The sequence below is a fragment of the Coffea eugenioides genome, chromosome 11 (genome assembly GCF_003713205.1).
Source record: "Coffea eugenioides isolate CCC68of chromosome 11, Ceug_1.0, whole genome shotgun sequence".
Taxonomy (NCBI): domain Eukaryota; kingdom Viridiplantae; phylum Streptophyta; class Magnoliopsida; order Gentianales; family Rubiaceae; genus Coffea; species Coffea eugenioides.
The window spans coordinates 26,981,952-27,054,040 of NC_040045.1; the positions used below are offsets into that span (position 1 = coordinate 26,981,952).

At 36.2% G+C, this 72,089-nt stretch overlaps 3 protein-coding genes across 3 annotated transcripts; 1 reads left to right on the forward strand and 2 right to left on the reverse strand.

The window, feature by feature from the left end:
- The first annotated feature begins 18,799 nt into the window (after nucleotides 1-18,799).
- Nucleotides 18,800-30,823, forward strand: LOC113753502 (DEAD-box ATP-dependent RNA helicase 1). Its single transcript, XM_027297672.1, has 10 exons — nucleotides 18,800-19,065; nucleotides 19,500-19,734; nucleotides 20,182-20,436; nucleotides 20,953-21,104; nucleotides 22,425-22,602; nucleotides 24,854-25,041; nucleotides 26,407-26,611; nucleotides 28,114-28,219; nucleotides 28,618-28,697; nucleotides 30,298-30,823. Exons 1-9 carry the CDS (start codon nucleotides 18,908-18,910, stop codon nucleotides 28,680-28,682), a joined length of 1,542 nt encoding a protein of 513 aa, XP_027153473.1. The 5' UTR covers nucleotides 18,800-18,907; the 3' UTR covers nucleotides 28,683-28,697; nucleotides 30,298-30,823.
- Nucleotides 30,824-34,047: 3,224 nt separating this feature from the next.
- On the reverse strand, nucleotides 34,048-46,596 carry LOC113753028 (angio-associated migratory cell protein). The gene is made up of 12 exons (XM_027297104.1): nucleotides 46,393-46,596; nucleotides 46,100-46,213; nucleotides 45,263-45,310; nucleotides 44,899-44,940; nucleotides 44,309-44,428; nucleotides 44,020-44,165; nucleotides 43,789-43,936; nucleotides 43,632-43,715; nucleotides 41,086-41,201; nucleotides 40,899-40,960; nucleotides 34,665-34,755; nucleotides 34,048-34,468 (listed from the first exon to the last, which is right to left on the reverse strand). The coding sequence occupies exons 2-12, from the start codon at nucleotides 46,203-46,205 to the stop codon at nucleotides 34,241-34,243; spliced, it is 1,191 nt and encodes a 396-aa protein (XP_027152905.1). The 5' UTR covers nucleotides 46,206-46,213; nucleotides 46,393-46,596; the 3' UTR covers nucleotides 34,048-34,240.
- A 23,763-nt stretch (nucleotides 46,597-70,359) lies between these two features.
- On the reverse strand, nucleotides 70,360-71,597 carry LOC113752157 (putative F-box protein At1g67623). The gene is made up of 3 exons (XM_027296290.1): nucleotides 71,473-71,597; nucleotides 71,210-71,372; nucleotides 70,360-70,758 (listed from the first exon to the last, which is right to left on the reverse strand). The coding sequence occupies exons 1-3, from the start codon at nucleotides 71,595-71,597 to the stop codon at nucleotides 70,360-70,362; spliced, it is 687 nt and encodes a 228-aa protein (XP_027152091.1).
- Nucleotides 71,598-72,089: the final 492 nt, after the last annotated feature.

Sequence of the window (72,089 nt, forward strand, 5' to 3'; positions counted from 1 at the left end):
TTGCGTTCTCCTGTCCCTCATCGAGTATCTTGTCATCCACTACTTGTTTAACCAAGGTCACACACTCAACCATCATTCCCTCAGTTCGGTCCCTTACTTCTCGTGCCACCTTAGCAAGTCGACGATTAGTCTCTTGAAGCTGCTCACGAAAGGCTTCTACTGTATTTCGCTCTTCGAGTACATTCATCTCCTGCTCATGAACCCTAGCGGTCTGGGCGTCCACAGTCGCCCTCAACCCTTGATTATCCTCTTGAGCTATCCTATTCGCATTAGATAACTGCCTCCAATCATCAATTACCTCTAGTACCACATCGTTAGGGTATGAGTAAGTCCTCCAACAATCGCATAAAGTCTTAACTCGACGAACTAGGGTCCACTGCCAAAGAGGACCCCCAGGCCTCTCTCGATAACGAATCACTGGAAGGTGCCTTGGAGGCGACTCATTTTCACCATTTCCTTCCATGACCTATAATTAACCCACAAACTAAAGGTTAGGATCTTATAATCACTGGTGCCATTCAAAAATTTAATTTAAGATTTATCACGAATTTCTATGACCAAAAGTTCACGACTAAGAACTCCTAACTCTATTCCAGATATTTCAAATCTTGCGCTCTGATACCAACTGTGACGCCCCCATCTCTTCCTAGGGCGAAGCCTAGGGTATCAGTGGAACACCTGTCCAAATCTCATCAGGACTTACGTACTCGTTCAAGTTTAATAAAGGATCACAATTAACCATCGAGTTAATTAAGAAATATTTCGAATTTACAAGCTCAATACTCCCAAGTAAATCATTTATAATTACAAACCACAAATCCTAAGTATAACAAAATTTGCACTTTAATGGTCTTCAATAACATACAAAAGCATACTAGTTTCAACCAAAAGTCGCTAGTCTAGAACTTCCAACTTCCACCTCCAAAGCCTGTTAAGGAAAACAAATTTAAAGGGATGAACTAACACTCAGTGAGGCCAAGAAAATCAAGCAAGCAAGCAAGTAGCACCAATTAATCAAATAGCATTCTTGACAGCAACTTTAACATAAACTTTTATTTAAGTGCACAAGTAGGAAATAAACACATAGGGAAGGATACAGGAGCTCTCAGGAGCTATTTTCATGTCTCGACCGCTTCAAGCCATCCGAGATTGACTCTCCGTCAACTCAAGTAGTAACATGACCGTAGTGCTCCACTTACTTTTTCCATCTAACATAACACCCTCTCGGATCCGGAACCAAACACGTATGAGGTGGCAATACTAATCGAGTATGCCAAGCAAGATCTCAAAAGATCAAACTATAAAATTTTCCATGGTTCACCAAATTTCTCGACTAATCCCTTGTCGACTCGAGTTACGAGGTTAGCCAATTGGTTGGAGTGTTCCTACAAGTATAATTGGTCGATGAGACAACGCTCCAATCGTCTTAAAATTGTTCATGGCTCTGAGTCGGTATGAGAGGCACCTCCTATCCGAATAGGGTGTGGTACATGTTGCCGCTAAGAGAATCGATCATAGCACTGAGTTGATATAAGAGGCACCACCCACCTGAGTAGAGTGTGGTACATGCTGCCGCTCAGTGCTCACGAATAAAAATATGTTTGAGTACAAGTGCAAGTCATATACATTCATTTAACAAATATCATTTAATCAAGAAAGAGAGAGAGGATGAGGGCGGTAAAGTACACTCTCGCCTCGACAAGTTCACGTATCATATAGTACTTGTACAAATATCATTTCAATCATATTAACATTGAACATGCACTTGACACTCATCAAGAGCCAAGAGCAAAACAAGAGCAAAGCGAGAGATCAGACAAACTCCTCGGCGTTCTCGTGACCACCTGAGACATGCACAATCACGATTACCTAGGTACTCGATCAAGACTAATAAGAAAAAAATATTTTCTTGCTACCCACTCTCAAGATTACAAGTTCGAGTCAAGTTAAAAAAGTTTTTTCGCTAAATCATTGAAATAATATACAAAGGAAACTCAAAAGTCATTTTCGAGTCAAGTCTTGGCAAGAACCCTCAGTTCCAAAAGAAAATACTATATTTATTTTCGACACGAAAATCGAAAAAAGGGTAGATAGTTTTCATCTCTCAAAACATCTAGTCCTACGCCCAAGTTTTAGAATATAAGGAGCGTTCACATTTTCTAAACTAATGGAGTTAAAATTTATCAAAACTCCACTCATTTCCATAGTAAATGTCAAAGCTAAAGGTTCCAAATTTCGAGTATAAAACTAGTGAAATTCTCCAAGAATTACTCTAGTTAAAACGCTCCATTTTTAGAGTTCAATGTCATGAAAATCAAGAGCATAAGACTAGGGGTTGAAATCCATTTCTCAAGCATGAAGTGAGGTGCAATTAACCAAGAAAACGCATCAAGAGAGGTTTAATCCTTTGGAAACCAAGATTTAAAGTGAAGGTCTAAAGTTAAAAAAGACCTTGTATCCAACCATGAAATCAAACTTAAATCGAACTAACAATCTCAAAGAAAAGTTAAAAGTTCTTAAAAGAGCATTTTGCTTGAAACCAGAAAATTCCAGCTTTGTGCGATGCCACTTAGAAAAATCATAACTCGAGTTCTGTAAGTTCAAAAATTAGAAACTTTATACCATTGGAAACTAGATTCAATTTACTAAAACTCTCTAGAAGACACTTTTCTGAGATTCAAATCCGAAATCATTCAAATTTTAGCTCCAACTCACTGTTCCAGTAAGAACAGAGCAAAACAGTCTTACATTTTTAGTAAATTTTGAGAATTCGACAAAATTCATAGAAATAGAATCAGCCCCTGAAATTTGTATCATTGAAAGAAATCCAAGTCTAGTTTCAAACGCAAAAACAGAACTAAATTTGGACCTTCCTACTCCAAGATACAACAGATTTAGGAAAGCTGATTTTTAGAACCTGTTTCATGGAAATTAGTTTTGGAGCACTTACCACAGTGTATAAATCAGGTCATAACTAAAACTTCACAAATCAAAATTTAATGTGGTCTATGGCATTGGAAACTAGATTCAATGTTAAAATTCACTGGAAGGAACCATCTTAAAATTTGTTTTGCAAGATAAGTGAAAACAAGCTACAAACTGTAGCTACACTTGTTTCTCGGATGAAGACAGTGAGAAAATTCAGTCAACTTTGCCGGTTCACTATGACTCATAGGAAACGAACTAGAAGGTGAATTTTATATCGTTGGAAAGCTCTCGGAGTCTAGTTTCATATGCCACAAACAGCACTTGATTTAGACTCCTGGAAAACAAGTTATTGGCTGAAACGTACACACTAGTTTGATAACCCGGTCAGTAATTTTCCAGATTTTCTTCTTTACTTTAACCCAACTTTCACTCAACCAAATGAAATGCTTTTAAGAAGATAATTTACACACATAAACACCACATATAACAAGTATTTTAGCATCCAATAACCAAAAAATTTGAAATTAACATGAAGGAAATAACCAGCAGAAATTTTGGATAGCATGCTTCTTCCTCTCTTCAAGTTTTCTTTTCAACTCTTAATCAAAACCAAGTTACCATAAGTCATCAAAATAGCAACTAAACAAGCAATTTCTCAAGGCCACTACTTAAGAAACCACCTCAAGACATCTACCTAGTGTCAAGGTTCTTTGAACCCATCAACAACCCAAGTTTAACCTAGTTATAACTAACTAAACTAACCATAAGTTGAAGAAAAGATGAGAGCTTTGGAGTGTTACCTTACTTCCAAGAGATGAAGACCAAATCACTAGTGTTTAAGCTCTAAACCACCAAGGTTCCTTCCTTCTTCAAGTCTCCCTTCAAGCTTGAGTGATACTCCAAGAAAGTGAGCAAAATTGGTGTGTGTTTTTGGAGCAAAAGTGGAACAAAAGCTAGCTGAAATTTGGGTAAGAAATTGAGCAAGAGTGGCCGGCCAAGAGGGGGGGAGAAGAAAGGGTTTGTGTGAATTGTTGGTGAAGTGATGGAGTGAAAGAAAGACATGACATAAAGGTGCTTTTGGTGCAAAAAGTCAACATATGAATAGTGGGCCATTAATGCTCCTAATTGAGTTTAATTCAACTCACTCACCTCTAATCCCTCAATTAACTTTTTTTAGTCTAGTATTGATCATCCTTAATTCTCCAAAACTACTGCACTCTCGAATCTAATTTTGCCTCGAAAAACGTGTATTCACTATTTCTCACTAATCGAGCCGCAGAAAAATTAAATTTTCTAACAAGTGTTTTAAAAATATAAAATGAGACATTATTCCATGTAAACGCAATTAAAATGGATGAAATAAGTTAATTGGAGTAAACGAATAAATAAATAATTAAATAAGCTAATAAAATAAGGTAAAAGTAAGTAAAATAAAATTCGGGTCCTCACAAATCCACACATGAATCCTACCGCCAACCCTGCACGGATTTAGTTCAGATAAATTTTAGATTTTTTTATTTTCACACAATTTGTTAGGATTTTTGCTTAATTACGTAATTGTTGGTTCTTAGGAATAAATTGTGGCGACCCCACTTCCCCCTAAGGCGAACCAGAGGGTTGGGGGGCCGTCTGCCTAGCTCTCTCCAGGACTCACGCAAGCACACTAAACCAAAACCTTCCGAAGATTAACCTAAGCTATTACAATAGCAAATCTTCCAAAATAAATCAATTGTTAACATCACATTAACTTCAAAGATAACAGCATCCGAAGTTAGCCAATCGGCGGCTCCTAAACACCTCACGCGTTACATTCAAGAAGTAAAGTCTTACAGTTTCCAAAACATAAAATTTCATACAGCCCGAATATATATACACATACAAGCCAAATATTATAATCAGGGTTTACACTTTTCCAGCTTCAAGTGGCAATCCCAAAACAAAACTATATCGTTTAATTCAAATACATTACAAGCCACAAAACGAAGTAGATACATTCTTAAGAAGATATAAGTAGCTCAGATTTCTCAAACCTCAAGACTTGTCAAGGAAAACGAATAAACGTGGGGTGAGCTAAAGCTCAGTGGTGCCCCAAAACATGCAATTAAATAAAACAACTAACACGTATTGATTTCAACTGAAGTAAACAACTAGGAAAGCGTATAACAGCACAAGGTAGGATACAGGGCTCTCAGGAGCCATTTGCCTCGCTTGATCAAAAGTTATCGTAGTTGACCCTCCGTCAACTCTCACTACTTACAGTCCATGTAGATTCTCTTATTTTTCTTACTCCGGCCACCAGACATACCCCAGCTCCGGGCCCGCACGACAAAATAAAGGAAGCAGTATACTCGAGATATACCCTTAGGAAATTGGTCGAGGGATTCACCCAGCGACGTTATGTCCAACACGTGGTTACCAGGTCAGGATAAGAGGCCCTCCCACCCTTAAGGTGTGGTACATTCCCCTGCCTGGTGATTTAGTACTTGAGATTGGATAAGAGGCCCTCCCACCCTCAGGTGTGGTACATTCCCCTACTCAGTACGTAGCAAGTATTCCAAGGTTTTAGCACTTGAGATAGGATAAGAGGCCCTCCCACCCTCAGGTGTGGTACATTCCCCTACTCAATGCTTAGCAAGTGCAAGCAAGATATTTCACGAAAGTATTTCAAGCAAGTCACCACTCGAAAGAACTAGTGCGATAAAGTACACACTGCCCACTTCGATGGATCAGAAAAACCATTTTCCGATTATCACATATCAAGTCAAGAAAGCACTTTAATCAAGTAGGCGTAGAACAAGCAGGGACACTCACCACGAGTGAAGTTCAGATGTCAAATTGGGAATCGAATTCCGCGTCCTCGCAATATCCTAGAATACCAAATTTTGAAACTATAAGTTTCTATTCAGTTTTTAAGCTTATACACATCGAGGTTTATCCAATATATTACTAGTTTACTTTCCCATAGTAAATTCAAGAATCTACTTAGGTTGAAACTTGACAAAAGTAGAAGAAATGTTTCTTATAGTTTTCCTTGAGATACTTTTCCTTATAAAAGGGTAACTAGTATTATTTCCTTGAAATAAGTCGACAAACCTCTTAACATCAAAGTTAGAAAGATACCTTGAAAATTTCTTTAAAGCTACGGTTCTTACAAAGATTATCACTAAAAACTATTTTACCTAAAATAAAGTTTCTTGCCGAGCAAGTTTCTACATTTTTAATTAAAGTTATTAAAATTCTTATTTTGGAACTTTTCCTACCGACAACTATCCAATGGCAAATCTTAAAGAAAGAAAAGGAATTAAAATAAGAGTTAGGGTTTTCAAAAGCTAGAGAAATTATTTTCTATAACTATCAAGGCTAGTTTGAGCTAAAGGAAAATTTCGAGTTGGCAAGGTTTAGAAAATCCATACACGAAATTTCTAACTTTAACCTTCAGTGCTAAGTTTTATCGTACCATACTAGAGTGAAGATATATTTAAATAGCTTGTTTAAAAACTTCTCAAGTTCAAAGGACCAAAATGAATTCCTTACGATTCCGTTTAACAAGCACATAATATTTCAGATTTGTCAATATGACCAACTCACATTTCAAATAGAAATCTCACTAGGGCTTCGTCAATCATTAGCCCTAGGTTTCAACAGATTCAATTCTGATCAAGAATAAAACGAATGACCAAGGCTTCGTCAATCATTAGCACTTGGTTTTGGCAAGCTCATGTCACATCTTGACTAAATCAAAATGAAGGTAAGGCCTCCAAGAAATTCCAGCAATTAAAGTTCATCATCCTTTAATATTTATAAAACCATTCAAATGGCCAAGGGCTTCATCAATCATTAGCCCTTGACAACCATCAATCACTTCCAACCACAACTCAATCAGGAATTCAAATCACAATTAAGCTAAATGTTCGATCCAAGTCAAAATTCAGTTTCATGAAGAAACAGGACATTCAAGCAGGACAGCCTACTTTGAGGAGTCACGGATAGCAGTACACATGGAGGAAAAACATAAAATTTCTACAGAACAAAGGCCCATGATTCTAGTTTCCAACGCCACTGACGGCACCTTAAACGGATTTTCCTACACCAAGATATAAGCATTTTACTGAGACTGGTCAGTGAAATCCGAAAATCTGAAGACTCATTTTTCACTTGTGAAAAACTCCTTTTTCTCTTTTAACACCATAAGGTTTTTATTCAAACCATCCATACATTTCTTATAGAACCCTAAAACAACATATTCCAGGCATTTCCAACCATTATGTTTCAAAGAAAAATTTCAAAACCAAGCTGAGGTTCCAACTCAACCTTCGGCTATCACAAAAGAAATTCCAGCATTTATATGCCAACATTTTTGGTTCAATCTTTCAATATATCCAATATTTTATTGCTAAACAACTTACACAACTTAAAATTTACATCTCCTATGTATTTCTAAACCATTATATTCCAAGGAAAAAAAAAAAATTTCCAGAAACCAATTAAAATTTCCAAAGACAAACTGAAAATTCTGGTTCATAACCCTCGGCCATCAATACCTTTCCAGCACTTAGGGTTTTATAAATCCAACTTTTTTTGACTAAAACATGGTTTTAGATTCTCAAATTCGTCATGTGAACCTTTGGCTAGCTAATTAACATGTCTGGTTCAAAATCGAATTCGAATAACAGCTTCAAACATCCCAAAAATCCAGAAATTGTATGTTCTTAATCTAGCTTTTTCCTTGGCTAAATCAGCATTTTAGGAACTCAAATTCAACATGCAAAGCCTTAATCGTATTAATCATCCTAGTTTAAGTTAACTAATCATAATCTCAGGTTTTGATCATCACAACAAAGCAGATTACATCATGAAATTCTTAATCAATTCTCGGTCAACCATTTTCTTTTCAAAACAGAATTTTCTTATGCCTTAACATCATCATCCGAGTCTAGATTTCACATGCAACACCCTAATCAACTTAATCTTTCACTTTTTAGTTAACTAATCATAATCTCAACCTCAGGTTATCAAAATTGGACAGATTAGAAACTGCATTACCTTGTTAATCTCTCGGCCGAACCATTTAGCCATCCAGTCAGATTTTTCTTTTTCTAATGTCTCATCCGATGGTTTAAAATCAACATGCAAAGCTGGAACTAACTTATTCATCTTGTCTTAAGTTAGGGAGACACATCTTTAAGTTCAGATTGTCACAGGGAAGCAAAAATAAAGCTACATTTCCAAACCAGTTCCTCGGCAAAAACATTTTCATCAAAACAGAATTTTCTAGTGTCTTGAATTCATCAACAGATTGCACAAGCAACACATGCAGGCTCTGATATGTCTTTATCTATTAGTAATTAACCTAATTTAGCCCAGCAATTACCTCAGATACAAGCTAAGCCTACGCATAAGAAGTCTGGAATTTCTTTCTTCCTCTCGGCTCTCACGCACGGCTTGGAGGGTTGGTTGCGGTTGCAGTGGTTGCGGCTGAGAACTGGTTGCAGCTGGTGGAGATGGAGGTGCAGAATGATGAAGCTCACTCACGATTTTCTCCCTGGTTTCACTCCAGCTCACGGCAGAACCAGAAAATTTTGCAGCTCACGGCTTCTTCCCTCGGTTCCTCTTTGTCAATGATATCAAGACAAAGAGAAAATGTGGTTGTGGAGAGGAAGTGTTGTGGTCTGAGGAAATTTTGTGCAGAGGAAATGGAATGGTGGTTTGTGATATAGGAACGAAGAGGTAGAGATATGGTGCCGCGGTTTTGGAGAAGGGTTTGAGTGTAGGAAATGGTTGCGTATAGAATTGGTGAAAATGTGATTGGCCGATTGGGGCGGTGATTAAAATGCTGTCAGAGGGATTGTTTGGTTTTGCATGGAAATGTTGTGGTTGTAAGGCATTTAAGTCTTTTCACTTTGCTTCCTAACCTCTACTTAAATTCTCCATTCTAATCTTAACTCCAAAAATTATCCCCAAGTGTGATTTGAAAGCCTAATTATACACTAGTCATGCAAGACTTTAATTATCGAAATTTCACGCCTTGAGTATGTTTCGCATACTTGTATAATATTTATCTAAAATTCATTGATGTCGTCTTACCGTGAAAAATTTCCTTTTTAACCTATCGTCGTTAATACTTAAAATTAGTTATTGGAACCAAAGAATAAAAACAATGGCACACTCAACATCAAGAAAAATTACCTTTACTTGGCAAAAATTCAAATAATCTAATATCTTGCACAACTGAATTATTTGTAATCTAAAACAAATTATTTTTGCACACTTATTTAAGACCAGATAATAACAACGTTTATTAAAGATCTAAAATGTACATGCAACACGTACATATATGTATATTTATAATTTCAAGGTTTTTACGTTCTAGGCGAACTTAGTATACTTGTATCGATTTTATCTAGAATTTACCAAATTCATCTTATTGCTAAGGTTCCTATTAACACTTAACATTATTAACGATTAAAACTAGCTATCGGAATTCAAAGAAATTAATTGTTAAATCAATGAAATAATTTACCTTCGAAATATGAATTTAATGTAACTAAACTAGGAAATTTAATAGTTTAGCACAATTCTTTTATTTTGCACATAAAATTTATTTCTACGCACTTATTTAAAAACAATTAGATTTTATGCTAAAATCTATTAAAGAATTATAAATGCAAATGAAATATGCACTAATATTTATATATATATTTTCAGGGTTCTCACATAAATGGCCAGTTATACTAGCTATTATGCCATTAGATTAGTCATTTAATTGTAATAAGTGATGTAATCCATGTTCGATTCAGATTTGGACTAATTTAGGACTTTTGACTATAAATAACCTTGCTCTTACTTTGTATGGTTAGACAATTTTCCAGTAAATAAGATTAAGAGAGAATTCTCTTTGGTTTCTTCGAAAGTTTTCTTTGAACAACTTAGAGCTACTCCTAAGGTGTTCATTATTAATCAAGAATTACACTTGATTGTGGTATCGTTCTACCCAACCTTAATTCGTTCTTGTGTTGTCCAAGATTAAGCTAAGTTTTCGTTACCAAACCTTGATACCCTCTAATTTTAGGTCTGGGACTTATCATGTTATGGGTTGTTTAACAAGTCGAACACAATTCATATCAGTTGGCATTAGAGTTGGCTGATGTATCAAGTTATATCCCTTTAGTTATCATGTTTGAGTCTTGTTCGTATTCGTTTTTTCTTGATTCTTGAGTTGTTCTTGTCTTTAGTTCAAATCTGTCTGCACTTTATTTCTTGAGTTGCTAGGGTTTTTAGCCGTATTTTGATTTCTTGTTTCGTGTTTCTTTGAGTCGTGTGTTGTCTTTCGTCCTAAAAAAAAATGTTACTGTTCATAAATATTATTCATCGCACTATTTACCATCACTATTCATCTGAGGTATTGTTCATATGATATTACTGTTCATCCATTAAAAAAATCTGTCTGAAGTATTTTTGGGAAAAACCCTAAAATTTATTTGAACTAAATCTGTGCAGGGATTGGTGGTCGGATTCACGTGTGAATTAGAGGCAAAGAATGAACCAACGAAAAACGAAACCGAAAAGCTTCAAGGTACTAGATTCGTATGGATCATTAATTCAATCAATGTGCAAAACTCATCTCTAGCTATTTCTACTCTTAGTCTGAACCTGCACTGGTGCGAGTCTAGGACTCGATGATTTATGTTCAACTCATACAAGTGGTTAACTAAATAAAGTCCAACATTCCAACCGTCCATTCCTTAAGTTTAGTGTGTTTATTTAGCTTATCATTGTTATTAGTCTTGTTGTCATTTGTTTTGTTAATTCCAGTCATTAGTTTAAGTTAGTTTCAACCATGTTAGTCGATTATTGTTATTAGCTTGGAATTAATATTGAGTCGTTAATATGGTTTACTAAATAGCTAAGGTCATGTTGACCATAGTTAAGCCGAGTTAGGATTTAGGAATTAGTTAATTGTTTCCTAGTTTGATTAAGATTTTTGAGTCTTGTAAAGGCTATATAAAAGCTTTAGTTATACATTTGTACGTAAGATAAGACATGGAATAAGAATTTTGTTGAGAAATTTTTAGAATTTCTTTATTGTGAGAAAGAGTTATTTTCGCTTGTGATAGCCGTCTTTGAACATCTTAAGTTGGTTTAAGGTGTTTTGTCAACTTATCGATTAAGTATTTACCTTAATTGTGGCATCATTCTACCTATTTTGATCTCTCTTAAGTGGTCCAAGATAGATTAAAAACATCCATCCCTAAATATTGATCATAATCTAGGTCCAGGGCTTGTGGTTCATGTTCTTAATTCGTCTTGATGTATCGAGAATCGTATTAATTGGTATCAAGAGCTAGTTGAAGGTATCATCGTTATATCCTTTGTTTGTTTAGTTTCTAAGGTTTCCTTTTTTTCAACCTTGTTGTTCGAATTTGTGCAGTCTAATTCATGACTTGTTTTGTGTTTTCCAACAATAATTGTGTTGTGTTGATTTGCCTAAAATCTGTCCTACGTTACCTTGTTAAAACGCTAGGCGTTTTGCATTGTTTATTATTGTCCGTGTCTTTTTTGTTTGCTATATGTTGTTGTGTTTTTGTTTAACTCGTGTGTTGTCTTAAAGTTGTGACTTGATTGTCTTGTTTCGTGGAGTCTTAAAGAGTCAAAAATAACAAAAAATGATTCTGGTTGTACTTCTTTTGTTGGGTGATCGGTGGTTGTTCTTGTGATTCAAAGTCAATCTGTGACTGGTTTTTTTGATTCCTTGAAGGGCGATTGTAGTTCTTGAATTTTCGGACCAAAAATCTTGAATTTCTTGAACTTTTTCTTGAAAATCTTGAAGTTCTTAGGTTGTAAAGTAGAGTTTCTTGAAATTCTTGAAAAAAAGTTTCCAAATCTTGAACTTTTGAAAATCCTAAGTTCATCTTCTTGAATATTGTATAGTGGCTGTTCTTGTTTCTTGAAAGTTGGTGATCCAAAGTAAAAAGAAACAAAAAGAAAAAGAATCAGATCAAAAAAAAAAAAGAACCACAATCAGATCATACCTTTGAGTTTAGAAATAAGAAGGCAAATTGAAATTGGAAATCGAAATCGACTTGGGTTTTTGTTCCAAAAGTTGGACATAGACTCCTTGTTGGGATTGTTACTTGTTTCCAGCTACACATCCGAAATATACTCAAAAAAACATCCTAAAATAGCATATTGATTCTTAGGATTGAGTCCAAAGGCCATTTAGATTAGGCTTTCAATTTTCCAGAAACATCTGCAATCGAGTAGAGTGTTTTTTCTAGTTTTCGAAATTTCTGCTGCATAGTATCTTTGTTCCAGTTTTAAAATCCGGTTTGTCCAACCACATTATGTCCATCTTTGAGTTATTTTTTTCTGGGATATAATCGAGTTTTAATAGTCCAAAACAAGGCCAAATCAGTTTTGGATTACAAGAGTCATAGTTTCCTAATTCTAGTTGTTTTACTTTCCAAATTTTTGAGTCATTCTTGTCCAAGTCAAATCAGGTTTTGTAGAGTAGATTTCCAACAATATTTCTTCGTGTCAAGTGTATTAAATTTTTTGGTTCAAAATCCACACCATTAACATCAAATCTAGTCGGATCCTGAGCTAATCGTCTAGAGTTTCTTAGTGTTGTTAGGGTTCATCTTTGCACCAATAAATCTGCAAATTTCCAGCACCTTTGTCTGAGTTTAATCCTTGTTTTTGCTTGTTAAAATCTGACTGTGCTTCAATCTTGTGAATATTACTTGATAAGTAGAGTTTCATCTTGAGGATAGTTCTAATTTATTCAAGGCAGCCAAGTAACATCCATTAGAACTTGATTGTGAGCTTATTAAAGCGTTGAGTGAAAACACGAGTGTTGAGAGTAAATACCAAGAGAGTGTGTGAGGAAATATGCACTTGTTTCTTTGCTTACTCTTTTGCAGGTTACCTTGACATGTCAAATAAAGGCGTAAAAAATTTCCCACAAGTTGAATATGATGCTACCATAGAGGATATGAGGGGTGTATTTAAGCAAATTTTGCATGAAGTTTTCAAGCCTCTTCATAAACGTCTTGACTGCATGGTGAATAATGATGTCAAGAGGAGGGGATCTACGCAATTTAATTCCAAGGTCTAATCTACTCCTCAAGGTTGACATATTCAAGGAGAAGGGAAGAGGTTCATGTGACAATTAAGCATGCAGATACATCATTCATAGATGGTGGATTTAGTCGAGTATGGGAGACTTATCAACACCTCTTACAACAAAAGCTTGAGAAAGAGAAAGCTAAGCGTGGTAGTAAGAGTGTAGAGGTGAAACTTGAGAATGTACATAAGGTGAAAATCGAGGGAAGTGTCAAAGAAAGAGAGGATGAACATTCAAAAGAGTCGAGTGAGAAAATTCCATAAGTGATTCGGCTCTAGTGGAAAAACAAGAGAGAAAGCAATGACTTATTGCCAAAGCCAATGATGTGAGGAGAGTTTATGATTTTACTAATGGTCTTAACTTTGTTTTGTTTAGTGTTTCTTATTTTGTGTAGGTTAAGCAAAGTACAATCACCTTGATCTTGAATTTTTTCATTCCTACATCCACCGAAGAGTTAAAGAGCTTTCATGGAGTTGGAATCTTGAGTGTTGTTTCTTGTTGCTATCAACATATGTTCAATCTTTCATCTCGATCTAGTTTGCTTGTTCATAAGCTTAATGATGCTTCACAGGGAATAACTGCACTTGAGATTTGTTCCATACTTATAAATTTGATATTGATGTTCCATACTTTCTTTGTCCAATTTCTGGTTCTTTAAGTACTAACTTTGTTGTTTCATTTGTAGATTCTAGGCTATCCATTCTTATCTAGTTTCATCCATGCCAGATGTGCCGGTTAAACATCAACTAGTGATGGATTTTACTACTTTGCATAATCAGATTAGGAGTTTTCCTTTCTCTTTGAGCATTGTTAAGAAGATCCTTTTCTAGTGAACGCAAATGGTGAGTTTTCGAGTGATTTCATATCTACAAATACTAATTGTGTGATTTCTTTTGTAGGTCCAAATATGACAATTCATAACAAAGGGCTGATTAAGAGCTTATAGAGAAAGTTCGTGAGAGACAAAGAGCAAAATAGCGTTGTAACCAGTTTCATGTACATTGGTACATCCCTTGGTTGAAGACTTTGCTTGTAAGTTTTTGCAATTGCATAAGCGACATGTAACATGGTATTTTCACATGAAGGTAATACCAGAGCTATTACATTCTCTACAATCCATCGATTTGTAGGCAAATTGCTTTCAAAAGGAGGGAAATGATACGAGTCTAGTACCCGATGGTTCATGTTCAAATCATACAAGTGGTTGACTAAATAAAGTCCAACATTCCAGCCGTCCCTTCCCTAAGTTTAGTGTGTTTATTTAGCTTATCATTGTTATTTAGTCTTGTTGTCATTTGTTTTGTTAATTCCAATTGTTAGTTTAAGTTAGTTCTAGCCATGTTAGTCGATTATTGTTATTAGTTTGGAATTAATATTGAATTGTTAGTATGGTTTGCTAAATGGTTAAGGTCATATTGACCATAGTTAAACCAAGTTAGGATTTAAAAATTAGTTAATTATTTCCTAGTTTGATTAGGATTTTTCAATCTTGTAAAGGCTATATAAAAGCCTTAGTTATACGTTTGTACGTAAGATAAGACATGGAATAAGAATTTTGTTGATAAAGTTTTAGAATTTCTTTCTTGCGAGAAACAGTTCTTTTGGCTTGTGATAGCCATCTTTGAAAATCTTAGAGTTGGTTTAAGGTGTTTTATCAACTTATCGATCAAGTATTCACCTTAATTGTGGTATCATTCTACCCGTTTTGATCTCTCTTGAGTGGTCCAAATTGAAAACATCCACCCCCAAACATTGATCCTAATCTAGGTCTAGGGCTCGTCTTGGCATATCGAGAATCGTATCATGCATGTTCCAATTGGCTCTTGTTTAGCATGAAACAAAGCTTGAATTGAGACTTTACACACTTTTAAAGGTCCTCTCAAATAGCTTGGTTGAATTCGGGACCCTTAAGCATCTGGATTCATATCGTTGAATTTGCACCACTTAAAAACTCACCAAAGGAACGTCGGCATGAATTTCTTAGAGAATAATGTTCCTAGAACCTTCACTTTCACCACACTCTTCAAGAGGGATTAAATATACATCATTCATGCTTTCCTTTTCAGGTTCAAAGTTAATTCCAAAGATATTATCATGGGAAATGGATATATACTCATTAAAACTTATATTAGATGTATTATTATCATAAAAATGTAATCCATTTTTACATGTAACATTCCTACCATTCATGTTAAAATTGAATTCACTATCTTGGATGAAATAGATTCGCATATAACATTCGAATGCTCTTGTATTTTAGCATGACACTTGTTAAATTCATCCATTATAGCATCAACCTTATCGATTTTATCACTATATTGCTCAAAATGGTCAGAAACAATGTTTTAAAACCCTGCCCGGACTAGCTGGTCAAACCAATTGAACCGTTGACTGGCCTTCTTTCCAATCTGGGTTTGTATAAAAAACTAGTTTGTATCACTGAACCGTCCGGTTCAACCATTGAACTGTTGACCCGGAACGGTTTTGTAAGAACGACCGATTCAATATCCAACCTTAATTAAGCCACTAATTTTGAATTTTGTCAACTAATCTTATTAATGACATTCCAAATTTAATATTTTACCAATTTTCCATGCAAAATTATCCCCAATTAATTAGACAATAACAATTATTGCATATTCTACTTATTTCTCTCTCTCCTCCATAATTACATATTAACTCTTATTTAACATTTATAACATATAATTGACTATATTAGTTTTTTTAAAACTTGAATGCGTTTCATTTATTTGTTAATGCCTTTTTAAGTGTTTCAATTTTTGTCATATAAACTAGTACTCATATAATTTAGGAATGAGAATTGCAGTGATTACATTAACAATTTGACTTAAGTTTCTACAAATATTTGTTTGTTTTTTAGATGTTTAATATTTATTAGTAATATTTATGACATCACCGGTTAATAACTATCTGCCCAACGGTTGAACCAATAACCCTTAACCCATTCGTTTTTCTGGGTCAATGAATGGTCTGGGTTTCAGAACCTTGGTCAGAAGTCTCATGAGCTAGTTTTCAATAGTTAACTCCTAATATGAGTTATATTCATATTGGACATATTCGAATTAGTAATCATAAAAATTGAAGAATTACTATAAGCACATTGATTATTCCAATCATAATCATAAGAGTTACACCAATTAGGGTTGCATTGAATAAAACAAGAATTTTAATGCCCAAATTTATCATAGTAATCCGCATTTTGTACTTGTCTACGTGTATGGGTAGCGTAATAACCTTCACACAAGTCATAACTCACGTGATTAATATTGAAAGTGTTAACATTCCTCTTTTGTTCAATCAAATGCATCAAACCATTCTAGTGTTCATCAAGTAATTGAGTCTTGTTTCTATTATTCGCATGCCATCTTTAAAGGCATACCTACGACTCTTCCATGGTTGCCTCTATTGTTGAAGCTTTGAAAGTATTGAGGATCCATTGTTGAATTTCTCTCTCAAGTTTTGTCTAGCCATTTGAACTATCCTTCTTGACTCCCTAAACATGTTTTCAGAGCAACTCAAAAATAAATTTAATCAAGAAGAATAGGTTAAAGACACAATCAAAATAAGATACTAAATACAAAACAAAAGACTCCACAAGATATTAGACACAACAAAAACAAGAAAAATAAGTGAAATTGTTTAAACTAATAAAGTTATTTTTAACACTAATATTGAACCAAACCTTTCTTGGCAACGGCACCAAAAACTTGATATATAGGGAATTTGAATCTTAATTGCTCTCAATTTTTAAATGTAACTTAAACTTCAACTACTGCAAGGGCACAAATCGTACATGAGAGTATAGGGAATATTTGAGTGTCGATCCTACAGAAAAGATTATCCATTACCGTTGTGATTCGAGCTCCTCTATTATTTAGATTACCACAAATAAAGCATGTAAATTTATACTAGGAATGCGTAATAAAAATAGTAAAAATGACACGTTTCTAAGGTTATGGAATTCCTAACTATTCATGCAAGTGAAAAATTACTAATTAAATGATTTTATTTATTTTGACTATTTATGGCATAATTTTCAAATGTATGTCAGTATGTGATACATGCTTTCGTCGATATACCAACTATACATATAACTACTCCACACCTACTAACAAGATGTTGAAACTAGTTATAGATTCATTAAATTTTATAAAATTATATGGTTAAAGCCACAAATGTGCAATCCTACATTTGTGAGTTAACTCCTTAGATTTAACACCTCCATGAACTAGTGTTAGTTCCCAAGTTTCATTGATAAAATAATATCTTTAGATAATCACAATTAATGGTACCAAGTTAATTATGATTGTAATAGCAAAAGTGTTATATAACTTGTTCAAGAAATAATTCAATCAGCCATGAAAATATCACATAACAATCATAGATAGTTCATCCATCCCCTATGTATAAAAACTAACAAAACATAAAAGCAAATACTAAACTTGTACTATAACTAAACCTAAGAGTCAAATACAAGAAGTAAAGAGTTGAAGAGATTAAACCCCTTGTCACTTGTAAACATGAACTTCTCCACCTTCAATCCTTAATTTTCATCTATGTCTTAGCTAGTATAAGAATGGATGAAAACTAGTCCTACACTACGTTAAACTAATGAACTAAGAACTTCTAGTTAAAATCTACATTTTGTGTAGTATTTTCCTAGCCTCCAAAGTTACAAAAGCAAGCTGAACAAATGCCTTATTTATAGAGAAAATTCTATATGAGCTTTTTTTGTCTTTTTCTTCTTTAATATGAATATAGCTTCCAAAAGGTCAAAAGTTGTGATGCTAATGGAATCTCCAAGGATTAAAGTGACATAAAGTTGTTTCTTGATGATGCTTGAACTTACTTCTAACCATCAAATTGTTTTGTCAAACTTCTAGTCAAAAGTAGGAAATGGTGGCCCTAAAAGAAATCAAGTTGTCAAACTTGCGCAACTTGCATGTTGAATTTCAGCTAGGAGGAACTGGGGCAGGAATCAAGGCTTGCAAGGGCCGATTTCAAGCCTGGTTTTGCTTCAACTAATTTGCAGCATTTTGAGAAACCTTTCTGCCAAGAAACCTTACCTCAAATTGGTTATGTCAGATCCAATTTCTTTCCCATGTATTTTGGAGGTAAAGTCTTATGTTTCCTTCCTTTTTTTTAATTATTTAATGAAATATAGGGGTGGCATCCTCCCTCGTATATAGGATTAGCTTAAAAAAAAAGAACTTCACACAAGTAAAATAAAATTAAGTTAAAAATAATCTATTTGACGCATGATTAAACTCTTGAAAAGATTAACTACACAAGAAAGTTATTTAAACTTCCTATCCTAAAAATTGCCTCCGTCTTTTTTTTTTTTTTCCAATTTTTGATAGCAAAATAGTCAATACTTATTATTTGAAGCCCTCAATTTCCTACTCAAATATAGCTTTAATTTTTACTTGATTCTTTTCACTCCTATTTCTTCCAAATATAATTGACTAATTTTTTTGGTTGAAATTTTAATATAGAACAATTGTGGATTTCCTAGATTGCCTTCATCTGTTGGTGATTTTTATGCTCAACCAATTTTACTTGGTGATGCAAAGTGACAAAAAAAATGACAAAATTAAACTTGAGGGACTACATTGACTAAAGATAGAAGATGGGAAAATAAATTGGCTTAAATTAAAAAAAAAAAAGTTAAATCACCAAACTGGCAATTTTCCATTCTTTGCAACCCCTTCCATAAAAGCATCAAACTCGCTTACCTCTCGGCCTTCTCCCACCCAAAAACTCCGCCATTTTTTCTTACAAATCTGCTCGAGTATTTCCAGTAGTGATTGCTAGTTATAGTGGTAAAATTAACTGATGGAGGGTCAAAAAAGCAAAAGAAAATCTACCACTAGTAGTACTAGTACTAGTACTAGCGGCAGTGGCGCCCCAGTTCTTCCATGGATGAGAGACCCAATTGACATCACAACTTTTGATCAATGCCCTCTTAAGCTCCTCCCTTTTCTTGACCCCAGGTACCCTTTGTCTAATTTAATTTATTTTTTCTTTTCAATTTTTATAAGGCACAGGTAACAATGTAGTTTCCTGAAGCAGTTTTTTTTTTTCTTTTTTTATTACTGAATTGCCGTTGTTTTTGTTGGGTTCTGCTCTATTCTGTATTGGGTTGTTATAATGTGAGAAATTCATGAGGTAGTAAATATTAAAATCATGATTGTACTAGTTAGTTTAAGTATTTTGTTTCTTGCAGCTAAGCAGATTGTTGTTTTGTTATAGTGATAACATGGATTTGGGCTTTGATTTTTGATGTTTAGGAAAAACAAAAAAGACTTGTATTGGAATTCGACTTAGAATTTTAGCTTTGGTCTTTTTTGAGTCGGATATATGTTTTTATTTCTCCAGATTGTAATGTTTCTGTATCTGTTTTAAATTACGCATTTCTATGTCCTAGGCTGGAAGAGGCTTTGCAAAAAATGGGCATTAGTTCATTGTTTCCGGTGCAATTAGCGGCATGGCAAGAGACGATTGGCCCTGGTTCGTTTGAGCGAGACCTTTGTATAAATTCACCAACAGGAAGTGGGAAAACTCTGGCTTACGCTCTGCCAATTGTGCAAATGTTGTCGACTCGTGCAGTAAAATGTCTTCGTGCTTTGGTGGTCTTGCCTACTCGTGACTTGGCTTTGCAGGTTTATATGCGTACTGTGTCTCATGGAAAATTTATCTCGTGATGTACATTTTTCCTAAAACGTTAGTATTTACTAATTCTGCTGAATTTGTTGACTCGGCTGAAGTGGTCGATGGCTGTTTATTATTATTATTATTTGAAGGCGTTTCAGTTTGGTAATAGTTTTCATTGGACAGTGATTGGTCCTAGATCATGTGTTGAATTCTTGCACAATCTTTTTTCTTGTGATCTTATCAAAGTGTTTTGGCTTTGTTATTATTATTATTTTTAAAGTGACTTTTAGGTCAAGTGGAGTGGTATTAGCATGTATGGAGTTTTATGTCAATTGAATTCGGTTCTTTTGAAAGATGTGCAGACTAACTAAACCACTTGGATGTTAGACTGTCTCATCCTTTATCCTTCAAATGTTTAAAGGACATGTTTATATGGTTTCATTTCCTTTTTGTAGGTCAAGGATGTCTTTGCTGCTCTTGCACCTGCAGTTGGTCTGTCTGTGGGTTTAGCTATTGGTCAGTCTTCTATTGCTGATGAGATCTCACAGCTCATTAAGAAGCCTAAGCTTGAGGCAGGAATCTGTTACGACCCTGAAGACGTTGTGCAGAAGTTCCAAAGTTCTGTGGATATACTAGTGGCTACACCTGGAAGGTTGATGGATCATATCAGCAACACAAAGGGTTTCACATTGGAACACCTTTCTTTTCTTGTAAGGCATTTACTCTGTTATATCTAGTTCTGCATGTGAATTTTTTTTATTCTTTGATTTTAGGAATTGACAGTGCATTTGCCATCAGTATAAATTCTCTATCTTGATTAGCCTGCTGATGGTAAATTTGAAATAATTGTATGGCATCTTGTCTACTGATAGCCGTCTCTTCTATAGATTGTTTAGATCTGGATTTCTTGTTTCTTTTCTCCTTTTATTTGTCAAAGGATTCGAAGTTGACTTTCAGATCAAATGTTGTTGAGCCTTGTTGATTGCTTATAACAAATCAATGTTACATTCTGAATTTCAACACCATTTATATAACTGTTTTGATGCTTTCATTGGATTGATGTCCCTTAAAGCTGGACTTACAAAAGTTACAACTGAATCTAGACCTGGCTAGGTTGAGACATATCAGGACTGTGAACCTCGTATTCATACTTTAGATTGGTATTGAATTAATTTTTTCTCATCATTTTGTTAAAAAACATTTCTCTAACAGGTCACTGTTTATAGGTGGTTGATGAAACAGATAGGCTACTTAGGGAGGCTTATCAATCTTGGTTGCCAACAGTCCTCCAAGTGGCCCAATGTTGCAACAACAATTTCTTCCCCTCTGCTGGCAGTTATGCATCTACATTTGGTTCACTGAGGACCATTCGCAGAAAGTGAGTTTTTGGTTTTCAGCTTCCCTTACAAATTTAGTAGGTTACTTTTATGAATATGGTTCCTTGGTGTGGAAGGTCAATGCTAACAAAATGTGTGGTGTAGCATGTGTTACACGAGTTAGTATTCGCATCGAATTCAACGGATCTGTCTGAGTACAGTTGCCAGCTAGCCTTACCCTTGTTCATTAGATAATATCGTGGAAGCATATTGTTTTTTCATTGCCTACATGGCACAGACTGTTCATGCTTGCCCTGCCATGAGCAATCACATTTTTATACCACCACTAGCCACTGATCTAACTAATTCTCTTAATGAATTTCTCGAGGTCATTCAATGTTTGCCAATATGCTACTCTTATCATGCATTCATGCATCAAAAATCACTCTGGTCTAGGGGTTATTAGACCTTGCACAGGATTTGTGGTCTTGTGGCTTGGAGTTTATCAGTAAGGCATTATCAGCAAGTTCCCCACACTCACCATCCTTGTTGGAGAAAGAGCGCTATACGTGAAATGTACCTTTTACTCTTCATATTTCGTATAGCATCTATGCATTTTGTTATATCTCTTTTTATTTATTGTAGAACAGAACATTGGGCATGTTTGCTTCATGTACATGGTTTTTGCCGCCTTTGGCTAAAGGACCATCTTTATTGTAAGAATGAAGCTTCTTTGGCACATTGACTACAAAATGGCAGACTTCTCAGCTCAGAGGAGATTTTTTTTTTTCTTTTAGAGTTCTGCCTACTTTATCATTCTCAGCTCTTTTTCCCTTCCTTGAATTGCTTTGACTCCTGCATTCAGATGCTACCAGGCCTGCCCTAATCTTGTGTAAGCCACCTGAAACACACTGATCATAATTTACATGCCCACCGAACACCTAGACACTTGGTCCTTTTGCAGATATCTTATGGAGAATGCACATGGCTTGCTGCTAGATTTTGGACTCAGATTGTTATGGTTCTGTGTTCTTACATTAGAGTGAAAATTGCGGTATTATCTGAAAGGGAACTATACTAGTAATGCTCTTAGTTGCAATGTTAATTGTAATTGGTTTTGCATTTTTTAGGATCTTTTTAAATGCCAGCTTGTTGCCTTTTTATTATTTTTCAGAATTTGTTTGTCCCTCTAAAGTTTGGACTAGATGGGCATTGGGAGTATGTGAGAGTGTACCTTGTGTCCATGCTGTCCTGAAATCTCTCACTATTTTCTTTCATCAAAGTTTTTGAATATTTTGTTTTCCTCAAAATACATTACTGTTCAAAAGATTCATACTGTGCTCTCTCTTATACTTGGCTTTGTTATATGGTGAATTGTGCAGTGGGGTAGAAAGAGGCTTCAAGGGTAAGCTTTACCCAAGGCTTGTGAAAATGGTTCTATCTGCCACTCTAACACAAGACCCAGGCAAACTTGCACAGCTTGATTTGCATCATCCTTTGTTCTTGACTACTGGAGAAAAGCGTTATCAACTCCCTGATCAGTTGAAGTCCTTTAAAGTGGTATGAACACTGACAACTCTCTGAATTGTACTAGGAGAACAGTGGGGCTTTCTCTGTCTTACATTAATCATTTTATGATAATTATATATTTCTTCATCATAGGCACCAATGGAAGCCACCTTGTTTATACTGATTGATCTCCCTTGACATAATTTTCCTTTGCCACTAGCTATTACCTAGGCACCTCTAGGCTCATTAAGTGTTAGTTCTGGTATTCCCTGGATCCTTCCCCAATAAATTCTTTAGCAATTGTTTATATCTGTCGTCCATTAATTTTGGCATCTCAACTAGAAAAACAAAGTAGCTGGTATAATTTCACTGCACAGCTTTAATAAGTTTCAATCATCACTCTTGATGAATATTTGCCCCCTACAAGTTGCAAGTCAATCTTCCAAGCTGTGATGCCCCACCAAACTTACTGGGCTTGTGGTTAAATCCCAAAGGGCATCACCCTGTGACCATCTTGTGAGCTAGCAAACATATTTCATTTACTTCGTTAGACGGAGATTATTTTAGTCTTTGGCATAAAGATCTTCAAGCAAGATACAAGGTGAAACAACATTAATAATATCTAGTTGTAAATTATCTGTCCAGGTCATTAGAAGAATAATAAAAGCACTCTTTACTTGGCCCCTTCCAGCATTCATCTCACTTAGCCTTCACCAAACTACATTAAAATTCTTGCCATTTGATTTCTTAAGGTATGAAAGAAACGTGAAATTTCCCCCCCCCCCAGATAAAGTTTGACTGTTGATAGTGGTGGTGAAGTGCTGTAGGGTTGGAACACCTACCTCCATACACTTCCTGCTAGTCAGTTTAATGACTATATTACTCTTATGTTGTTAAATCATTTACTAGGATTATATATTTACCTCAAAGCTGTCAAAAGTATTCCATGGTCCATAAAAACAAATTACATTTTGACTTCAACAAGTCCGAAGCTTGAATCATTTTTAGTCAGGCACATGTATCTTGGAATTATATATGTTTTGTCCATATGATCTTCAATTACTACTGAGGTTGATTTACGAGCTAAACAGATGCATTGGAATTTCTTAGTGCTAATGTTTTCAATTCAAAAATAGTGTGTGATGATGAGGTACTTGTTCAGTTAAAGACTTGGTAGTTGAAAGCCTAAAAAATGGGGTTTGATAATTATCTCCCCTTAAAAGGGTTTGCTTTTGGAGTTGGTTCTTGAAAAGCACAAGTGAATTATACATACTACTTGTACTGCTTTTGAGTTTTAATCTGGTATATGTCTGGTTTAAAAGTTTTTAGTGTCAGCATCAAGAATTTGCAGTTCTTGCTTGAACATAATTTAAAATACTATCTACCCCATTTTGTTTGTCATTGTAACTGCTGCATAGTTTGCGGCATTTTAAGTCTGACCAAGACAAATCACCTATCAAACTCTGATTTCTACTGTTAACCTTGATTTAAAGTTGGTTTTCTACTATAAGGTTCTTGCTTTGGAGATTGCACAAAGGTTGAAATGGATAAATAGTTTTTCATTTATTTGACTTTTTAAACCATGACAAGTATATTGGCAAGGACAAAAATAGTAGTTATGACTGATGAAATGTGGAGGGAGTATAAAATAATATCTACTATATATGATTGGCTATAGCAATAGCAAATCACCTTGCTATAGGAATTACTTTCTATCTGTTTCACCCTTACAGTTTTTAGATGGAGATATTTTAGAATAGGTAATAGAACATGCATTCCTCTTATTTCTCTTGTACAGTTCCAGCCTACTTCCTCCTCATTGTGAAGTAATAGTTTTCAGGAACTCGTTTGCTTTAGTCTGGCGACGTACGTAAACTAGTGATTTTGACACTTTACCACACATTCTTCCATTACCAATCTGAATAAAAGACCTATTGAAGCTTCAACTTGCCATGTTGATGAAGCGGTGAAAATTTCTTCTTTTCGTTTTAAACATTGCTAGGCTGAAAATTGGTAAATCTTTTGTTCCAAATACAGCTTAATGTGTTGGGAATAATAGTGGTTTTTATCAAACTGTTGGATATTATGAAATGGAGTTTTCTCCTTCCAATAATGAGTAATTTGGTTACTTCACAAGCATCCAAGTTTTCTTTTAATGGGGTGTGTTAATTATGATGAATCTACTTATTTCTGGAAAATATATATATATATGTGTGCATGTATATGGATATAGTCATGTACACATATAGCTATATCTGTGTTTCAAGACAAACTATTAAATGAATGTGATTGTTTTCTGCAGATATGTGAATCAAAGCTTAAACCCCTTTATTTGGTAGCTCTTCTGCAGAGTTTGCAAGGGGAGAAATGCATTGTTTTTACATCATCTGTGGAGTCAACTCATAGGCTATGCACATTACTTAATTTTTTTGATGACTTGAATTTTGAGATCAAGGAGTATTCCCGTCTTCAACGCCAATCTGTAAGAAGGTAAGCAACGTATGTTTGGATATTGTTCATCATCTTTTTAAGCTGTTGTAGTTCACATTGTTGAAGTAACTTTTGGCTGGATGGTGTTGTTTAATTGCCCTCTTTTGTGAGGTAATCATCTTCGTTTTGTTAAAGCAACTTTAAGCCCAGCACAAGAGGGCACTACTAATTTATCAATCAATTTGGAGAAAATCATAAGAGAAGAACTTTGGTCTCTTCTGCACCACCGAAGTCCAACATCTACACCCTATTGCTTTTAAATTTTCCTATGAACATTGTCCTTAAGCTGCTATCAAGATCTTCAATGTGAAGTGGCACAAACAAGATGCTGGCTCTCTTGTACTTTTTACTAATAGAACAGTGAATTTGCCCAAGCACAATTTTCAAGTACCTAAAGGAGTTAGCTATGCCCAAGTCATTGTCTTGGAGTTGGCTCATATAGCTTTGTAGATTTTGTGCTTGGCCCCTTTATAGTACATATTGGCTCATGGACCTTCTATATTTCTCAACTAACAGATTGATATGACCTATCAAAGCTTTGCTACCATCATGAGAATGATGCATAATTTTTAACCTTGTGGAAGAGAAACTCCGTTAAAACTACTAAATCCTACGAGGCTCCCTTCCGGTTAGGAATGGGTGTTAGAAAAAGCTATGTACTGAATTAGTATGAAGCATAGATCTTGTCATAATCTACAACATTAATGTTCTCAATAGCTTCAAAATCATTTTGCATTGTCATGTTGTTCTGAATATAATATGCTTCTTGGTCACTTTCTATAAAGAGCCAATATAACTTTGATGGCCAAATCTATAACCCACTAATCCCTCCACTGTTAAAAGGTTCACATATGTTTCTTAGAAACTCTTCAGCCTTTTTTTTTCCTCCACACAATTAATCAAGCTAGAGTTGCTTAGGATGACAAAAAAAATTTTCCAGAATCGCCCATATTCACCAAAATTTAGTTTGGTTCGAGAATGATGCCACAGATTATGTAATTTAGTATGTGTTGTTTTCAGAGAAGTGCTTCTTTGGTAGATATCGAATGTGTGAGAGTTTTCTAACCAACAAAGAAAGAAATCATTCACATGATGGAAAGAAAAAACAAAATGATATTTGTTGGTTTCTTGAATCTTTTGTGTATTATTGTGGTTGGGATGAATTTTTGCAAGGTAACCTGTAGAAGGTGTATACCGACTGTCCAATATCAATGCACTTCTATCATATCTTTAAATGGTACTAGTAGTTTAATAAGCAAAAAGCAGATCTTGGATGCTTAAGAACAATCCTAAATTTCCTCATACCTTTTTTCCACTAGCATATTTACAATATGGAACTTCATTAAGAATGTAAATCTTCTACAGCAAAACTTTGAAGGCATTCCGAGCAGGGGAAATCTGTGTTCTTGTTTCCTCTGATGCAATGACTCGTGGAATGGATGTTGAAGAGGTTAGAAATGTCATCAATTATGACATGCCTCCATATATTAAGACTTATATTCATCGAGCTGGTCGAACTGCCAGAGCGGGTAAATCTGGTTGCTGTTTCACACTGCTTCACAAAGATGAGGTTAGTTGTCTTTCTTTCTCGTTGTCTATCAATTATAGGATCCTATCCGCTTTGAAGTCCTTCTCTGGGGGGCCTATTTTACTTCTCTTAGAGCTCTTTTGGTTCACATATTGGGCAAGGGATGATGCGTCACCCTCAGATTAAATTTCCTGGGAAGACTGTGTTGCAATTATTCATGCTCTTTAAACATTTTTTTCAAGTTTGGTCAAGTATTGAATTATTGATTGGATATGCCATAAATAGTCCTTTTAAAAGATTGGTAGGATGGGATTATAGTTTAGTTGCTGAAAAAGTGAAGGATCCATATTGTTTTGTTGTCACACCAAGCAAGCATCACATGGTAGATTATCCCATCCTCCACGTTTGGCTGTGTAGCCCTCAACTGGGGAAAAGTGTACTACTTACCTATCAAATGGAGAGAACTAACCTATATTTCCCTCCTTTAGACATCATTGTTTACTTATATTATCCACTTCTGTGACAAACTCTTCTTCTTTATTATGAAGGATTTTACTTTTGGCAGCATAACTTAGCTAACCAGCAAATATCTATCTGTATTTCAAGGCTGTAAGATTCAGGGGATTGCTAAATTTGTGGACTAATAATGTTTAGCTTGAATGCTGTGAATTTGGTATGAAAGGTGACGTTGAGAGGAGAGTTTTAGGCGGTTGTATGACTGGAGTGCAGAAAGCTCAGAAATCAGACAAGAACAGGAAGAAGTAGAAGAGAAGACATGAGACCTTAGGCTTCACAGTGATAGAAGAGGGTTTGATTTCTGCAAAATATTCTTCAGTTCCCAAGTTTTTCTCATAAGACTTAATACATACATGTTACTTTTATAGGGCATGCGGACTTCAAGAAAGAGAACTGCTCCAAGTAAAACTTGGTACTGAAAATCTGGTAGCATTTGCCTATGGCAGATATATTTGTAGAGTTGGCTTATGCTCCAAGAAAGCAAAAATTACATAAGTGCTGCATCTGCCTAAGAACAGAACCTATGAGAGAAGTTACTAAAAGCCCCTAAACATGCAGAATTGCAAAAGAACATTTAGTTAAAACTCAAGTTGGAGTTCTGTCAAATTTCAAGTCTCTTCTAGTGTTTACAAGCCATGCTGTCCGTTCCTCTTGACGGTCTTTGTCCTGCAAAAGCCATTGCAACTTTAAATTAAGAAGGGTCTTACCAGTTTAGTTGTGAATTTTTTTTGCTTATTGATAGCAAGAATTCTTTTTGTTTGTTGGGCCTAGGGCACACATGTTTATTTGTATTTGACAGTATCTTTGGGGTTTGCTTTTAGCGGTAATAAGTTTGTTGGTGAAATGACTAATTCAACTCCAAATGCAGTCATTTGGGCAGTTTCTGGGTTTACACATTGATATAATCTATTTGGATTATTATATTGGTAAAGACTTGTAATTCTCTAAGTTCACCTACATTATGTCCCCAACACCCATGGGGAATCCTGCAGTATGTGTCTAATTAACTTTTTTTATGCTTGTTTCAGGTTAAGCGATTCAAAAAGCTATTACAGAAAGCTGACAACAATTCGTGTCCCTTGTATCACATTCCTCCACAATCAGTGGAGTCACATCGCTCCATTTACACTTCAGGTATTCTGTCTACTTTTGCCAGTTCCTAGAGTAATAGGAGACCCACATACAAGCACATGAACTATAATCATCTTAGAGTTGGGCTAGTATCAACCTACTGGTGGGGTTTCAATGCAAGACCATTCGGTATTAATGTTTAAACTTTGTGCTATTTACCATCACACGAAGGGTGTATTAAGGAATTGTTTTCTTTCATTGAGCCAATGATTCTATGAGACAGGGAAAGTGGGAGACATCAAACTCACTATTGTTGAGGAACTGTGGGATTTAACTATTGAAAACTTCACATATTATAGATATGCTTACAGAAGTGCGAAGAGCTTTACATAAAAGAGTTATTAATCTGGAAATCCAGTGTCTGCATATCCTACCTTAACTGATTAATTATCTTTTGCCAGCTTTGGAGAAACTAAAAGAGAGTGTCGAATCAGAAGTTCACAGGAAGCGCAAAGCGCTAGTGTAATTTGGAAAAGAAAAGGTATGCATGAATTTAGCGAATGTACTTAAATTTAATTTGCTATAATTCATAAAATGCTTGATGAATGTTGTAAGTAGGAATACCTATTATTGTTTTTGTTTTAGAATGTAAGGAAAATTTTTGATAAGTTGTCATATTTGTATTTGTAAATAAGTTCAAATTGTCAATGTGAAATTTACATTTTGCTTTTTGCTCCTATGTGAATGTCAACATATAAGATACAAATCATTTTGATGATCTTTATATTTCTTCATCAAATGCAACAATTACCAAAGGAAGTCAACATTTTGAATGCCTATATCATCTCTTTGTTTAGTCAAACTTATGTGGTTCTAATTGAACTTTGATAGTTCAATTTACTTGACCAGTATAATTTCAACTAGTGACCTTCACTATAAATGAATTACAAATAATCCATGTATTGGATTTGAGAGTGCTGTACCTTGAGTTAGAGAGAGACCAAAAGTGGATGGAGTAACTGTGGTGGCATAATAGCTTTTGGCCTGATCAAAAGATGGTGACCTTGATTGAGCAGGATAAGAAAAGCCACTTGGGACAACGGCATCTTTGAGTTATGTTCTCTAAATGGTTCCTCGCGCCATAGACCAATCTTCTCATTTAGTGGAGACAAAATGATAAATGTGACCTAAAAATATAAATGTTGTCGGATGCTTCACTTACAGTTTTCAAAAAGGTCCATCTCCATGCATGACAGAAGGGAGCTTCAGATACACGTGCTTTTGGTTCAGAGCATGTTGCTAATGTGTTCCATGAATATTACCAATAGATTTAAGGTGATATGTATGTTAGTCAGAGAGGTACTCAATTCTCGAATTCTTTTATGAATCTAAATATTCACGCTCTTCTCGCTGCATTTTAAAATATGCGTGAGAAAGTGTTTTCTCAGTCTATTTCCCATTTTACTTGTTTCAAGTATGATATTGTACAGATTGTAAAATCGTTAATTATAATCATCCATTCTTTTTGGTGGCTTAGATATAACTATGCAATGCTTTCACAGATATTATCCACTTTTTCATGTAATGTGGTCTTACTAAATATTAGCAGAAAATCTTGATATCTACGACTCCTTTGGTTGTGATTGGATCTTTTTGTTCAGTTGCTAGTTCTGGTCTATTTGTAGTCAGTCACTTCTTTTAAGCTCTATATATGATTTGTATCTTTGTCTTGTATTGTTAAAGAAATTGCAAAATCAGATGGAGAAAAAAATTTAGAAATTGGGTCATGGGGCATTTTTAAAGGTAAATACTGGTACTATTATCCAATGTCAGACAACTCTCAGGAAGGACAATCAGGCTTGCCATGGTAAGGCCCCATTGAAAGATATAGTAGTTTCCTTGTGTACATTGATTGTGGAAAATTTACCAAAGTGAAGAGTAGAAAACACGTTTTTTGGATTCTTTTGGTTTTTTAGAAATTCTTATAGAGCATAAAATGCATGAGGTGAAATAAATTCTTTATTCCTTTGTGTTGCGCAAGTATATATTTCTGACTTTCAGGTCAGGGACGAACCTTAGTCCATATTGGTGTACCAAAATACTTGGTTCTGGAGCTGAATTTGTCTCACTGTCTGCTGCAGCGTTGAATACAGATCAAGGAACGGATATTGCTTGTGATCATCAGTAACTTTCTAAAATATCGGGCTTGGTGCTCTTTACCTGGTTCTGCACATTGGAGCAGTCACATGCTCAGAAATCTGCTACGTGCTCTGGAGCAGTTTTCGATTGTTTTCTCTGCTCATAGGGCATTCTGATGCTTAAGAGTGGAATTGCCTTCGCAGAACTGAAAGACGTTGTGTGATTGAAGGGAAACACCATGTTCTTTGTGCAATGTCGTGTCCTTTTGAGGTAGTCGAGCGAAGAAGCAAAGTATGGCTCAATTGAAAAGCTTCTGTATGGCTGAAATTGCCAGCCATATTGAGTTTAAAAGATCTAATTTACTGTCGATGTCCATGACTTGCAGAAGCTTAACGTAACAGGATTGATAGAAGTTTGAACATTGCGATGATGTAGACACGAGTTATATGCCAAAATGGTTTTGGGTCACTGTATAGAAAAGATAATCAGTACAAAAAAGTGATAGTATTGCATTTAGTTCATCAGTCAGGTAATTGGTTTTGTTATATCGTGTTGGTAGCGTGGTTTTTTATAAATTTTTTGCCGAGCATGGTAATCTGGAAAATGGACGAATCAATACTTGAAACTTCTCACTTTTTCGTCTTCTACAGGTGCATGATAGTAGAGCTAATAAGCCTGTTTACTTTGGGGAACAAGAACTGCAGTTAACCATTTTTTTTAATTACAGGATAGCACCACATTCTAGTGACGATGAAAATAAGAATGCCTAATTTATGGTTGACAGGATGAGGAAGAAGAAGCAGTTTGTGTGTTGCCATCTTATTATGTGCTATTTTAGCTTGTCTAAATCAGGTTAAAAGTTTTTAATATCACATAAATTAATTAATTGATGCCCCCTCCAATCGTACACCTGCATCTTGTGAGTGGTGAGAGAAGTATTCAATTTTCAATCAAAACAAAGAACCATGAAAAGGAAGGATCCTGCTTATTTGGTGAAGAACAATTCGGGAGGATGCCCTTAAATTTTGCCCCTGCTTTTCAGGTTTTGACCAAAAAATTCGTTTCTTTTGCCAGGCAACAAAAACCTCTGCCACTAGGTTTTTACATTGACTTCGGTCTTCAGGAAACTTATCTTTTTTAGGAATGGATCTCACTAGAAATCTGGCTAAATTCTTGCCTCATGCTGGACCATCTGTTCTCCAATGCCAACAAATAATTTTCAACTGCTTCCCCTACTTTTCCATGTTTACAAAAGTATTTATAGTCTTCCAATTATTCATCCCCATCCCAGGTTTCTTTCTTGCCAAAAGACAAGGTTAAACTCCCCAAGACCATCCAGCATCCCATTACAAAGAACTCTTCTTAAACAAAACCCTTCTAGTTTTGGGAAAAAAAAAAAAAATTCTCTTCCTGATCTCCTATATTGATAAAATGAGGAAGGAACTGAGCTATGTCATTGAAGTTGCTCCATCCGGAATGATTTGCCCTCTGAAACCGTCCATCAATGCTCCTAGGCTTGAGACCATTGCTGAAGAATCTGCTGATCCCAAGTTTTACATTGCTATCAATAGAAAAACACTGTTGTTTCTTCCTATATTTCTTTCTTTTGCTTCCTATTTGGTTGTAAACAGTTATAAATCTGCCTATATGATGAACTATGGCCTGTGACATCATTTCTTAATACCATTTCCCTCATAGTTTTGTATCAGTCTCAACTCCTGCTCATCAAGCTTTTGGAATGAAGAAGAAAAAAAAGCAACATGACTTGAGAAAGAATAAACCAGCTGCACCAGGAGAATTATGCACCATCTCACTTGAAATTCCTTCAAGGTTCTCTGATTTAGACATCGAAGACAGTGGTCGGATGGTGTTTCATCATCCGCAGGCAATGCATTCTCAGCGAAAAGATTAGAACATCATATGCATGTGCCAAGAATGCAGGGTTGAACTATTGCACCTTCTGTTTTGGACACAACAGAAAACAGCTCGTGAGCCCACTCTTAACATTTGGAAAATGTTGAAAATGAGTAATTTTTTTGTACTAATCTTCTGATTGTAGATCTTTTTGGACCAATCCCCAGAAATAAAGCTTGTTCGAGTTTTTAGTTTTTTTTTTTTTTTGGGTTCAGTTTTCCCCATTTTTATCCTTTCCTTTTTAGGGAACAATGGTATTAGCTACAGAAGCAAGATTAACTCCCTTCATAGGTTCCCCTAGGGAAAACAAACTTTTGAATCTGGCTCAGAATGGGAGGCATTTGAACAACTCGACATATTATTTCTCCTCCTCTCGCAATGCATGCAACTCAATCCTTTTGGGACTCAATGATGCCCAAAAGACAATTTGTTGGGATAGTTTGTGAGACCAAGAGTTTGGATTTCCAGAGAATTTAAGATTTGGAAAAAAAAAAATAATTGTATATTTTAAAATGGTGTGTGAAGCTCACACAATAGTGTTCAAAGTTTACAGTGTATTCTCTTTTGTATAATCAGTGCTTTGATACAACAGTAGCTATCTTTTTCAATTACTGCAAAACTCCTGCTCAAAAGCATCAAGGTCTCTCTTCCAATTGATCAGACTTGCATCAACATTTGATATTGGTTTGAGTTTTTGAACTGTGCCACATCTTTCAAAACTAAATTCTTGGGCCACAGTTTTTCTTGTTCTAATTCCTGCATAGAAAACAATCGAATTCAGTACCTGGCAACCAAGTCTTGGTTCTTCCCACTTGAGAAAACACACAAGGTAATTAGGGATTCTGGACAAGCATGAGAGTCATTAGCTTCAAGACCCGATAAAGCTTAGCTCATTTGCTTTTTGAGACCCATTTCAAATTTTTATAAACATGACATCAGGAAAAAGAACAGAAACAATGATATGATTAAATAATCTACTGAATTCTAATTTAACCCTACTAAGAGCATCTCCAACCGCGTACAATAAGCGGTGTAATGTCTGACAGTTTAAGTCTGGTTTAAGGTTGGTTACACGGCCACCCATTGTGGCCGTATAATACCCATTACACGCATCATTCTGATGATGCGTGTAATGGGTGGACCACCCATTACAAAATTTAGCAGTTGACAAAATTTTGCCCAGCAAACTTGTTTCAACGTTCATTTTTTTGCAACTTGCTTCAAACTAGTATTCATTTTGTTATTATTTGTATTTTATTTGATTTAAATTATGTAATATCATGTTATGGAGTTCAACTAATTACATAAATAATTATTAATTAAGTATGGATTATTATGATATCTTCGCATTTGAGGTATCACATATTTGTTTAATGTTCTGCATAATTATTTTTCAAAAAAAAATATTATTTTTGAGAGATAGAAAAAGATATATTGTTCAAACTTAGAAATTAATAATATTATTTTTAGAAAATAAAAAATTCAAAAGGTAAAAAATTTAATGAAAGTTGATACTTTATTTTTTGAAAATAACAAAATTATTTTTAAAAATTACTTTATTTATTTATGGGATATGAGTTATGCATTATTAAAATAAATATTTGATTTAATTGTGGACCCATGCTATTACACTTTGTGGAGTGTAATCTATTGTGAGTGACATGTGAATTAAAGAGGAAAAAGTGAAATGCCGTGACATGTGAATTACACTCTAAAGAGTGTAAATTATTGTGGATGCCCTAATATCAAATGAAAATTCCAGCACAGATGGATAGAATTTTTAGTTACATTCCATTTCAATTAAGCTGATTTTGGAACCATAAAACCAACTACATGTATGCTTCTTAAATTATTATTTTTTGTACAGAAATAATAAGCATTCAAGATCAGGCCTTACGTATCTATATCAAGCTGTATGGGAAAAATTCTACCAGTACTCAAAAATGAACATCCGTTGCAAATTATCTAGGGAAAGAAAACAAACAAGCTTGTTTTTCATATAACTAACCCTCCACTGTCACAAGAGTCTTCTTACTTGAATTCTGCAATTTCAAATACACGGGCAGTAGTATCAAGAGAAACTGAAACCAGGAAATCCCCACTGGCAGACAAAGCCAAAGATTGAATGGCATGATCATGCCCACTAAACGTTCTCACGCAATCCCCAGAGAGACTGTCCCATATTCGTACTTTACCATCAACACTTCCGGTAGCCAAAAATCTGGATGCACCCAGCCATAACAAGCATGTAACGCCTTCCTGCATGACAGAAGATTATAAATTAATAGGAAAGCAGCAAGAAAAAGACAGATGATAATCACAAAGCTTACTTGAGCAATGACATTAACCAACACAAGTCGTTAGTCACTCGTTAAAAAGCTAATGTAAATGTAATTCTAGAAATGAAGGGGGAAACATCTTTATTGGATATAAAACCAAAGCAACTCAAGACAACCTCATGTTCACAGGTGCACCGAGAACTCAGATGCTGAAGATCCCATACAATGAGCTTCTGATCCATGCCTCCTGTTGCTGCCCATGGAGAGCTGCCAGACGAAGTTTGAATCAAGATAGTAGTTTAAGGTATTATGCAATGGTAGCCAACAAATGGGTGAAAAAATCGAGTTTATTAACTGCATAATGGCTTCAAACAAGAAAGAAACAACAAACAGGAGTCCTGCAGAACGAACTCTCAGGAGATTGTTACAATCCATTCTCATGTTAACAAAGTTCAACAAAAAGTTTCACTTAAATAATCTCATGAAATTGTTGACCTGATCTTTTATGCAGAGCAATGGAAATATCAGTGGATTAGGTGTGGGATAGATAACTTGAAACTTAAAGCTGCATTACAGCCCCACTTGAATCCAACCCTGGCAGCTCATACAGTTACATGTATGAGCACTTGGAACATATAAAAGATGTCTTATGAACCTCCAAACAAGCTCCTAATGCATTTCAACCAACATGAAACACAGACAGCCTTCTTAAGGAAATTGAATTTTGCCCCAGTTTTTTAATACTATCCAAATACTTGCACCTAGAATGCAGAGAACTTTGCAGTTGACAAAACTTGGAAATTGCTATCTTGTATGATCTCACAAAAATAATTCTGATGTATTAATTTAGCATTGAAGTTCCATACAAAGATCAAAAGTCAAACTTGTCTGATATATCAATTTCGACAAAGTGGGCAATTGACTAGATTGCCGGGTTCACCATAACTAAATATAAGTGTTTCCCAATAAACAGGTTATATGCATATGATAGTGTTGAAGATATTATCTCCTATGATTATGGGAGATATTATCTCCCATGATTATCTCCCATGATTATGAGAGATATTACCTCACATGATTATGGGATTTTATTGCTTATGATCAATCAAGTTTGAATAGAGTAACTAAAATAAAAGATAGGATATGAGTTGATTATGTAATTCCTAAAATCATGGTTCTATTACCTTAAGTTGTGGCAGAACTATGATAGGGTTGTCCTATAAATGCCTACCTTGTAAGCATATTTGATGTGTGGGAAAATAAAGAAAAGCAGAGTTTTTTGTTTATTTCCTTTTCTTTTTAAAAGTTTACATGGTATCAGAGCTCCGGCTCTGTACCAATTCCTGCCATGAACTACCGAGCAGTCATGACTGGATCTACTACTCACACAAGAGAAGACTCATCCTCGTCTTCAGTAGTTATCCAAACTACAAATTACTTTGCTTCAAATTCTTCTTCCCTACAAATAACCGTTCATAAATTAAATGGTTCCAATTATCTGGAATGGGCTCAATCCGTAAAACTGGCTATTGATGGCAGAGGTAAACTCGGCCACCTTACTGGAGAAATTCAACAACCACCTGCTGAAGATCCCAATTTGAAGAGATGACATTCAGAGAACTCTCTAGTTATCGCTTAGTTGATAAACTCTATGGAACCAGCGATAGGAAAGCCACACTTATTTCTGCCCACAGCCAAAGATGTGTGGGACGCTGTCTGGGATATGTATTCCGATATAGAGAATTCGTCTCAAATTTTCAATCTCAAGACGAAATTGTGGAAATCAAGACAAGAAAATAGAGATGTTACAACCTATTACAATCAGATGGTAACTTTATGGCAGGAATTGGATCTTTGTTATGAGGATGAATGGGACTGCCGTGCAAACAGTGTTCGATACAAGAAACGGGAGGAGAACGACAGAGTCTATGTCTTCCTGGCCGGACTAAATCAAGAACTTGATGAGGTGCGAGGTTGTATTTTGGGCAGGAAGCCTCTTCCCTCCATTCGTGAAGTATTTTTTGAGGTCAGAAGAGAAGAATCAAGGCGTAAGGTGATGCTAAAGTCCAAGGCAGAGTATGAAGTTGAGACTTCAGCATTGGTTTCTAAGGGGACAGATTTGGACGGAGATAAACGAAGGAAGCCTTGGTGTAAACACTGTAAAAAGCCGTGGCACACAAAGGACACGTGCTGGAAATTACATGGGAAACCATCGAATTTCAAGAAGAGAAATGGAGGTGATAGCAAGGTGTTGCAGACTGTGAATGAGGATTCTCAAAAGCAACAAACTGGCTCTAAGACACTGGCCGTCACAAAGGAACAATTAAGCCAACTGTACAAACTCTTTTAAGTCTCCACAATTTTCAGTTACTGAGCCAAAAAACTTCACTCCTTTCTGTTCTTTTGCTAAAAATGGTAATCCTTTTACTGTTGCTCTTTCATGTAAAAAATCAAATGCATCTTGTCCACGGATTGTATGAGTTATTGATTCTGGGGCCACTGACCATATGACTAGTTCGTCACAATTATTTTTTACCTACAGTCCATGTGCAGGCAATAAAAGGGTCAAGGTTGCTAACGGATCATTATCCGTCATAGCTGGTATAGGTTCCGTTGTCATCCCTCCTAATCTAACACTTCATAGAGTTCTTCATTCCAAATTTATCATGCAATTTGCTGTCCATAAGTAAATTAACTAGGGATCTCAAGTGTCGGATTAATTTTTTCCCCTCTTTTTGTGAGTTTCAGGAACTGACCATGGGGAGGATGATTGGATGTGCTAGAGAAAATGGGGGACTTTACTTCCTTGAAAATGGATCAAATATGACAACACCAATCAAAAACACATGTTACAGGTCTGTCTCTATTACTAGTAATAAAGAGATTATGTTATGGCATTTTAGACTAGGACATCCTAGTTTTTATTACATGAAATACTTATTGTCAGATTTGTTTAAAAATAAAGATTCATCTTCCTTTCAATGTGAAATCTGCGAATTGGCTAAACATCATCGGTCTACATTTTCTATACAGCCTTATCAACCCTCAAAACCGTTTTTTCTATTACATACTGATGTTTGGGATCCCTCTAGAATTTCAACTCCATCTGGAAAAAAATGGTTTGTTACATTCATCGATGATCACACGAGTTTGTTGGGTGCATTTGTTAAGAGAGAAATCAGAGGTTGCAAGTGTGTTTCAAAATTTCTACAGCATGGTTTTGACCCAATTTCAAGAAAAAATCAAAATTGTTCGGAGTGACAATGGAAAAGAATATTTCAATAAAATTTTGGGAAGTTTTTTTCTTGAAAAAGGGATTGCGCATCAAAGCTCCTGCAATGATATCCCACAACAGAATGGGGTAGCTTAAAGAAAAAATAAACATCTTTAAGAAGTGGCGAGGACTTTACTTTTTTCAAGAAATGTTCCTAAATATCTATGGGGCGAAGGAATTTTAACTGCTACATATCTCATAAACAAAATGACCTCAAGAACCTTGAATTTCCAAACTCCTCTGAATTTTTTCAAAACACTTTATCCCATTTCTCGATTAACATATGAAGTCTCATTAAAGGTGTTTGGGTGCATAGCCTTTGTTCACAATCATGAACAAGGTCGAAGTAAGTTAGACCCTCGAGCAAGAAAATGCATTTTTGTTGGATATGCACCCACGCAAAAGGGGTATAAATGCTTTGATCCCATTTCGAAAAAATTGTTTGTAACCATGGATGTATCATTTTTTGAAGATAAACCTTTTTTTGGAGATCCTCTTCAGGGGGGGACTCAGCATGTAAAAGAACTTGTAGAAAATGATGATGTTTTTCGTATTGAAAATCAAATTCCTGATCAAAATTTTGTTGATAGGAGAATCGATTTTTCTGATTTTTTAGAAGAATCTACAGCACAATTTCCTGAACAAGAATCTTTTCAAGATAATAATCCTGAAAAATCAAATGACACTCTTCAATTTGCCTGTCAAAAGGATTTTGAAAAACTTCAAAAAATTGATCAAGGATTAGAAGAGGATCTCATCTTTAGTGCCAATAACAGAGTCGAATTCTTTTAGTGAAAGAGATGGGAATGTAACTGAAAAAACCCTGAAAACCTACGTCAGGAAAAACCATCGAGGAAAAGATAAAGCTCCCCCTTCTCTTCACAACAAGGAATCCGAACCTAGGGCAGAATTTGATGTTTTTGAGCCCTCAGATAAAGTTTCCTCTGATTCAAAGATTGCTGATTTGGATCTTCCTATTGCACTTCGAAAGGGAGTGCGTTCTTGTACCAAACACTCCATGACTAACTATGTCTCTTATGAAAAGTTATCCCCTACTTTCTTGATATTTACTTCACAACTTTCTTCTGTGGAAATTCCAAAGAATGTACAGGAAGCATTACAAGTTCCAGAGTGGAGAAAGGCTATTGAAGAGGAGATATATGCTCTTGAGAAGAATCAAACATGGGAAATAACAAACCTACCATAAGGGAAAAAGACAGTAGGGTGTAAATGGGTCTTTACCATCAAGTATAATTCCGATGGGACATTGGAACGGTACAAAGCTCGATTGGTAGCTAAAGGGTTTACTCAAACCTACGGGATCGATTATCTTGAAACTTTTGCTCCAGTGGCAAAATTAAACACTATTAGGGTGCTTCTCTCAATAGCAGTAAACCTTGATTGGCCACTCCAACAACTTGATGTCAAGAATGCATTTTTAAATGGAGATCTGGAGGAAGAGGTGTACGTGGATTCTCCCCCTGGATTTGAAGGGAAGTTTCAGTCTAGAGTTTGCAAGCTAAAAAAATCGTTATATGATCTCAAACAATCTCCTAGGGCCTAGTTTGACAAATTTACTAGGTCGGTAAAGGATCAAGGCTATACCCAAACTCAGAGTGATCACACCATGTTTGTTAAACACTCCAAGGACGGGAAGATAGCAGTACTCATTGTGTACATGGATGATATCATTCTCACAGGAGATGACTTAATTGAGATGGAGTGGTTGAAGAAAAGTCTTGCTTCTAGCTTTGAAATCAAAGATTTGGGAACACTACAATATTTCTTAGGGATGGAGGTAGCTCGGTCCAAGAAGGGCATAGTTGTGTCCCAACGCAAGTATGTTTTGGATTTTTTAAAGGAAACAGGGATGAGTGGATGTTGACCTGTAGACACTCCTATGGATCTGAATCACAAGTTAGCAGATATAAAAGATGGAACACCAGTTGATACTGCTCGATACCAAAAGTTAGTAGGCAAGCTAATTTACTTGGCTCACACTCGTCCTGATATAGCTTTTTCAGTGAGTGTTGTGAGCCAGTTTATGCATTCTCCATATGAAGAGCACCTTGATGCAGTATATCGAATTCTGAGGTACTTAAAAAATACTCCAGGAAAGGGATTGTTCTTTAAAAGGGGAGATCAAAAGACCATTGAAGCTTATACAGATGCTGATTGGGTAGGATCAGTCATTGATAGAAGATCAACCTCGGGGTATTGTACCTTTGAATGAGGCAATTTGGTTACTTGGAGAAGTAAGAAACAAAGTGTTATAGCTTGTAGTAGTGCAGAGGCAGAGTACCGAGCTATGGCTCATGGTGTGTGTGAGATGTTATGGCTGAAGAGAGTTTTAGAGGAGCTGAAAAGACCTATTGAACTTCCAATGAGGCTCTATTGTGATAAGCAGGCGGCAATTAGCATAGCTCACAATCCTGTGCAACATGATAGAACCAAACATACTGAGATTGACCGCCACTTCATAAAAGAGAAACTTGAAGGAGGAATTATCTGCATGCCATTCGTTCCATCAGCTCAGCAGATAGCTGACATTCTCACCAAAGGACTCTTCGGACCAAATTTTGAACTTCTTACAAGCAAGTTGGGCATGATAAATACATATGCACCAACTTGAGGGGGGGTGTCGAAGATATTATCTCCTATGATTATGGGAGATATTATGATTATGAGATATTATCTCCCATGATTATGAGAGATATTACCTCCCATGATTATGGGATTTTATTGCTTATGATCAATCAAGTTTGAATAGATTAACTAAAATAAAAGATAGGATATGAGTTGATTATGTAATCCATAAAATCATAGTTCTATTACCTTAAGTTGTGGCAGAACTATGATAGGGTTGTCCTATAAATGCCTACCTTGTAAGCATATTTGATGTCTGGGAAAATAAAGAAAAGCAGAGTTTTTTGTTTATTTCCTTTTCTTTTTAAAAGTTTACAAATAGCTATGTGTATGGTTCACCATAGTCAAATATCTTGGCCGCATTTCTATTCTTAAGAATATATGGTGCTCTTAGCGAGAGTTAGCTATTTATGCTCTCCCCCTACCACTAACTAAGAATATAAAGAACATGCTAAGAAATGTAGTGACAAATGTCAGAAGTAAAACAAACCTTGAAGAAGCAAATCCAACACATTCAACAGAATCTGAATGACCACTCAGTGAACCAACAACCTGTGTATGACAACCAGAAAAAAAGAAGTTAAGTTATAAACTAATGATATAATGCCATAAAATCTTGGTTAATCTAAGTAGAGCAAAAGACAGAAATATTTGACTAGTACAATAAGGACACAAACCTTTCCTGTTGTTATATTTACCAGGTGAGCAGAACTGTCCTTTGAACCACTAAGAGCAACAGCTGAATCAGAACTTAAACTCAAGCATGTCAATCCCTCGGTGTGATATGGATGGCCTGTAGATGATAGAAATTCAGCACTTGTTAGCAAAATAAAGATGAGCCAATGTCTACCCAGAACAAAAGATATAAGGCAAAAAGCACAAAATAAAAGACACAGCCAATACAGGCAGTGAAAACTAACTTTTACACAAAGATGACTTGTCAGCAGATAAACAAATGGAGGTATGAAAATGGAAAGAGAGATAAGTCATCAATCATGACCCTATCATAATTGTTAATTCATAAGGTCCTACTATGTACTTTTGTTAATTCATAAGGTCCTATGTACTTAAGCTATGGTTGACATTCTAATCCAAGACAAACTCTCTGCTAACAAATTTCCATGACATAGTTAGGAGGGCAAATATGATAGCTTTGCTGCTGTCATCCAGCTCAAGCTCTCAGAACCTTCTAGTCCTGAAGAGGTCATTGGCCTTTGAACTTCCCTTCTTGTAAAATTCTATTCCATTTTGTCTTTGAAGATTGCAGTGTGTATTCCCGGCAAAAAACCATATCCTTCCAATTCCTGCTTTGGGCTTGCATGACCATATCATACAGATATAGAGCTTACTATTAACCACACTAGAGCACCCACCAAAACGGCCTTGGTCTAGTGGCTTAGGTTGAGGCACCAAGACTTAGAGGACTAGGGTTCAAATCCCCCTTCTCCCTCCCAGCTTCTTAAATCGCACCCCTCCCCTGCTATTAAAAATAAAACCCATACTAGACTACCCATATTCCTAGCAAGGATCCTACTAAGAGGTTCTTATTAAATATGATAGAGCACCCATATACCCTAGTAAGGATCCTACTAACTCCCTGATTATCCAAGATGTTTGGCTAACATGTTCATCCAATGCATACAGAAACCTCAGCGACAATCCTGAGAACAAAATGTACAACACTTCTACTAGGAAAAGGTCAAAGTGCATGCACATTGAAATGCTCAAAATACAAGATCCGAGGCTGACAGGCATGAACTCCAGGCTATTGTGGGCAAATAACCTTTTGACATGGCATGACAATAAATGCAGTATAGCTAGTACTAGAGCTTAGTAACTCTACCAATAAGGACTTGACAAGTGGCAATCTGCTAACCCATACATTACCTTCATTTCTTTACATAGGCTCAAAGCCCTACGACATGCAGTCGTAATATTTACAGTCACTGCTAGGGTAGGAACTACATGACAATCTGCCACGCATCATGACTGCTCTTGTTTGCCCAGAAGAACGTTTCCAGGAACAACAGTTGCATTAAGGTCCAAGTTCAAGAAGACTAACAAATATACTCGAAAGATGTCTTCAGTGGGTTTTACTCTGAATGCAAGGACATGCTCAAATGTTTTTGCATTCTCTCATAGTAACTGCTTTTGTAAACGGTACCTTATTGCTCAATTAGGTTCTGTTATTTCAGCTCATATGTTCAAGACATCCACAATGCAGTTCTATCTTTTCCTCATATTACATGGGAGAAGTAATGAGATATGAACTTAATGTGTCAGTCAAAAAAATAAGGAGATTCTAACTGTCTAACAAGTTTCCCAGCACTAAAGATGGTAACAGGCACCTAGCACCAATTTGAGGCCAACAAAAGTGGCTGGAATCTATGGTAAAAAGCTGGTTTCAGGTATGCACAAAATAGTCCATACGAGAACAGTTATGAAGCTGTTCTAAACTGAATTCAAACACACAAAGTGACCAAAGTCTGCATGTTGGGCAATACTATCTCTTCGTGTTACATTGACCAATTAGGAAAGTAGCTTTAAGAATTTAAATAAGTAAAAACTTCGACTTAGTTACCAGTTTCATTTCAATTCTTCAGCAACAACATATCCTACCAGTGAACTTCTAACTTATGAAACCATTTTGCAAAACAATGTCCCTCACTGGATCTACTTTCTATTAAAACAATTAGAATTCTTTCAGCAGAACTACTTTACTACTGATAAATGCTAAAATATTAGCCCAAAGGGAGTAAAGAGGAAAAAAGTTGGTCAGTCAGGTCAACAGATTTGACCCAACTCATTCATGAACTATAACAAGTAGGCAGCTTGAAAAAAAGCTATGTACACCCACTGAATACACCCAATCTAAGCAGTATATCTCTTCACATCTGCACTGAGACTGTGCAAGTTATATCTTGGTCTCACAACCTATTTCAGTATGAAGGCTAATATACATCATTTGCTCCACTGATACCTCAGCATATGCATATAATGCCATATAATGACAGTATCCATTTACCTTAACTACATACCATAAAATATTTTTAAACAGTAACAAAGTGAGGGAGGAAAGGCTATCACTCTGACACCTAAGCCTACTTTTCCAGACAAATATTCAGCTTGATATACAATCTCACGCCTGAAAATAATAATGCATTAAGTTGCCAAAAAAAATTTGCAGAAAAAATAAATTAGAATAAAATAAATAGAAGTATACCTCTGACAACGTGAATGATTTCTCCGCTCTTTGGGTTCCATATCCTCATTGTTGCATCATCAGAGCCAGTACAAATTATTCTACCTTAAAAAGCAAATGTTATCACATATAGGAGGCATACATTCATCCTCAGAACAGAAAAAGAAAAAGGCATTACCATCTGGAGTGAAATCACCACAAGTGACAGTACTGTTATGACCTGCAAACATGTTGAGATAAACACCCCTGTCAGCATTCCACATCCATACAGTGGAATCCTCTGAACCAGCCAATATTAGATGTCCCCTTGGATGCCACCTGACCCACTGTGAACAATCATACTTGATGTTAATACACTACTCACAGTACATCAAATTGATTCATACTGAGGATACTTTCTAAGTTTCACCTCAATACCCCCTCCAGGACCATCAAGTGTGCATTTCAGATTTCGCGATGACATGTCCCACACTTTTACAAGTCCATCAAAGCTTCCAGATGCAAGCAACTGACCATCATTGCTAAATCCAAAACTTGATATTGAATCCGAGTGACCTGCACAAAAATTTTAAAGGCCAACGTGCATGGCCAAAAAAATTTACTTAACGCATTATGAGTAAAAGAAGACATTGAACCTTGTTTTGATGCCAAAAGCAAGTAGAACAAAAAGAACTAAATTTTCCTGATTTGTTATATACCTTGTAACTCAAAAGCCCAATCACCTTGACCAATATTCCAAAGAAATCCCTTATCATCTCCACCCCCAGTAGCCACTAAGTTAGGATCTGTTGGGCTGCACACCACAGTGTACAGTTCGCCTGTAAGAGAAAAACAGAAGTACTTGTTTCAGGAAAAAAAAAGTGATAATATGTTAAAAGTAGCATGATGAAGTGCCTTAGAAAATAGTATCAATAACCTTTTCTGTCTAGGAGGAAACTACTTGCAGACAAGCAACCAGAAATATATGTAAATCATGTAACTACAAAGCTGAAGGTCATTACAAATCAACTATTGAAAGAACAAGCTATTCATACAAACATCAGGTGCAGTTAGCCCCTTTTCCGATAGTGTTTCAGAAAAGTTTCTTTTCGAGAAACTACCTGAAAAACACGTTTTGAATGTGGTGACATTCCTGAACAGAACATAGTTTTATAAAAAGAAGAATATAATTATATGACATGATCTATGGAGTTTATTAAAATTGTCAAATCCAACATATAGATCCAGGAGAATAAAGACATACTCCAATGAAATATAAACGAAAACAACACAGAAATACATTCCATACCAGTATGACCAGTGAATATGTGAATTGAGTCATCAGGTTCATCTGAAACCAGCAAAACAAGACAGTGTAACAATGAGCACTACGAATTGGAGGAAAAGGAGAAATTCAATCACATTAATAACTAATCTTTGATGACAAAAGTAGCTTTAACAGAGAAACATATGCTTCTATCAGACTACCAAATGTTTAACAAGAAGAGCAGTAATGAATATCAGAGGGAATATCCATGATCTTAGAATTTGTCAGAAACAATTGCATTGACCAACAACTAAATGAGGAGATAAATATTGTGTATCAAAACAAAAGTTCTAGTATAATAACAAGAGTAGCCATGTATCAAGAGAAAGTCTAAAAGAATTTTTACCACGGGGCTCAGCATCAGAACCTTCATCATTATCCATGTCTGGCAGCTCTGCACCAAGTCAAAGGGAAAAAACGAGATTCATATACACTTTTCTCCTGTGTACAAGTTCTAAACAGAATGAACAAGTCAATCATATGTTACTCGGACTCTTCAATACCCCACTACCTGCATCGAGACTTCACAACACTGGTACTGATACCTAATACCTACTTGACACGGTCAATATACATTGCGTGCTTTGACTTTCTGAGGATGCCTTGCTGCAAGGGTCTATTTTCCCCCCAGCATGATAATTGAGGAGAAAAAGATAAGTTCTTCTAAATGCTTGCAAGCATTCAATGTCACTGGAATCACACAAGTTCTTCAATGTTTGGCTACTAACTATTATTGGCATGTTCTCAATTGCTTCTGATTTTCTAATTAGAAGCAGAAGCTAAAATCACCTATTTTGCTGCTTCTGATTTTTAGCTTTTTGGCTGCTAAAACTAGATTTTGAAAAGCAATCGTGAATTGAAGATAACAGCTTTTTTAGAATCAAAAGCCGAACTCAGGTGTTTATAATCATCTGCATACTGGTCCTATATACTGATCAAACTACTGTTGTTTGTCTGCTAAATGATTGTAGCCTATACTATTCTCTTGGACAACACGTATCCAGCCTTAGAAATGTCCCCAAATCCTGTTTTTAGGCAATTGACTAATTAGACACTTTACAGAGTTCGAGAACATAAAACCAATCTATTAAATAAAAACCAAATGAGCATGAACTAAGACATCAAACACAGGATGATTACACACGTACTTTATCAATTTAAACAGTGAAATAAAGAAAATGACCTTCTTCATCAACAGGGATTTCCTGGATAATATCATTTTCATCAAGAAAAAGTTGTTCTTCATCTTCTACTGGATCCTCATCATGAGCAGGAGAAGGGGCACTCATGGTGCTTTCTACAAGAAATAAAATAGCTTCAGAGAAAAGGCACCATAGGATTCTTTGAGGGTTTATGAATTCTAAATTATTCTCTCAAAACTCTACTCATATCCCAGAAATAAGAATCAATGGATTGACTAAATGTATACAACTAGAAAATCAATCAAAAAAAAAAAATTGAATTAGTAGTTCTTACTTGTTCTGTAGAAGGGGAGCTGCAGCGGTTGGACTGGCAGTTGCCGGAAGTAGAAGGGACGGCCAGGAAGAGAGGTGGGTGGTGGAAGGACCGGCGGCGGAGTGTCTGGAAGAGGAAGAAGGAGAAATTTTGGGAGAGGAGACAGGAAAACATAAGCCACCGAAGTAGGGGCGTCAATTCTTCACATTTCAGAGTTTGGGCTCTTTTTTTTTTCTGGGAATATTTAAAATGAAAAAATAAATAATGGGAAGAATGGATACTCAAGAGGGTTCAACTTCTACTTAATTTGGTTTTGGCTTTTGAGCTATGGGTTATTGTTCATAAATAGCAAAACAAATTACTTTGTAAGTAAAACTATGAAATTACCTTTAGTGCACATATTAATACTTGTGTACACATAGGATCGTACGAGCACAAATAAGTAGAGATATGTGCATGTGTCTCGATTTAATTGCACACATTTTGATGTAGTAGACATAATAGTACTCGAATTTGCACATACGCATATGTGCACAGAGTAAACACATGTGCACATTTGAATGTATATATGTATTCTCCAAGGTGCACATTTTTTTCATTAAGATGCACGTTGCAATTCCAAAAAAATGCACATTGTGTTATGAGAGCAATTTAGTCATTTAGCGATAAATTGATTGCCTATTTTAATTGGTCAATAGTAATACAAACCCCAAAATTAAATTGCCTATAAGTTATTCCTTAATGAAACTCAATTTTTCCTATTCCCATTTTCCAAATTTCCCCCCTTCCTCTTTTTTTCCTTTTTTTTTTTTTTGGTTCGGGTAAAATTGCGGAAACAAGAATAGAAAATTCAGTATATATTAATGATAAAGTTTCAAGAAATTTGTGAAGAAGGGAATAGGGTTACTTCATGTGGGATGAAATTATTAAAGAACAAGTCATAGAGAACACTTTAGAGTTAAGCTTTAAATTTTAAAACTTTGAAAAGCATTTGAGAATCATGTGAAACTCATAGGGGAAGCTTTGAACTCAATGTAGGATTAACTCAAACTAAATTTCTGATTTATCATGATCTTGAATTAAAATAAAGCAAGAATCTTTTAAGTAAAGTAAAGTTTTGAATTTTCTCTAAATACAAAAGCAAACATGGTAGTGTGGCAACAATATAGGAACCATCTTAGGAACCTAAATTAAAGTTATAAGCATTGCCAACAATGATCTCTAAGAATGCATATGTGTGTAGACTTATGTTGACTTATTGGCAATAATTAAAGACTCAAGTTTAAGCAATGAGTCAAGCAAATGAGGTGAGTAGCTCTTGCTATTTTCATTTTTCTAAATAATTTTGAATGACATACATTGGCAAAGAATGATGCTTTTGTGCAAGAGCTGTTCAACTAAAATTATTGATATAAAATGGGACCATATGTGTATGATGTTATGCAATGCTTTCAATTACATGAAAAATAAAATGAATGAAATGCTTTATAACAAAATTTATATGCATGCTATGTGTGCTTTGCATATTATGTATGATTCTAAATAAACTCCATTGTATTAATTCCAAGTTGGCAAACTATAGTTCACCTAAATTTATGAAAGATGATGATAAGACCTTGTGAGATTAGCTGTCCCTAGACAACCCTACCAGTGAGGCCTATTCGTTAAGCTGAGTACCTAGTATTCCAGCAAGAATTATGATTCACATACTTGAACTATGAGGACGATAGTTAAAGTTAAATTTAAAATTCTTGTGTTAACGAGTATGAAATAAAGTTCAAGTTTTATGTCACTCACAAAATTAAACGCTACTTAATTTAAAGTGTGTACATGATATGCAAGAACCATGTGTTGTATGCCAATGTTTAATAAAAAAATGGATTATACTTGTTTAGCGATTGAGTTTGGTCATCCTATATTTATTATTGTTGCTGCAGACTTAGATGAATGCAAGTTAGTTGATGAACGTTCAAGTGAAGAGTAATGGAGATGCATAGTCATAGAGACAATAAAAAAATTGATATGGTCCTTTAGATTAGAGTTTATACTTCATTATTGATGTAATAAGTGGCTTGTTATGTCACTAGGATTTAATGCTTATGCTTCTTCTAGATAGATAATTTCTTCATGGACTATTATTTATGAAGTATAACTTTTATGCAAATTTTAATGTTAATTTAATTAAAGCATGATTACTTCTATGTTTGAGAGATTTTATTTGTAAAATGCACAATGTGGTATGTGCAGATTTGGAGCATGACATATTGAAAAAGCATGTAAGTGAAATCATTCTTAAGAAAAAAGAAGGAAAAAAATAAACATGTTCTCATCCATTGGTGCTTGTAAATACCAAGATTACCCTGTATGCTTTTACATAACCATGGAGCCTAGAAAATGGGTTATCTATCTAAAGGTGGGTCAAGAAAAGCCAAGATTGATCAGAGGAAAATTGAACATACCCTACTTGGGTTTGACTTGTGCTAAATTATTGATGAAAAAGTAAGAAATCATCTAACCAAAGTTCCCCATACACTAATTATGACAAGAAGATGATAATCTAAGGTAGGGAATGCAAATTCAATTGGAGAGAGCAATGATATTTAGTTATTGTTGCTAAAAAAAAAAAGATATTTAGTTATTGTTAACATTTGAAATCATATAGATAAATTCTCTATGACCTTCCACCGTTCACGACATCTCTTGCTTGTTGTGAATGGCTCCTATGTTTCTTGATTGACTTGAAATGTAGCTATTAGAGAGGTTCTTACCTCTTTCTCTTCTCTCCAGCATGCATCCCTAACTAGTAATACTTAGAAAAATGGTGGCTTTATCTAAGGATTGTTATGGCTTTATTAGACAAGTAAGAAAGAAGAAGGCTAATCTTGAAATGCCTTTTTCTTGAAGGTGGGATTTGCTATTTCTTAGTTCATCGCTCGGTAAAACAACACACTTGTGTGCTGAGTTAGACTCCCACAAAAGCATACATATATCAGCTATACATCTTCCTTGCATTTATGATGAAGATGTTGACAATGTCCAACCCAACGAGTCCTATGTCTTTTCATGTTATACTAATAATTTATTTGGTACTATATATAGTATTTGAAATACATGAAAGAAATATTCAGTTCAAGGAGCACTTCTTTTGTTGAGGTAGGATTGTGTCCTTGCATCGATTGGCACTATTAAGTCGGGTTGTCAAGTAAAGGAGCTACCGTACTTTATGAAGTAAGGAAGGGTCATAATCCTTTTTGTTGACCTATCGATGGTTTGGATAATCTTTCCTGGCTCCTAGTCGATTAAAAGGGATTGAATATTCTTTATTCTTTGGGTTCCTACACTCTGTATGCTCACTTAAGATTGCTCTTTGAAAGGTAGTTCTGAAAGGCAGCTCTTCATTCCTATTCAACCTCGTATAGAGAAGCCCCAAAACTATGCTTGTCTGTGTGATTAGTTGCTTAGTTGTTTGTCGTAAAAAAGTTATGATAAAATTAAATCCTTTATGAAAATAAACCACCAATATGCCTCAAATATCATGAATGAATAAGTAGTGGCTTTTTCACCCCAGCCAAGTGGCCAATGATTGCTACCACTCTTAGTTCTTAAGCATGTGGGGAATTAGGTAGTAGTTAAAAAAGGTGCTTGATAATACATAATTTGTAGTACATTTATTTCTATAAGTTGCTATTTATCTATGCCATTTGAGCTTTAATTTGAATGAAAACTACTCAATTTATTCTTATATTGTTTTTATAGGTAGAGAGTTGAATTGGAGAGAAAATGGACCGGTTTCGGGAGTTCTAGGACAAAACAGATCACGCAAAGGAGCAATGACAGAAGAAGACACAAAAACAAATGATGACTTCTAAATTATAAAGGATTTACAGATGGATCCATGCCAAGATCCCTGACAACCGCAGCCGGTCGTTCCACCAGACTTTAGGTTGGCATTGTTCTAATTTTAGCTTCAATAATGTCCGGTGCCAGACTTTGAAGTCTTCATTCAAAAAATACACAAATATATGATTTTTCAACTCCAATAAAACCTAATCTTATCCCGTTTACGATATATCTTCGAGAAACGAAAAACAGGGGTATTCTAGGTCATTTTTAGGTTAGAAAACATTAGACAAGTTTAGTTCATCTACTTTTTATAGTTTCTTCTTGAGAAATCAAGATAAAATGCAAGCGAATCAAGGAGCAAGCAAGGAAGAGATTGAAGCAAACGAACTAAGAAGTTTTTCTTACTCTTTTCTTTATCTTTGTATTTACTCTTTGAATTTGTGGGTTTTAATTTTCCAAACACATTGAACTAATTCATTTCTAGGATTAGGATTTTATGAAGGAATTTTGATTAATTTTTCCCGTTCTATTCTTGATTGTCACTGTGATTTATCTATCTTGATTTAATTATATGTTTATACTTGATCAATATAGAAATATTCTTGGGATTTGTATTGAACTGAGAAGCGATATACACCCATACACTAGATAAATAAACATACTTAGTCTAATTATGAGATAGGTTAGGGTACGTATGATACAATTATATTACCTAATTTCTTAAAATGTTTAATTGAATACTTGTAATCTCGAAAGAGAGATAAATGATTTAATTAGGCATACTTTAGATATATAGAAAGATAAATTAAAATATAATCGTGTGATGCGTTAGTAGCATGTTAAGAAAATAATTGGGCAAATTAACTCAAATTCTAGATTAAAATCTAAGGCCCATTGTCATGTCTATTGTCTTCTCAACCGATATTTACTTGATTTGATTACTTATTTACTTCTCAATTGGCAACTTAACTCTTTTGAATTTAACTTCTAGAATTTGGTAGAATAATTAAAATAGAAGATTAACTCGTCCTTATGGACTCAACCTTTAGATAACTTCAGGTGATTTTATTACTACAATTGGCCCTGTGCACATATAGGAATTTATTGATCAAGTTTTTGGTGCCGTTACTAGGGATGATGCTTAATTTTTCTACTGTAATTATTTTATTTTTGTGTCTTCACTTTTACCTTTGGTTTTTTTGTTTAGGTACTTGGTGTATGACCCAATCTTCACAATAAAGAGACTTATTGTTTGATCTTAAAATTGAAAAAACTGCAAAATTTTTGGGGAAAAAAGCTCGTTTGCAAAAAGCAAGCATTGCAACAATCATCACTAGGAATTCACAGTGCAATAGAATTGACTGGATCAGAGAGTTCAGATGAATTGGAGATGGCTAAAGAGAACAGAAACAATGGCAATAATCAATAGCAAGTAGTTCAACCACTTGCTGGACTTTGTCTCAGGGACATCCAATATCTTGTAATTGTAACCTCCTCCTCATTGTATTCGCCCAAGTGATGGGTTAGGAATTACGAATTGTAAATAATTCACTACAATATGCCGCTTGCTTTTCATGGCTTGACTAATGAAGATCCGCTTTCTTTTATTCAGAAGTTCTTTTCGGTGGTGCAAACTTTTCATTTGAGTGGTGTTTGAGAGGATAATCTAAGAATGAGGTGCTTTCCCTATTGTCTCACAGATCATGCAAAATCATGACTTCGCTAGGATACATTGGTAATGAAACCCTAAAGGATTTAGTTGCTCTGTATGAACTATGAATTGTTGGCTAGTAATTCTCAGCAAAAAGCTATATGAGATGAAAGAGTAGGAGTACATGAAGTGAATGTGTCATGGGATTTGGGGTCATAGGTTGTTAATTGAATCATCATATGCAACTACTCTTAAACATGGTAGCTCAATCTCAAGAACCATGTTCATATTGTCATATGTATGGTCATACAGCTGCAGGTTGCTATAACAGAGAGCCTCACACCATAGTAGAAGATGTCAATTTTACTGGAACATATGGTATGCAGAAATTTCAACCAAGAAATGACCCTTTTTTTATGTACCGCCTATGCCCTTCCTTTAAAGGCTCAAGAAAAATACTATTAAGCATTATGAGAAATTTGTGAGGATCCTCAAAAAATTCCAAGTGAACATGCCATTTTCTAAAGTTCTTTCCAATATACCCGCTTATACAAAGTTCTTGAAAGAAATAGTGTCAAATAACAAGACATTAGAGGACTTTGTGAGGGTATCACTTACTGAAGATTATAGTGAGGTCTTGCAAAATCATCTTCCAATCAAAATGAAGGATCCAGAGAATTTTACTATACCTTGTCAATTTGAAAATACTTTCATTGATAAATGTTTATATGATCTTAGGTCTGGTGTTAATCTAATGCCTTTATCCTTTTTTAGAAAATTAAAGTTTACCAACCTTGTACCTACCAAGTAATTCGAGAATTAGCTAATTGTTCAGTGTGTTATCCTATTAGTAGTATAGAATATCTGTTGGTTAAAGTTGGTAAATTTTATTTTCCTGCTGATTTTCTTGTTTTTGAAATGGTTGAAGATCTTAGTATGCCTATTATTCTTAGTGGAGGGTTCTTTAACTATGGGAGAAGGAAATATTGATTTATTAGAAAGAAAGTTAAATTTAAGGGTTGGTAAGGAAAAGGAAGAATTTAATATTTTTAAACCCATAAAATATCCTTCTTTTGAGTCTTGTCATTATCTTGATGTTAATGACACTTTGTATGATGAGAAATATGTCACAGAGCAGGACTTGAAATTAAGGCTCCCGATAAATAATCGTCAATTTTCCTTTTGGGTAGTCAGAGAGTTGCGTGTTGATGGAAAAGATTGTGAGAAATTTTAGGCACATGCGATGGGTGAAGTGAGATCATCTTAACCATATTACCCGCTACTAGCAAAATATGACCGTGCTTGCGCACGGTGGAAAAATATTTTTGAATATGCCCAGTAAAAGTTAATAATGATAAAAATTGTGCTTAATTAGTTGTTAATTTGTTAAGGAGAATACATTTTAGTAGTATAATTCAGTAGTTGAAAATAAATTGCATACATGTTTTAGGCGTTAGGAAAGAATGAAGCGGTACTATAATGAAGCATCTTAGCAAAAGATGGATGCAACCTCGAAGCCCACAAATGGGTAAATGGTGGTATAGGTAAACGATTAACAAGAATGAAACTTGTCTAAAGCAAAAAATTCTAAACTTTATTTTTTCTATCTTGATAAGAAAAGCATTTATCCTTAACTTAAATAGTAGCTAACATGACAACTAATTTTACACTGGCAAGCTGATCAGTCTATCCTACTGGCAAGTTGGCTACAAACTTTGGAAATTGAGCAAAACTCATGCTTGCTCCGTTACAATTGTTTTTTACCCTCGCTCAACTCTCAGAAAGTTAAAAAAACCAAGAAGCTAATCTAAATACATGTGTATCAAATGTAGCAAGAGTGACAAATCATTCCCATCTGAATTAACTTGCCCTGTAACGTTCAATCAATCATTCTACATAAAACAATTGAGCCATTGGATCTGGAATTAAATTGCCCTATAACGTTAAATGGATCATTCTCCGTTAACACAATTGAGCCATTGGTACTACACACAACTCCACTGTTGCCGTAGTTACCTCCATTTTCACCAGCTCTAGGCAGGATATACCTTCAAACCTTTTCGCCATAACCACTATAAGCTTGCCTTAACAATCACATCAATCCCACGTGCCTCCAAGTTAATAAGTATAGCTCCATCAAAGTTCGATCAACACCCAAATTCGGACTGTATTAATTTGCTGAGACCACTGCTGACACATTCCACCAGCTCCACTCGCTTTCCTTAATTCTCCAAGTAAACTAATTCCAAAAGGAAACCGTTGCAAAGGATCCTTAGCTTGACCATCATGAAGCACAACATTCCTAATGGATTTGATTTTCTGTAAAGTTATTGAGTAAAATAGATGCAACTAAAAAGATAGCAACATGGAAAATAACATAGCTAAATAAAATTTAACAGGCGTGGAGTAAAAAAACAATTTAAGAATTTTAATATTTACAATAATGGATTAAAATCTATATGTAAAACTAATAGGTAGCGCTCGCCCTTTGTAGCAACACAAGAACAAACATAAGTAATTTTCTATTACACTGTATATTGGCTAATTTTTACAGCCTTATAACACAATGCAAATCTTTTCAGCCGGAATCCCTCAAATTTAAACAAGAAATTTGATGAAAGGTAGACTGCAAAACTTCCAAATAGTTCATGTTTGCATTGTCAACCGAACAGCAAATATAGGGCTCTAATAGCAAAGCAACAAGTGAAAACACAACTACACACGCATATACCACCAATGGCACTTCAAGAGAAACAGGAAGACGCTTAACAAATTTGCTTCATGGTTCAAGCACTGAATTACAATAACAAACTATTGGTACCTAAATTTGATCGTGATGTTAATCTAAAAATGTGAAGCTTATTGCACCAGAAATACCTCATCTTTTTAAGGGGTCCTGCAATTTCCTGGATACCCATCTGTATTGATACGACTTGGAGAGAGAGCTCTTTTTGCTATTCAAATGGATTTATGAAGGTTGTGCTATTAGCTGCTGGTTTATGTTTTGCTTTCTTCTTACATGGTAGAGAATCGACTCTTCACAGCATTATCAATCCTATTTGTACAGACGAAAATTAGGCCATACCAATGAATACCTTTTATGACTAAGTCTAAACTGCTCAGAATTATTGAAATACTGAAAAAGTAGATCTGATCACCTTGCATCAATACTTGCCTCTTGCAATTTTAGTCCATCTGTTCCCAAATATCTTGTAGGCTTGCATATCATGTTTAGATTTCAGAAATTTAATAAGATTGGTGAAATTATGCAATCAATCCTAGATCCAATGTCATGTAATGGAAAAATCAATTTAGCATATTTGAAGTCAGGGAAAAAAATGGAAGCAAACATGAATAACATCCTCCAGTTACTCTCTCGACTCATTTCATAAAATTGGATGATTCCATAAAGACGAAAAAGTCGCAAAGGCCCTATAATGTGCGAATAGCCAATAGCAGCAAATTAAGGTAAAAAACAGATGATACAAAAACAAGGGTAAAAACAAGCAATAGCTAGATTCCTAGAAGCAAGTAATAAATGTTTAAGCATTCTAGATAACAAAAAATTATCTAAAAATCAATTACAATGGCCCTCAAGCAAGCCCCGCCCATATCAGAAGTCAGAACATTTATTAATTTTAAATTTAATCCATGCCAACCCAAATAACCATTTCCATTCTATAGAAACAAAAAAAAATGAGGGGAACTGTGATAGTAAGCCAGTTATTCAGAGGTTGAGTACTTAAAGTACAACATGAATTTAAGCACCTAAGATTCAAAGTTCTGGTTGCCTTAAGAAAAGACGCACCAAATTCAACCTGAGAGCAAGCATTGGTGTCGTTCACCCCTTCACTTCCCCTCCCTTTCTCTTCATGGCTTTGGTGTCGTTCAAGATCCCTAGCAAACTTAGACTGCCGGAATATGCCATGGCAGTGAAGTTAGTTCCAAGGATTCTTTGAAGTCAAATTCGTGCGACTTCAGGAAAGCGTTCAACATGATTGATGGGTTAATTTTTCATCCCCTTTTTCTAGATTGTCCATTGATTGATTAAGGAAGGGGTGAGTTTTTATCTCGTCAATTTAGAAGACTGAAGTTTAATATGAAGAGAGATGTAACAATTGTCTGGGGTTTTTAGAGAGGAAAAAATGGAGAGGCATGGAGGAGGTTGAGTTGCAAATGGTGTTTTTTGAGAAGTGAGAAAAGAAAGAGAAGATGCAAATGGTAAGAGAGGAAGGAGGTGAATAAAACGAGGCTTTTGCCTTGGGCCCCTTAAAGCTAAAGCATCGTTCAAGAATCCCACTGCTGCGGTATGTTTAGATGTCAAAACAGAGGTGTGAAAAGTTAAGGGAAAAGACATTCAAGCATTTTGGGCCATAAACGCTAGGGGAAGTGTGTTGGCCAGGCACGTGAAAAGGGCTTTTGTGACGTGCAACCGGAAGATCTATTGGGCGTTGAAGGGGACTCCAACCGCGCATGTGAAATGTGAAGGGGGCGAAATTAAGCAACCGGGAAAGTGAGGGTTTGTACGTGAAAGTACGGCAGGGAAAAAAGGCGCGAAGCTTACTGGATAAGCTAAACAGTGTAGGCGTATTAGAAAGGAAGAAGCGCCAAAACCGAAGCAGGAGGAATAACAGAAGATAGGGATTTGTTATGGAGCTGGCGGCGGAAATAGATGCTTCGGATATGCAGTGGGACAGTGAAGGAGAAAGCGAAAATGTAGTATTGCTGATGCATGAGAGTGGAACACCTTCGAATTTTAAAAGTTGCAGCAGTGAAAGGAAGGCCATTCGTCGGACGGCGGAAACAATGGTAGTATCGCTGATGCATGAGAGTGGAACACCTTCGAATTATAAAAGTTGCAGCAGTGAAAGGAAGGCCATTCGTCGGACGGCGGAAACAATGGTAAGCCACTCAACTCATTCCGTGAAGAATATGGTGGATTGGATCTCGGATGAGCAGCGGCAGGCTGTCAGAGAGTTTGGATTCGGGTCAATTTTGAATGTGAAGGGAGTAGAGGTTGACGAAGAGATGTTGAAGTGGCTGGTGGATAACTTTGATGTAGATCGGAGGACACTGAACGTTCATGGGTACTGTCTACAGGTGACAGCCGAGGATGTGGAATGTGTACTTGGTTTGAGCAGCCGTGGGAAAGATATTGAAAGCGAAAAGTGAAGGCAAGAGATGGATACAGAGTTGGAAAGAGAATTGAATATCAGAATAAATAGTGGTGAAATTGTAGCGGAGGAATTGAGGCACAATATATGTAGTTTGCATAACGAAGGCTTAGAATTCAAAGTGAAGTTCGTATTGTTTGTTGTTGGTAGGTTGTTAGCACCAAGTTTGGATGACACAGTGAGCCGGTCTCTGGTGGCTGTAGTGGCTACAGAGGAGAATATGGAAAATTTGAACTGGTCGAAATTCATACTTGACAATTTGGTGAAGAGCATCCGTGATAGAGACGGCAACGGAATAGCGGGATGTGCACTTTTCTTGATGGTATAAGAAAGACGCACCATTTTGTATTAGAGATAGGAATTGCTGGAATAATGAAATTAAACTTTGATAGAAAAGACCTGTAAATGATGGTAGGCGTTTTTGTCCGTGCAGATTTACTATCTGGAACGATTCTATATCGAGGGTGAGGACGAGTTTCGCAAGTTCCAGCCGAGAGGGTCGAGGCTAAGATTTTGGGGAAGGTACGAGATTAATGAAAGCGTGCGAATATTGAGGAGGAATCACATATTTGAGGGGGAACAGGTAATGTAAAATCCTTTCGTGTGAATTGTTGTTGAAATTGCAATCTGCATTTTGTGACGTTACTAGTAGTACAAAACTGAAGAGTTGTAGTGACAGGGCAATGTGCAGTTTTACAATAACATAAGCTGTAGAGAAGACATTGATAGAAGACTGATTGAAATTGAATGTGGTAATAAAGATGTGAATGATAGTATTGGTAGAATGGAAGCAATGATTGAATGTCGTTTTGAAAGGCTGAGGAGCATGTATGAAAGTGGAAGGGTGTGCAAAACAAACCGGGCACTTGGTGTGGAGGGTGGGCAGAAGGACGATTGGCGCGGTAATGTTAAAAGAGGGAGTGAGTTACATAAATTTAGTCCTACAACGCCAGATGTTAGGTCCAAAAGCAGGAGTGAAAATGATAGAGTCACTACGAATAGTACTGTAATGGGTGAAAAGAGTGCATCGAAAATTACAAAGTGGAGGAGTAGAAAGAGACTAAGGATGGACAATACGGAGAAGCCTGTGGGGGAAGACAAACAAAACAGAAGGCAAGGTAAAAGAATAAAGGTATGCATCGGTTTGTGCCAAGGTATTTCTAGCATTAGAAAAGTAAAGTATAAATTGTAGTTTTATGTACAGATGGATAGCAGTGTGATGAACAAGTGTCAAACGAAGATCGTTGCTTTATTGGCAAAGGTGAGTATTCCAACGTTCCAGAATTACTAAAGTATGGGAAATTATAGACAATGAAAGATGACATATTTTTGTGGTAGCAGGAAACGAGGCTGGCATCTATCGGGGAAAAATTGAGTGAGGGACGAGCAAAAATACTGAAGTTCTTGTTTGACACTCAGCTGTCGCAAGGGTATGTACTGGATCATGGATTTGTTAAATCAACAGTTCTATTTTGTTTTATCCTTTATTTGAAATTGCAATGGGAAAGGGGACAGAAAAGTATTTGCAATTATAAGGTTGACTAAATATGTAGTATGATTATCCCCATAGGGGAGAGGGCATAGGAACGAAAATCTTCGAAGCAGTTAAAATTGGTTTACAAGTGAGCATAAAACTTACAATTTGTGTGCTGTCAATCATGCCACCTTATATAAAAAGCAAGGGTAGGTAACATGGTTGCATATAGAATAAAAGGTGAGTATTCCAGAAGTTTGAGAATGGAAGTACAATGATAACTCAATGACCCTTATGGTGAGTACATAACCGCCTTAGGCTAACTCAATGACCGTAAGGACCGATTGAGTCATTGAAACCGTGATTGCTGGTTGTATTAGTGAGGAAGAGCGAACCTACTCTGGCCGTTTTAACTCGAGTCATTGAAAATGATGATATCAAGTTTGTAGATTATGAAACCGTAATACACATAGGGAAAAGATTAATGTACGCTGTTGTAATGACAGGGAAGTACTGGTGTCAATTAAGGGGCAGACAGCAAGTCGGGATGCAATGGGGTCGTTGCTTCCTGAAAAACCCATGGCATGTGATGTGAGTAAATCGAGGGATTGAAATTGGGTGGTGTTGTGTGGACTGTTTCACGGAGGACGAAGTGATGTGACTTGAGTTTGGTGCAGATAATCAATTGCTATTGTGCGATGAAAACAGCAAGGCAGCAAAGGCGTCCTGACGATCAGTCAATGCGATGGTGGTTCATGCCAACTTGGTTTCAGGTACAAGTGTTCGGCCAAAGTTGGGGGGTGTGAGTACGTACATTCATATTAAAATGTCATATTTTACTGTCGTGTTGTAGCAAGAGATTTTGGAGTTCAACAAATCAGCAGACGAGCTGTACTGTACATATCTACAGGAATGTAAAGTAGGAGGTAATATAAAAAAGTGTGAGAAGGTACGAGCAGCTGCCCTGTTATGTAGCATAATGGAATAGATACAGATTGCCATGATGATGACTAACTAACCGCTGCTATGCTTCAGATATTCGTGCCAATGTGGCACGATGAGCATTGGTATATGTGTGTGGTGGACATGGGAAGCGAAGAAGTATTAATTTATGATTCAATGAGAGGAGACGAGCAAACGGATATGAATAGGCGCAGCTCCGTGGAGACAGTGGTAAACTAAGTTGGTTTGTCAAACATTTCATGAACACGACCATCACCTTTACAATTGGTGGCAGTAAACTTAAAATTGCATATGTTTTTCTTGTATGGCCGTCAGATTGAAAGGTTGGAAGCAGCGCTGACTTATGGTTTGGAGGGGCAGTATTCGTCATGCCTTTGGCTGTACAAAATAAAAGCTGCAGCCACATGTCCACAGCAACGGAATGCGTAAGTTGCATGTGCATAGGTTTGGAAGTTTTTTCCATAGTTCAGCAACGGTTGTCTATATATGTGGTTATGGTTTGTAATGCAGGTGGGATTGTGGGTTATTCATGCTGAAGTACATGGATATGTTATCAAGTGGAATTGGAAGCTGGAAATGGAATCAGGTAAGGAAAAAGGAATGGCGTCGTATGCTGTAACAGTAAGTGTGTATGCTTGCATTGGTTGCGAACGATGGAGATAGTAACAAATTTATGGGTGCAGTACAATTCGGAGCAGGAGCGGCGCAAAGTAGCACTGTCTTTGGTTCTGGATGATGCCAACGTTGTCCGTCATCAAATTATGCGGAAAGCGAACACGCACAGGAGGTTGGAGATGAATAAAGTTGAGGTTCGATGAAGGTGGCAAGATAGAGAGACAAAGTAGCGGCATTTTGTGGAAAGGGCCATGTTTTAGGCGGTGTCATAGTCGGATGGACGTCGTCGTAGCCTAAAATGTAGAAGACGGAGACAGAGAGTCCAAAAGCTGCCATAGTAAGGCAAGCGGTTGGTGTGTATCTATGAGTTTCATTAGAGGAAGGGAAAGCAAAGTTCAACCGAGCAAACTCGCTGTCTATTGGTGCGGGGAGACGTTGCCATGGGGATAACGAGTACCACAATCTTCATGTGGTCGAGAGTTAAGAGAAGATTTGTGGTTGGTTATGAGTAGCGTACAGTGATCCATGGTATGCAGTCATTAGAAATAAATGAAAAAAGATTGAAATATTTTATTTGTGGTAATTAAATTTATGTATCGCGAGAGTTTATGAATTAGGTGTCTTGACGTATCCGAAACAATTTGTCTTAACACGGAGTTTTAACCTGCAATAGGTTAGTTTCTTGCTTTGCATTCTATGCTAACGGGTAAATGGCACTCAAGTATAATATCGATCCGATTTTATCGAACAAATAAAGTGGCCATACATAGCTGGTGTTTTATTGCAAACCGTGTTCAATTAAATTTTATCCGATAAGTGAATTAGTAAGTATGGGATATTGGTACTCTGTGTCATAGTGGAGGAAATCGATAAAGAGCCGGTGTTTTATTGGAAAAGGGGTTTTACTAGAGAACTGATTTATTTTAATTTTATTCGATAAATAAATTGTTTTATAGAAAAGGGTACTCTGTTCTTATATTGGAGAAAAACCATAAACAGCTGGGGTTTTATTGGAAAATGAGTTATTATATATTTTATCCGATAAATAAATCTATTAATAAAAAAATGGGTGCTTTGTTCTTATAATGGAGGAAGGTCATAAAGAGCTGGTCTTTTATCGGAAAGTGATACATTACGGAAGCGACCGCGATTTGGTTTATGAAATTATCCCAAAAAATTTAGAATTAGTTTATTTATTTATATAAATAATTATAATATATATTTATATAATACATTGTATAATTGTACTAATATTTTTTATAATTATAGAGAATATTATATATTAATAAGTATAATTTTTAGTATATACTAGTATATTTGTAATAACAAATATAAGTATAATTATATAATATATTATTACTACATACACATATATATTATAAATATGTGCACATATAATATACATTTATAAATATATATGTAGAATCTCAATGAGGTGAAGGTTAACATTTGAGTAAAATTGGGCAAATAGTTCAAGATACAAGAAAAAAATAGCAACTTATTATTTGGAAACGCAACTTATTATTATTCACCTTGTAGGAATGCATATGCAATTGTTTTAGAAATTTGTCTTGCTCAAATATTCTATTTATTGGAACAAGAAAACTAAACTTTGGATTTTGATTTAAAAATTGAAAGGGCAAATATGTAAAGTTGCATTCTCATAAAATTCTTTCTTTCCACATCTCTCCAACTCTCATGTAAGGGAAAGATGTTTGTTTTCTTTTCTTTCGTTGAACTCCCAAACGAAATATGCAACTTTTCCTTTTTTTTGTAAGTTATCTCTTCTTTTATCTTCTCTTCCTTCGTAAACTCCCAAAGCAAGCCTAACGCCGATATCTAAATTTTTGTTTAAGCGAAAGGGGTATTTAACCGTATATTCAGAAACCTAGTGCTCGCACGTGACGGGGCAAAACAAGTTAAGAACCCTGTCGACTGTAGATACTGGTGGTCGGGACGAAGCTATCAAATATTGCATTCGTGTGAATTTGACAAAATTCTGCTGTTCTACGCAAACCAGACAGTGAAAAGCTATGGAAGTGGGTGTAATGAACAATAATTTAATGTTAACAATCAATTGAACACCAAACCAAGAGCACCACCACAGCCGTCTTACTCTGCTACAAATTGCTTGCATACCCTGCACGTGTCTCTATACCCATGGCATATTTACAAGAATATAATAGCAGTATTTGCTGCAGGAATCATAGAATCCAGGCAATTACATTTTCTGCATGAAATTGTTCAACAATAAACGCATCGCTTGCACTGTCCACACAAACACGACTCTGGGCAAACCACGAACTTCCCTTGAAGTTTCAATATTCGAATAATAGACTGAACCATTTTCTTCATGCAAGACAACCTTCCAGCCCGAAGTCACATCCCCAACAAGGGGTATGTCCAAGCTACTGGGTATGTTACCTGTTCCGTCAAACCATTTGCATGATGGGAAACAGCTGTGCTTGCGTCATGTGCATCCCTTCAATAACGTATTCCAATTTGTCCAACGAATGCATCAATACAGGCCCACAAATGTATTGTAAGTTCTCCAAGCCTGTCAGCAGCATAGACATCCCCATTCAAAAGTGAGGCAATCTTAAGCTCCTAGTCCAGCAGCTAATTTTCCCTATCGAATGACATATTCAACCAGGGGTTAGCTAAATGAATACATTACTCATACAGACTTCGTGTTGGTTAACAGATTCCATTGCTGGACTTTATTTTGGTACAGACGCAAAGCAAGGAGCCTAGCTCAATTAATGTCAACCATTGCTCCCTGACCAACTGTTAGTATTGCACGTATCCGAGAGGTTAACCAGACGGACAGATTTAGTGAGTGACATTTAGATCCTTAATGTTTAGACGAGAAGTTGCCAACAAACAATTAGAATGAAAACAGGCTAAACTTACTACATGCCAACGTTTGTAGCAGGAGTATATGGCTGACGCATCCTGCATTTGACAGCAATTACAGGCATTATCTGATAATTTTTCCTCATGTGCATTCGGGAACCTGCATACAACATACGTCATTCCCAACTTCAACATTTTTAGAATTTGCATAAAAAAACTCAGCGACGGCCCTTTGCAGTAAAAACAGAAGTAAGGGAAGAAAGTAGTACCAACATATATGAATTAGACAGGCCCAGTGTCTCACTAAAGCACAAAAGTTTTGCTTGTGTGTCCCATCAGAAGAGAGGTTCTCTCCTTCCAATGGTTTGGAGAAGCTTCCGTACAGTGAACGGCCCATAAACTGATCTTCCTCATGCTTTCAAATTTTCCTTTTTTTTCTTGGTCTGTGCATATGATCAGACGCAATTTTAGCTATCATAACGAGGTGTTGAACTTTTGTCAACATAGTCCTGAACATGAATGCATCTAAATACCTCCGGAGGATATATGTTTGGGGCTTCCCGTTTGCGCGTCACTTGCTTTGCTGTGTTCTGCAGTCCAAGTTTGCTGACAACATTAACATAAAAGTTCCAATCCACACTGCCTTCTGTTACGAGTGATTGTCCAAAACGGTTTCGCTTAATGAAATCTTGTACATTATCAGCACTGACCAATTTCTTCAGGTGTCGTACAAAATCTCCTTCAAGATCTGCAAATAAGTTTTGTGTCAAGCCAATCTTTCACCCTATGCTTACCGTAGCAAAAGCCACATTTCAAAGCCCTGCAGACCGCGTCTTACCCAAATAATTGTCTTCTACAGTGTAACATGTATAAGAGGTGGGGAAGATGGCATTGTACGGCTGAAGAACGAGTAATATGGAAACAGTTAGCCCTAATCATGTTGTTTGTGCATACCGGAACATATACAAAAGAACGATCAGTGGGTATGGTGCACTTACAGAATTAAGGAAGGATTTATACGGAGAATCATCGACTAGTATCGTGTTAGAGCTGTTGTACGACGTATATTCTCCCCACGCACGTTTCAGGTCCTTAAACATCACCGTTTTGTCTGGATTTTCCCTAAGGCTGGTTTGTGTCATAGTGCACCGCGACTGATCCTGCACAATATTGATTGTTCCCGACTTTCATTTATCAAAAGTCTTACACACGGACTGACTACACACAATCGAAGTAATTTGTGAATGACATCTCACCCAAACAAATAACAATCTCTGCTCCAAACGTTCATTCATTTTTTGGATAGACTGTCCAACACTGGTTGAATGTTGTGGCTGCAAAAAACACAACTGTCTTGAATTCAGGAAATAATAGAAAAACTTGTGTACGTTCTAGTTAATAAAGTAATTCAAATATAGGTTGACGGATACCTTAGCTTTGATGACCAAACAACCACCTCAAAATATGACAGACAGACCTGCAAAAATTCAAAACAATGTGGTCTGAAATTAAAGTCCCGATTTCTGGTCATCCTTGTAAATACACTGCCCAGAAGCACTCCATTCAAAATCAAGAATAAGAAACTTCTTCTTTGAATCATTGGCGGACGCAAGTTCTGGCGGGCTTTTTTTCACCCTTGTACCTTCGGCTGGGGAAAAATTGAAGGCATACAGCATTTCAGCACATGGATTTTGCATGTGAGATCCAATTTGAATGTCATAATGCGAAATCAAACAAGAGGAATTGGAAAGTGTAAAGCAAAGTTCTGGGGTCGAGGATTTATTACAATGTTGTGAGCAGCAGCCCTGCAATAATGGAATAGCTGGAGTAGAAAAGCAATTTGTGAATGCGATGGTCACGAGGAGATGCATCGGAACAGAGGTACACACACTTTTTATGGTTTCCTTTATACAATGATTAATTTCGTACCAATAATTTGCTACAGCCCTAAAGAATTTAAAATTTAATATTGCCTTCATATGTAACGAACCAATTACAGTAAAGGCGAGACATAATGTACCGTTCCCTGTTTCCTGATGGCCCACATCCTTGGTAGCATCATCTTGCAAATCTCCTCTGGTTACAGCCTCATGTGCCTGTTTATTTTCTATCAGGAAAGCAGCATAAGCGAACGGGTCCGCAAGTTTACCCAAAGGAATCTCCCAGGCAATAAATTTTCTAGCAATAACAACATCAATAGAGATGGCAATGGGGCACCCGCCCCGCGGGGAACTGTCGGAGCGGGGGCGGGGGGTAATTTAATTCCCCCGTTTAGAAACGGGGCGGGGGACAGGGATACATTCCCCCGCCCCAACCCCCGCCCCGTCCCCCGCCAAAAGAAAAAAAATATATATATATATACACACAAAAGTAACAAAAGAACAAACGAAGAAACGAACCACCATACTTCTCACACCCTCTCTGCACATAATAACAAACCATGACCAGAGTTTGAGTCTTCCCCCGTAAATTTCTCATCATCATCAACAACTAGTGCATAATTTAAACTAGGCCTACTAGCTACTTTGCCAACAGGAGTAAAATTGTCAGCGTCTACCAAATCATCAGCAACATTGAAATGCAAACTAGGCTCACCGCAACTTTGTTGATATTTCTGCTTCAATTGTTGTTGATTACCAGCACCAAATCTTCCAGAACATCCAGATGCTGGGCTCTTCAGATTTGCCCTCAAATCAGAAGAAAGTTTCGACCTTTGGGAAGAAGTTTTTGAAGCGGGCCTTCTAGCGGATTGCCACTGGGAAAGGAAAGAAGGGTTCTTTCTAAAACTTTGTGAAGACGATTTTTTGGGCACATCATTTTCGTTAGCAATTGATTTATTAGATCTAGGCCTGGAGGAATTAGGAGCTGATTTTGGGGCGGACTTGGCAATGAGGGGTTTATTTCTGAGTTTGAAATTGGGATCCTTCTGAAGATGGGAACTCGAAGCAGAAGAAGAGGAGCGAGGTCTTGAGTTTGACGTGGAGGAAAGCAGAAACTTGAGGCAACGGGGGACCGCGGGGGACCGTGGGGAAACGGGGCGGGAGCGGGGGATGGGGGGAGATATTTGACAATAGGGCGGGGGACGGGGGAAGGATCCCCCGCCCCACCCCCGCCCCATTGCCATCCCTAAACATCAAGCTGTACATACATTCAGAAACAATGTCAGACGCAATAGAGTGAGCTTGCCACAAGGGGTTGTCCATTTGTGCACTTACAAATTGTGGCCGACACCCTTTTGCCCAACATTGCGCAAACTTCAAAGTGAAAACCCCGCAACTCGCCGCGTCTGTCTGTTTTAGTTTGTGTTTTACAAGAATAAATGTCCAGGGTTGATTTTCGTGGAAAATTTCCATCAAAATCCATTCCTAAAAAAGGAAATAAATACAGCATGGGGTCAATCGTTAGAAATATGTTACCTTCTTCGGAAATGAAGCTAAGGTATGCTTTTGAAGTTTACTCACCACAGATTGCATCAAACCTTGGTAGAATGTTTTGTAATTGTCCATAGAATCAACAATGTACACTTGTTTGTCCTTGACATGTGCAATCATGAGCAACCAATGATTTGAATAAATGATTGGAAAAAAATCTGCAATCGCATACAACAAGCAATGTTGAAAGTGTTAAAAGCTAAGGCATGTTAGGCTGAATCCAATTCCACTAACATGCAGCTGCTACTCATATTGTATAAGAATGTTAAGGCGAGAATGATAGCTAATATTTACCTTTTCAGGATTTGTCATGGAGTCGTCATTGCTTTGATCAACGAATGTCTTTTTGCTTGCGGGAGATATGCATGGATAGTCAAACACGCATTTCAGCTACAACGAAGTGATTGAGAAGCAAGTATTAGGTCCACATTTTGCAAGGCACAACAGCACATACAATAATTTTCGTTACGTACCCAAAACATAGGATTGAAGAAAACAAATTGCTTATATTCTTTCTGGAGTAAGTGAAGGTACTGGGTCACAACCTTCACAGAATGGAACAAATTCAAACATTCAACATTGAGTGGACAATTTTTAGCGAGATTAGTGAACAAGGTAGGCCTGTGCAATCGCATAAAAAACTTACTTTGTCACTGAAACATGTCTCCTGAAGCATCACTCGCTCCAGTTCTTCTCTTGTAATATCAAAGAGATGCTGCCTATCTAGTATACTGACACAGCTGTGAACAATGATTGACATGATTACAATAATCAGATGAAAGCGAGATCAGTGTTAGCCATTGACAGTACCGATACTTTAACATACATCTGCGGGACGAGTTCTCTGACATGAAAGCATACGGCTTCTTTCAATTCATCAGGTGCTACGCCGGAAGCTTGTGGTAGACACTGGACAATAAAGGTATTAGCATATATAAAGGGGATTACAGGAGAGCGCAAGAGCATGTCTTACATCTCGTAGAAATGGCAATGTCTCAAATCCGCAGTCCTTCACTTCGATGGCACCAACCCTTTGTAAAATTTGTGTCAATTTATCTGCAACCTAGTCATACAAATATTGGGTTATGCTCCTGTGTTGCCATCGAGAAGAAGAAACAAAAAGGAGTAAAATAACATTGTCACATACACTTGCCCCTTTTCTGGTTTGTTCAGATAGTATGACAACATCTTGAAGGTGTGCCTTTTCCCCCACAACCGGCCGCACCTCGACCCCAGCACACTTCCCCCCCTTATCCATCTCATTTATTTCTTCAACTTTTCTATTCGCGTCCCCAGTCTGACCAATGACAGCATCAAAGGTATAGGATTTCTTTCACATCCAACCACCATCTTCAGCTTTGAATGCCAGTTTTTTGAAGTACGATACTCCCATTTTTTGGGCGTAAAATCCTTTGTCAACATGGTCAGCCAAGAATGGCACATTAAAGCGCCTAAAGAGCCTGGTCAGCAACATACCAAAAGGGAGATGTGTTCTCTTATTCTCCCTGCTCTTAATCTTCCTAATCCTGTTGAGCATTGTTGCAATGATCAAATTGCCTATGTTGACGGGTTGTTTGTGTAACATATGCCACAATATAACTCTTTCTAATGCACTAACGGAAGTGATACTTCCGGCTTTGGGTAAAATGTTATGAGTTATTATCAGATGTAACAGCCGTGACAACACTTTCATATACGGCGCATAAAACTTAGTTTTTTTTCCCATGTTCATAACTCTGTCACCATTTTGCCTAATCTCTCCAAGAAATTCTAGGTCATTGTACCCCTTCACAACAACCTTATCTACATTCTTTGCGCTAATACGTTTATAGTCAACAGTGTATCCACTGTCAACCAACCCAAACTCTGAACACAAAACCTCAGTAAACAATTTCATGTCTACATTCCTAACCACTGAACGCAGAACAGACTTCTGCTTATTTGTCCTACAGTTAGCATAGAATTCCCTAACCATCGCATCATAGCACTTGTCATTATTTACCAGCAAATTTAACAAATTTTGGGCATTCAGATATTCCGTGATATCGATACACTCACCAACGAGAGCTTCTACGTCGACCCACATGCCTGCATACACTGGAAGACTCATACAGGCCTCCATGTTACTGCCTATGCTTGCTCCGGGATGCGATTAAATTATTGAGTACTTTGAGCAACAGAGGAAGCGAACGCGATAAATCTACTTTTTTTTGGACCTTGCCGCCTAAAACTGTTCAAAATGCTCCAAATTTCAGAAGGGGGGGAAAGTTTTAACCGAAACTGTTCAGTGTGTTTACACAACAACGGAGCTTTTGATGGGTTTAACAGGAGAAACGATGAGAAGTTCAAGAAAGACAAGCTTTTTGTGGGATAATTGATCAGGCGGGGACGGGCGTGGAGGGGAGGCAAACCCGATTTAGTCAAACGAAAATCAACTCGATTCGGTATTGGAGCGTGTATTCCGAAGCGGGTTATGCGCAAGCCAAATTACTTTGGCAGCAGATTACAATCTATTCATAATAACAAATGTAATTATGTTTTTATATAATTTATTAATATTATATACACATATATTATAAGGGATACTTTCAGAAACCTCCCCTGAATTACATTATGGAAAAATCAGAAAAAGGATAATTTATGGACGATAGCCAAAAAGAGCTGGCGTTTTATCCAAGAACTTGTTTATATTCATTTAATCCGATAAATAAATTTGTTTACGAAAAAATGGGTACTCTTTTCTTATAATAAAGGAAAGCCATAAAGAGCAGGTCTTTTATTGTAAATCGAGTTTTTTTTATTTTATCCGATAAATATATTTATTTATGAAAAAAAGGGTACTCTGTTATTATAATGGAGGAAGGCCATAAAGAGCTGGTCTTTTACGACAAAGTGATACTTTACAGACTGGGACCACGATTTGGATTAACAAATTATCCAAAGAAAATTTAGAATTAATTTGTTTATTTAATTAAGTCATTATTATATATATTTATGTTATGCATTGTATAATTATAGTAATATATTATATGACTATAAAGTATATTATATATTAATTAATATTTTTATAAATGTATATTATAAATATTGTTATAATATATATTTACATATTACTATTTATATATATTTATAAATGTATTTTATATGTGCATATAATTATAATATATATGTGTATATAGTAATATAATATTATATAATTATAATGATTCCTATTACTTATACGTATACTAATATATTAGCATAATTATATAATGCATTATATGAATATGTATAATAATTAATTAATTAAATTGACAAAATCATTCTAAATTTTCTTTGGATAATTTCATAAATCAAATCATGGTCTATTCAATATAGTATCACATTCTCTTAAAAGACAAGCTCTTTATGGCTTTCCTCCATTATAAGAACAGAGTACCCTTTTTTCCATAAGTAAATTTTTTTGCAGTATCTAATCTACCACCGTTTCGTATGTAGTTAGTAAACTTCTCACTTCAGTACAGTATCCGTCATGTAGATCACTGCTGAGGAGTTCCCTCTTTACCTTCAAACTATCATCCTTTATTCTTACATTTCATACACGTTTCTCTACAACGGCGTTTTGTTGAGTTTGCATATGTATGTAGTTTTGTACTGAAGGTACTTGGAGCGTGTATATGTACATTGGTAAATATAGAGCGTAACGAGCCCTGCAGACCACCGCCCAATCTCGTCCGACGCCCCTGAAAAATCAATCGTATTGCAGTGTGCTAATATTTTGTTAACGCATCGGATTTTTAGAAAATCGTATACTAACTTCATTAATGATTCGAGAAAAAGTTAGAACATACAAGGGCCAAGATAAGCTATTTAGCTTTTTATACCAGTAATATTAAGAGAGTAAGAAGTAGCGGTCAATTTAGTTGCCAAACATAATTAATTTGTACACGATAGTGAAAATTTTGTGCAGTCATAGGAGTTGTCAACATTCAATCTTACACACTAACCATAAGGCAGGGCAGCACAAATTGCTCCAATTTCTTCATCGCAAGCGTAGCCTTCACATGTACTCTCCTCCACTTCATCGGCATCCATAGGCCATGAAGATGTTTTCCTCTCATGTGTCATGGCACAACAAATGGGCGTTGGGTTTAGAAACACAGGATTCTTGACCCATATCATCCTCAGCAGCGCTAGCAAATTGTCACGGCAAAGTTTCACTCTGCCTTTCAGAATTCTGGATTTCTTGAGCAGTCTCATACCTTTGCGCTTTAACTCGTCCCCACCAACAAAGATGTAAATTATTCCCAACGCATATGCAGCATCGGCATGGCCTGAATTAGCAGCTTCTTCCACGCATTCCAATGCTGAGTCCTCATGCTTGTCCGTAAAAAAATCAACCTAAGCAGTGCCAAGGTTGATATTACAGTCTTGCGAAAACTGAGTAACGAAAAAGTTAAAAAGTGCAGGCGGAACAGTGGCGGCGGGACAACAATTATTTACTGGGGCCCAAAGCTGCAGTAACCTGTTGTAGGCCAATCTTTTGGGGGTGATCTTTTGGGGGTGAAGTGTGCTGACCAAAATCACAATGAAGTTCAAATGAAGTTTATTATGTGAGCTTAGTCTAGAAATTTTGTAACTTAAGTATGCTTATGGAATGTTAGTTCATTACTATTCCATTTAAAACATTACCGAATTTTCCCATAACTATTGCGTCTTACGTTCCAAAGCAACCCAACTTGTCGTAACGTTGACCAGGAGTTATACTGTACATGACTAAATTGTTCATTACCAACTTCAAATGAAAAGGTAGAATATTCAAGGAACTGAGTTTTATCGGCCCGATGCTTACCACTCCTTTTCGATACAAGGCTTCTGGATTTTTGCTTTCTCTACACTTCTCCAAGAACCTCGACACTTTGTGGTTTTTTTGCCACGGAACGATTTCAAACTTGTCGAGTGACACTTGCTGGTAAATGTTGTCTGCGTCCGAAACTTCGTAAAACAACTTACAGCTGCAAAATAATAGAAATGATCCATTAAACTAAAACGAAAAGCACAGAATGGAACAAGAATACGCCTCTTCCTGTTTGTATCATCGATAGCAGAACGAACCACAGTTTTGCCCGAAAAAGATCAGTGGATGAAGAAGATGCGACACGTGCAAGCACCTCGGATAGCACCTCGGTCGGAAGGGAGAGGATGGAGGTTCCTGAACTCCCTTTTTGTTCGTTGGCCATGACTGGTTAACTCCTTTTACTGGGCACAGTTGAGTGAATCCCTGGAAGCCCCAAGAATGGAGTAAACTTCAAACAACAACTACTTCCTCATAAAATCCAATAATGATTGATCAGGTGTAATATCCTGAATTTCTGGACATCCGACTAACCGTAGCGTTCATTCGAACAGAAATGGGAAAGTGGCGACTTCTCCTGCAAACGACGCAACATTCTGTCGTCAAAAAACTGTCATCCGAAACATTTTTACAAACCGACCAACGTATGTGTCAATACGGTCAGTTCATCCGAACCGTAACAATACACCGATAGCAAGGGAACATGAACATTCCTGAACTACACGTACATCGTTAATTTACGGACTTTCATCGCATAGCAGAGGAGGTTCCATAGTGATAAACAGGGAGGGTTAGTTCGTACCTGTGGTCGCCAACCAGCTCGTAGAAGTCGGTAGCACAGATTTGTCAGACAGGTCGGGCGGGATAAATGGCAACC

What these genes read in the sequence shown, in the direction of transcription:
- LOC113753502 (XM_027297672.1), top strand. Translation starts at nt 18,908, where the DNA reads ATGGAGGGTCAAAAAAGCAAAAGAAAATCTACCACTAGTAGTACTAGT. An exon ending in CAACGCCAATCTGTAAGAAG is followed by an intron (nt 25,042 to 26,406) that starts GTAAGCAACGTA and finishes AATCTTCTACAG; the next exon opens with CAAAACTTTGAAGGCATTCC. An exon ending in TCGCTCCATTTACACTTCAG is followed by an intron (nt 28,220 to 28,617) that starts GTATTCTGTCTA and finishes ATCTTTTGCCAG; the next exon opens with CTTTGGAGAAACTAAAAGAG.
- LOC113753028 (XM_027297104.1), bottom strand. Translation starts at nt 46,205, where the DNA reads ATGAGTGCCCCTTCTCCTGCTCATGATGAGGATCCAGTAGAAGATGAA. An exon ending in AATCCCTGTTGATGAAGAAG is followed by an intron (nt 45,311 to 46,099) that starts GTCATTTTCTTT and finishes GACTTGGTGCAG; the next exon opens with AGCTGCCAGACATGGATAAT. An exon ending in GTTGGATTTGCTTCTTCAAG is followed by an intron (nt 34,756 to 40,898) that starts GTTTGTTTTACT and finishes TTCGTCTGGCAG; the next exon opens with CTCTCCATGGGCAGCAACAG.
- LOC113752157 (XM_027296290.1), bottom strand. Translation starts at nt 71,597, where the DNA reads ATGGCCAACGAACAAAAAGGGAGTTCAGGAACCTCCATCCTCTCCCTT. An exon ending in CTTTTTCGGGCAAAACTGTG is followed by an intron (nt 71,373 to 71,472) that starts GTTCGTTCTGCT and finishes ATTATTTTGCAG; the next exon opens with CTGTAAGTTGTTTTACGAAG. An exon ending in CCTTGTATCGAAAAGGAGTG is followed by an intron (nt 70,759 to 71,209) that starts GTAAGCATCGGG and finishes GGCACTGCTTAG; the next exon opens with GTTGATTTTTTTACGGACAA.